At 35.6% G+C, this 72089-nt stretch overlaps 2 protein-coding genes, 1 long non-coding RNA gene and 5 other non-coding genes across 11 annotated transcripts; 1 reads left to right on the plus strand and 7 right to left on the minus strand.

Annotated features, from left to right (window-relative positions):
• The first annotated feature begins 14873 nt into the window (after positions 1-14873).
• LOC121970153 (ubiquitin-conjugating enzyme E2 2) lies at positions 14874-26361 on the plus strand. Of its 3 annotated transcripts, none has more exons than XM_042520664.1 (6): positions 14874-15107; positions 15694-15863; positions 15943-15968; positions 21741-21830; positions 23550-23638; positions 25946-26361. In XM_042520664.1, exons 2-6 carry the CDS (start codon positions 15739-15741, stop codon positions 26072-26074), a joined length of 459 nt encoding a protein of 152 aa, XP_042376598.1. In that variant the 5' UTR covers positions 14874-15107; positions 15694-15738; the 3' UTR covers positions 26075-26361. The 3 variants fall into 3 exon arrangements, with proteins under 3 accessions (XP_042376598.1, XP_042376595.1, XP_042376597.1); XM_042520661.1 differs by having other exon boundaries at positions 14875-15107; positions 15734-15863; XM_042520663.1 differs by having other exon boundaries at positions 14876-15107; positions 15730-15863.
• Positions 26362-26947: 586 nt separating this feature from the next.
• On the minus strand, positions 26948-27018 carry TRNAG-GCC. The gene has a single exon. It is a non-coding gene; the product is annotated as a tRNA-Gly (tRNA).
• An 89-nt stretch (positions 27019-27107) lies between these two features.
• TRNAG-GCC lies at positions 27108-27178 on the minus strand. Its single transcript has one exon. It is a non-coding gene; the product is annotated as a tRNA-Gly (tRNA).
• A 101-nt stretch (positions 27179-27279) lies between these two features.
• Positions 27280-27350, minus strand: TRNAG-GCC. The gene has a single exon. It is a non-coding gene; the product is annotated as a tRNA-Gly (tRNA).
• Positions 27351-28679: 1329 nt separating this feature from the next.
• Positions 28680-30157, minus strand: LOC121973434. The gene is made up of 4 exons (XR_006109602.1): positions 30089-30157; positions 29884-30019; positions 29433-29568; positions 28680-28982 (listed from the first exon to the last, which is right to left on the minus strand). It is a non-coding gene; the product is annotated as an uncharacterized LOC121973434 (long non-coding RNA).
• LOC121974126 lies at positions 29445-29547 on the minus strand. Its single transcript, XR_006109972.1, has one exon. It is a non-coding gene; the product is annotated as a U6 spliceosomal RNA (small nuclear RNA).
• LOC121973872 lies at positions 29896-29998 on the minus strand. Its single transcript, XR_006109784.1, has one exon. It is a non-coding gene; the product is annotated as a U6 spliceosomal RNA (small nuclear RNA).
• Positions 30158-30733: 576 nt separating the features above from the next.
• On the minus strand, positions 30734-49123 carry LOC121970154 (25S rRNA (cytosine-C(5))-methyltransferase NSUN5-like). Of its 2 annotated transcripts, none has more exons than XM_042520666.1 (13): positions 48785-49123; positions 47341-47399; positions 47153-47203; positions 46648-46783; positions 45082-45170; positions 42626-42724; positions 41545-41598; positions 40910-41054; positions 35949-36010; positions 35670-35757; positions 32952-33035; positions 31344-31496; positions 30734-31238 (listed from the first exon to the last, which is right to left on the minus strand). In XM_042520666.1, the coding sequence occupies exons 1-13, from the start codon at positions 49020-49022 to the stop codon at positions 31009-31011; spliced, it is 1488 nt and encodes a 495-aa protein (XP_042376600.1). In that variant the 5' UTR covers positions 49023-49123; the 3' UTR covers positions 30734-31008. The 2 variants fall into 2 exon arrangements, with proteins under 2 accessions (XP_042376600.1, XP_042376599.1); XM_042520665.1 differs by having other exon boundaries at positions 31344-31505.
• Positions 49124-72089: the final 22966 nt, after the last annotated feature.

Below are 72089 nucleotides of genomic sequence, written 5' to 3' on the forward strand. Positions count from 1 at the left end.
TCTGTTATCTAAACGATTTTTAATATTGACTCCATGGATATATAAAGAGATAAATATAGGTACACGGTTATAGATGTATGGTGAAAAAAATCTTAGATCGTCAGTTCCTAAAAATCAACTCATGATTATTACGTTAGAGATATCATATATTCATTATTTGTGTTACGCCTTAAGATCTCATGTGCAAATTTTCACATGTCAACTTCTCCTTATGATCTTCTCTTTCCTCCTTGGGACGAATGCTAGTGTATGGCTATCCAAGCTATAGTCCACTTTTTTTTATTAATAGCTATATAGATTTTATTAAGTATAGCTTTTATTAAGTATGAATTACACGTGAAATAAAGATGCTGAATTAAAATTAGATTAGGATCAAATAAAATTTATCGGATAGTACTAGTGGAGATAAAAAAGTATCTTGGCCTAAATCTAGATTAAGTTAGAGTTGAAATAAATTTAATTGGGTTAAATTTATTTAATCGATTTAAAATGAGTTTGTGAAATTTTAATTAAGAAAACATATGGAAGCCTTCCTTTATATTCTCCTTAACGTACCTAGTATCGTTGTCACCGTTTCACATATAAGCCTCCAATTGGCAGTGAGCACTCCCTCCGTGGCCATGCCCTCTCCTCTTGGAGGCATAGTCATTAACATGGCTACCCTTGATTGCGGTTGCCACGACCAAATCGACGAGTCTGCCACATCGATATACTATTACAAGTTACGTCTATAAAGGAGGCAAGTAGTTGTGGATTAAGGTCCTATGCAAGATGTTAGATGCTTGAGCTGATAATTCTTGTAAAAACCTAAGTCGCATGAATTCTAAACAATCAAAATAAAAATTCAAATAGGAAAACCAAGAACATATGAGCATGGATCTTCATTTCATCGAGAACATGACATAAGAAAGTAAACACTGTAATTACAAAGAACCTGAATGCAGCGGAATTGTCATTGTTCTTCGTGTAGAGCTCGTCGATCCAACAATCCTGCGGAAGAAGAAGGAGAAGAAGGTTAGCCTTCCGGAGGAGTTAGGGTTGACGACGCCGAATCCTCTTCGTCAATGGGGATCGAAGAGACGTCTCAAAGATGCCCTAATCCTCTGGGGACCAACCCATTATATAGTGCACATCTATTATTAGTCTATCGATAATTATATATGTGGGACTATAAGTCCATATATATACTGAGCATCTATTATCAACAAATAGATGATAATAGATGTGGAACTATAGGTTCTACACATATGATATCCATATCCAATTATCTGAAACCCACTAGACATAAGTTAGATCACTTTAAAGGGTTCGGATCATATTCACGTGTGTAACTTACAAATAAACTCACATAATAGAGATAATTATATCCAACAATCTCCCACTTGGGCTATATATGAGTTGTATGTGAAATACAAGTAAAAATTTAGTTAATATCAAACTTTATTGGTACAAAATATCTCTGTAAATAATCTGGTCCATTAACTTCATTAGTATAGGACTAAAGGGGTCATAGCTATTGTATATGATCGTAACAAGTCTCAACAGTAATCACAATACCAATGTCATTAATGACATAGATCAAGATGTGGATGTGGATGTGTAGAGTGGAAGTTATATGAAATGTGATTAATACATGTCAATTTCCAACTTGTCCTAAGATGACCTCAAAAGAGGTCAGATCATATTTACAAAATACTTTATGCTAAACTGTAATAGCAAATCATGATCAACTTTATGATTCCAAAAGGAATCTTTATCATATTTACAAACACCAAATGCTAAACAGTAGTAGTAAATGATGATATCACAGTCAGAGTGTTAAACAAACATATAAATTTTCATTAATGTTTTGAACTTTAAGTGCATACAATAATCAAAATAAATGTTTGTCTTTATTAATCAACATAGAGCAATAAAAATAAATACAGACTCCTACTAGATGAGTTCTTCTTCCATAAGAACTCTCATATCCACAACATGCGTATGAAACACCTTAGGCACCAAGCCTTTGGTGAGTGGATCGGCCAACATGGAATATATTCTGATGTGCTCTATCATAATCTGACAACTCTGAACTCTTTCTTTAACCGCTAGAAACTTGATGTCGATGTGTTTAGACTTCGACAAACTACGATTTTTCTTGGCATAAAGTTCTGCGGCTTTATTATCATAGTAGATCCTCAGTGGTCTGTCAATGCCATCAACAATCTGTAATATTGTGATAAAGTTCTGCAGTTAAATCCTGCGATTGGATGCTTCGTAGCATGCTACTAACTCTGCCTCCATAGTAGAAGTGGCTACTGGCGTCTGCTTAACGCTCTTTCAAGATATAGCCCCTCCAGCAAGCATGAAAATATAGCCCGAAGTGGACCTCCTGCTATCCAAGCATTCAGCAAAATCAGAGTCTGAATATCCAATCACCTCCAAGTGATCTGATCTCTGATACGTGGGCATATGTCATTTAGTTCTTTGCAAATACTGCATCACTCTCTTTACCACTTTCCAGTGTGATGGTCCTGGGTTACTAATATATCTGCCTAACATCCCCACTATAAATGTTATATCTGGTCGAGTACAAACTTGTGCATACATGAGACTTCCCACTATTGACGCATATGAGAATTGCTCCATCTCCTTTATTTCAAGTTCAAGTCGTGGGCATTGCTGCAAGCTGAACTTGTCACCTCTTGACACAGGTGTGTCACCGGGTGTACAGTTCTGCATACCATACCTTTAAGTACTTTTTCAATATAGGTCTATTGTGAAAGTCCAAGAATACCTCTTGAATGATCACGATAAATTTGTATGCCTAAAACAAAGGATGCTTCACCAAGATCTTTCATTTCAAAATTACCAAATAGAAATAACTTAGTTTGAAGCAGCAGATTCTTATTTTTGCTCGCAAGCAATATATCATCCACATACAAAACAAGTATAAGAAACTTGCTCCCACTAAACTTGACATATATGCACTGATCAACGGGGTTCTCTTTAAATCCAAATGAGGTAACCACTTGATCAAATTTTCGGTACCACTGACGGGACGCCTGCTTTAAACCATAAATAGACTTCTTTAATCTACATACTAGATGATTTGAGTCCTTAGACTCAAAGTTCTCTAGTTGCACCATATATATAGACTCATCTATGTCTCCATTGAGAAATACAGTTTTTACGTCCATTTGATATAGCTTTAAATCATAATGAGCTACAAGTGCCATGATTACCCTAAGGGAGTCTTTCGTTAAAAAGTCTCCTTATAATCAATGTCTTCTTTCGAAGTGAATCCCTTGGCAACAAGACAAGCCTTATAATTTTTGACATTGCCCCTTGAATCTCGCTTGGTTTTAAATATCCATTTACAGCCAACGAGCTTCTTTCTTTCAGCCAATTCGACAAGTTCCCAAACGCCATTGTCCGCCATAGACTTCAGCTATTCTTGCATGGCGTTAATCCACCTTTCAGGGTTAGAGCATTGTTTGACTTCTTGGAAAGATATAGGATTACTCTTCAACCCTATGTCAAAATCATGCTCTTGGAGATAAACATAATCATGAGAATTCATGGTTCTCCGTTCCTTTTTGGATCACCTTAAAGACACTTGTGTTTGAGGTAGTTGAGGTACTTCTTCATCAATATGAGGCAATACTTCAATTTCAGTGGTAGGTTCCTCCAATTGTATTAGAGAAGTCATGAGAATATCTTGGTTCACTACGCTCACTGGATGTGTGATACCCATAATGTGCGGTATGGTAACCATACCGCTACTGATCACACTAGTAGTAACCACAAGAGGATCACCAATGTTTTCCTCAAAAGATACTTCCCTGATTTTATTACTCCCACTGTCCTCAATGAACTTGGCATTTTTCGTTTCGAAGAAGGATCTATTAGAGGGATCATAAAATTTATACCCTCTTAACTTTTCAGAGTATCCTATAAAATTACAGATAACCGTTCTTGAGTCCAGTTTCCTTTCATTAGGCTTGTAAAGCCTAGCTTCAGCTGAACAACCATAGACGTGTAAGTTTCTAATGCTAGGCTTCTTACCGGTCCACATCTCGAATGAGGTTTTAGTTACTGCTTTACTAGGTACTCTATTGAGTAGGTAAACCGCAGTCTTGAGTGCTTCACCCCACAAGGACTCTAGTAGAGAAATGAAAGCCATCATACTTCTTACCATGTCTTTTAGGGTTCGATTGCGATGCTTAACTATACCATTCTGATTGGGTGTACAAGCATGGTATACTGAGGTACAATTCCACACTCAGCAAGGTAATTCGCAAAAAGTCCTGGACATTGTTCACCTGATCCATCATATCGACCATAATATTCACCTCCACGGTCGTATCGGATAGTTTTAATTTTCTTACCTAGTTGAAGTTCAACTTTGGTTTTGAAAATTTTTAACATATCCGAAGATTGTGATTTCTCATGAATAAGGTATAAATAGCCAAATCTAGAATAGTCTTCTATGAAGTTAATAAAATATGTGTGTCCATTCCAAGATGCCTTAGGTAATGATCCACAAATATCCGTATGTATTATCTCCAAAACATCACTACAACGGCTAGCCCCCTTATTCCTTTTGTTAGTGGTCTTCCCCTTGAGATACTCTATACAGACATCAAAGTCTGGCATGTCAAGGGAATCGAGAATTCCATGTGACATTAACCTTTCTAGGCGTTGTTTTGATATATGTCCTAAATGTCTATGCCACAACATGGAAGAATTCTCGTTAGTCAATTTACGTTTTGTACCTATACTATGCATTATTACGTTGTCAACCATATGAGTAAAGGTGTTCAATTTATAAAGCTTATTAACCAAGGAATCATTGCCAACCAACACTGAATTAAAGAAAATACTAAAATTTCTATTTCTAAATGAACAAAAATAACCTGATTTGTCCAAATAAGAAATTGAAATTAAATTTCGTCGAAAAGATGGTACAATAAATATATTTTCTAAATCCATAAAAATATTGGTTCCTAAACAAAGCCTAAAAACATCAATCGACTCGACTTTAGCCTTCTTTCCATTTCCTATATAGATATATCTTTCACCATCAAGCAGAAGTCGGCTCCTGAGACAACCTTGCATAGTGACACTTATGCGAGTAGTAGCACCGGTATCTATCCACCAAGTGTCAATGGGTACAATAGATAGATTGACTTCCGAACTAACAAAGTTTAGAAGTTTACCTTTCTTTATACGCCAGTTGGCGTACTTGAGGCAGTCTTTCTTCATATGACATTTCTTCTTGCAAAAGAAACAAGTGGATTCCTTATCCCGCTTCTTGTGCTCCTTATAGCTCTTGCCTCTAGAATCTGCAGTTTGTTTTCCTTTTCCTTTGTTATTGATCCTCTTTCATTTCTTGCTTGTACTTTGAGAACTAGATGCTAAGTGAGCACTCTCAGATGTCTCAATCTTTAGTCTCCCCTCCTCTTGCACGCATTGGGCAATAAGATCATTCAATGTCCACTTTTCCTTTTGAGTATTATATGATATCTTAAAAGGAGTGAACCGTGTAAGCAGAGACATCAAGACGAAATGCACTAACATACCCTCAGACATATCGAGTTTTAGTGCTTTCAGACTTGTCGCTATATTGGACATATCTATAATGTACTCCCTTATGTTTCCTTTACCATTATACCACATGGTTACCAACTGTATAAGAAGTGTGGTAGTCTCGACCTTTTCATTTAAGATGAATCGGTTTGCTAATTGGTCCAGAAAACTCCTAGCATCTCCTCCCTCTGTTATTAAGCTCTTTATTGGTGTTGGTATGGAAAGTTTCATGATATTCAGACACATGCGATTTGATTTCTCCCACAACTGAAATTTAGCCCTCTGCTCTATAGTGCTAGCATTGGTCAGAGGTGTGGGGCAATCATTCCTTAATGCATAGTCTAAGTCCATGCAGCCTAAGACTACGATCACGTATTCTTTCCATTCAGTAAAATTTGAACCAGTTAGTATTGGGATGTTATTAATGCTGACAGTTATATATTGTAGTGAAATTAAAGAGAGAAATTTATTTAAGCTCACGATTTGACTAAAGCCAAGAACATATAAGTAATATAAAATTATGCAAATAAAATAAAATTTTAAATGCATATAAATGAGCTCTTTATGAGATACTAAGTACAACATAATATGTCTTCCTTTGGGTTGACACATTATTTGTTAGCGATACTTTCTAATATAACTCAAACTTTAATTGGTCACACAATGTGTCTTCCTTTGAGTCGACCCATTGTACGCATAATATGACACTTTATATGAGTTATATTTTGGTTCATAGCTCACAACAACCTTAATTGGCCACATAATATGTCTTCCTTTGGGCTAACATATTTTGTCCATGATCTGAACAAAATAATATTTTGTTCTATAGTTGTAAGCTACCTTATGCATATATCTGGCATAAAAGTAACCTTCCTTTGGGCTGATTACTTTTAGCATAGATATACGTCTACCAATACAAAATACACTAAACCTACCTAAGGTGTCTTCCTTTGGGTCAATACATTAGTTCAACTTAATAGCACGTTGTGTGAATAGACTCAAGAAAATTCTAGAAACTTTATTCGAACAGAAATTACTTAATCAACTTTAACAACATAAAAATTAGACTTATTAATCGATTGATACCTTATGATAATCGATTGATATGATCCAATCGATTATCCTAATCGATCTGAAATCTACTATATGCGACTACAAGATTATATATAGAATTCTTCCTAAGTAGCTAAAGTTTCCTTTAAGTTTTATAATTAAATAGTATTAAATAATATTATTTAATATTTTAATTATTGCTTTAAATAATTATGTAATGCATTTTGATTTTTTTTCTTTATTCTGTTCGTTCATTTTTTTTATAACGAAACAAGAAACAGTGGAAAAGAAAAAAAAAATCCTTTCTTTGACTGTTTTATTGAAACAGTGATTGTTTATTTTTTTTCATCACTATTTCGAAAAAAAAACTTAATCGATTAAAAAAAATAATTCTAATAGATTAATAATTAAAATAATCGTGAGTTTAAGGAAAGAAATAAATTAAGAAAAAAAATCTTAATCAATTTCTATTTATTCTGTTCGATATTTTAGGCTTGGTAATTAATTGGTTGATTAAATCATCACTAATAGAAGAACAAGCCTTTCCTACATTTTCTATACAAAAGATTTCGATATTAACTAGGAAAATTTTGATCTAGTATACAAATAACAAAACAACAAAAAAATCTAAACTTTATTGCCAATGAAAATAACAAAACAGAACCTTGGCTCTGATACCAATTGATAGTTCTTGTAAAAACCTAAGCCGCATGAATTCTAGACAATCAAAATAAGAATTCGAATAGAAAAACCAAGAACATATGAGCATGGAGCTTCGTTTCATCGAGAACATGACATAAGAAAGTAAATACTATAATTATAAAGAACCTGAATGCAACAGAATTGTCATTGTTCTTCGTGTAGAGCTCGTCGATCCAACAATCCTGCGAAAGAAGGAGAAGAAGGTTGACCTTCCGGAGGAGTTAGGGTTGACGGTGTCAAATCCTCTTCGTCAATGGGGAACGAAGAGACATCTCAAATATGCCCTAATCTCTAGGGACCAACCCATTATATAGTGCACATCTGTTATTAGTCCATCGATAATTATATATGTGGGACTATAAGTCCATATATATACTGAACATCTATTATAAATAAATAGATGATAATAGATGCAGAACTATAGGTTTTACACACATGAGATCCACATCCAATTACCCGAAACTCATTGGACATAAGTTAGATCACTTTAAAGGGTTCAGATTATATTCACGTGTGTAACTTACAAATAAACCATCTAATAGAGATAATTATATCCAACATGAGCATGACCTCCCACCGTGCTTGTTGACCGACTACCTCTATCTCACCATCAATGACTCTTCATTATGTCAGCAGTTAGACTTTCCGCCATAACCCCTTTCAATTTTTAATATCTACCAATTAGATATAACCCCTTTAAATTTTCACCATCAATGCCCCTTGATTGGTCCAATCCAAGTGTTGCTATATTAGCTCATCTAACCTGGTAGGCCTATTTGACCATCTCACTCCTCTTGATGGGTCTAACTAACTTGGGCAAGAGATTGGGTTAGACAAGTTGATATGATCAATTTGATCAATGCCCCACTAATCAACTCGCCCTATTAACTAGCTTGCTTGATTTGATAAAGTTACCTAGTCAATTCAACCTAATAGCCTTATCAGACCTCCTATAATAGGATGGGTTTTCTGACTCGACCAAACCACCTTATACGACATGACTATGTGATCAAATCATCTTGTTTGACCAACATGATCTATTTATTAGCTCAATTGGTGCGATCAGCCCAAGCAACTTACCTACTATGAATGTTTCTTCATACCATTCAACTTGCTTAATTTGATAGACCTGCCTTAGCTCTATCGACTTGACTGGAGTGACCACCCCTATGGATTTGCTCTGTTAAATCAACTTAATTAAGTGTATTATTCAAAGAGAGTAAATAAACAATAACTATTTACCATTATTATGAATTAACAATGATAATACTTTATTATTATTTTTTTTAGTAATATAATTATCTAATTTTTCAAATGATTAATTTTGAAAGTGATCAATCTGAATCTAAGAAACTTTTCCATTGCCAACTAGAATAAATTCAAAAGTATGAATGAGAAATGATGTATCATTTCACAGCTAGCATTTCAAGATTTTCTTCCAATTAAAGAATGATAACCTTTTATTGTAGCAAAGATGAAGTGGTCGTAGTAGCAGCCTATCCAGAATGATCCCACCCTCTAAAAGGGTAAATCACAAGGAACATATTTATTATAGATAATAATAATGGTAAAATTAGAATGCCATCAATTACACACACTAGTAGTATTTTATAGCATTTGACAAAATTGAAACTATAAAGGTTATTCAGAAAAATATTTAAACTCAGGTGGTAAAATAAATATTATTATTAAAAATGGTGTATTCAGTTCCTTTAAATATAGAATTTATGTAAAATTTTATAGTTTACATAAAAAAATTCTTTATATCAATTACTTTATTCATTCTTTAAATTTAGATTTTATGAATAATACTTTTTTTAAATTTAGGGAATAAAATTCATTCCTTAAACATTAAAATAGCATCTAATTTGAGAGAAAAAAAATAAAGGGAATAAATTTAATAATGAAAAGTAAATATTATATAGGGTGAGAGAAAAATAATAAAAAATAGAAGAGAGAGAAGAAAATAAAAAATAAAGATAATGAAAATTTCAGAGTAGCTGATATATTATGCAGTGAAAAATAATTATCTAAATTTAATAAATTAGATGGTTTATCTTATTTTTTTTTAAAAAAAATAGGTAGATCTGCCACCTTAATGGCTCCCTAGTGCCGACCTACGGATATAGAGGGAGGTAAATGTAGGTACATAAGCAGAAGACGAATGGTGGGATAAACCATGTTGGTCATCAGTTATTGGGAATTGATCGTTGGTCATTACGCCATAAATGTCATGTGTTTACCGTCTACGCTACGTCCTGAGATCTTTATCTCAAATTAAAAAGGGAAAAAAAAAGAAAAAGGTAAATCCACTACTTTAACGACCCCCTAGTGTCGGCTCCACAGATATGGAAGGAGGTAAATACAAGTACACAAGTATTAGGCGCATGGTGGGATAAACCTCTGATCGTCAGTTCCTGAGAATTGACCCTTAGTTATTATGCTAGAGATGTCATGAGCACACCGTTTATGCTATGACCAAATTTTAAAAAAGGTAGATCTGCTATCTTAACGACCCCCTAGTGTCGGCCCCATGGATATAGAGGGAGGTAAATATAGGTACAGGCGTTAGGCGTATAGTAGGGTAAACCTTAAATCGTCAGTTCTTGAGAATCGGACCCCTGGTCATTACGCTAGAGATGTCATGCGCTCATCGTTTGCGTTACATCCTGGGGCTACGATCAAATTTTAAAAATATTATAGAGAATGGATGCTATATAATAACAACATTTTGGCACAAGTTAACTAGAAGAAAATAATTGAACATCAATTATGACGATAATGATATATATTAATAAACTTAGACTTTGATTATAAAATTTATAGTCTAAAATAAATATGAGCATAGTAACTTACAATATCTTGTCCAGATACTCCATTAGGATTCAAATGTTTGATTTGTCATATATAACCTTTCATTTTGGATACTACACTAAGCATAAGAAGCCTTTTTTTTTTTTGCAAAGATCTTGGTGGTCGGCTATGATTCAAAAAATTTAGATCTACATGAATCTCTTTCTCAGTTCTTGACCAGAATTAATCCTTCGATTGGTTGATCCCATTGATTAGATTTTGTGAAATATAAAGGTAAATATGACATAAGTGTTTATCTTCTTCAAATGAGTATGAAGCTTATCGGGGGGGGGGGTTGCACTCATTTTAGTAGAAGAGAAGAGAAACTCTCACAAAATTTGTTGACATAAAATGTGTTATACCAATATCTGGTAAGTCATTATATAGTGAAAAAAATATAAATTTAAAATTATACAAATTTTGATTCAGCGCTAGGTCACGTCGTTTGCTCAACTTGTCCTGATGTTGTCATTGTTGTGTCATGTCATCTGTGTTTTGTCCAAATGTGTTCATTGTTAGGTCACGCCATATGGACACAAAAAAATGTGTATTCAATGCACGATCACATTGTCTACTCAACTTGTCCTGATGTTGTCTTTGTTGTGTCACATCATCTATGCAATTTTATCCAAATGTGTTCATTGTTAGGTCATTTCATATGTACAATATAAAAAAAGTGTAGATATAACATACATTATAAATATATACCCATAAGCAGCATGCACCTCATCCATTCAATTATCTCAGAAAATGGATAACAATAATGAAGGTTTATCAAATTTATCATCTTCAAGCTCTAAGATGATAACTACACGAAAATTTTTGGTGCAAGGCAACAACTGATCGCTCAGGTGATTTCTAGCAACAATCAAATTATCTTGAATTTGTAGGATTAAGGCATGTGAGAGGGAGGATGAATCACATGTATTTTAAAAATAGAGTCTGTTAGAAATTTAAAACAAAGTGCAGCGGAAAATGGAGATTGAACAAAGTAATAAGAGAAACAAACACAAAGAGACAAAACACGAGATGTTTACTTGGTTCGGAGCCTTCGTCGACTCCTACTCTAAGACTCGCAATCCCTTAGATCATATCGATGGGAAATCCACTATAAACCTCTTCCGGAACCACCGGACGAGAGAATTGAGTATAATAGTAATGAAGGATAGTGTAATAGACTACACTGCCTTAGAAATAAAGTAAATGACTGTAATTTAAATTTACCAACACGTGATTATTGAAGTTGAGAGCACAGTGGTGGTGTCAGTCTACTAACAACGGTCGGATGTCTCGGAGCAATAGCGTAGTAGTAGAGCATAGTTGAAGCAGCAGAAGAGTCGAAGCTCCTAATTGAGTTGTCTACAAGTTATGGTTGAGTAGCTCTTTTAAAGAGTGTTGGAGGAGCCTTCAAGCTCGTTTGAGTGGAGCCTCAAAAATGATCCCCAAAGTCTTGGACTTAATTACTTCCACTGACTTCGGTTTCTATCTATGTGAGGGCACCTCCAAGCTCTTCGCCGACTTCGGTTTCTATCTATATGAGGGTGCTTCTATGTTCTATAAGGCACCTCTATGTTCTTTGAGGTGCCTCCAATACACCTCCGAGGCACCTCCAATACGCCTCCGAGGCGCCTCCAATGCGCCTCCGAGGTGCCTCCAATGCCTTCAGGGTGCCTCCGCACCACAAAGTTTTATCCGGCAATCTTGTCTCCTTGAGGGCACCTTAAACTGGTCGAGGGTGCCTCCAAGCGCAGATCCAAGGTGCCTCTGAGTACCTTTAAGGCACCTCAAACACTATTCATTGTAGGCTAATTTTTGCTACGTTAAGCCTGCAATATTTATTAGTCCAAAAATAAAGTGTAATATGTAAAACAAGGTTAGCACAATATAGAAAAACATTATTAATTAGATTTTGCCTTTCCAAGATATGGATCCAGTCATTGTCTCAATTTAGGTATCCAAAATGGACCTAAAACTGGACCAACGCCTAAAAGTCCCTAATTGAGACTCGTCCTCCCTTGAATACTCTCCTCCAGTGACTTACTTGCTTACCATGAAGAATCGCTTAACTTGCCTTTAACCCACCAGGTCTTCCTACTAGTTGTTAGGTCCACAAACCCAACTAGATTTTGGTCAGTTGTCAAGTCCCGCGAATACAGCTAGACTTTCCGCTAGATATCGGGTTACTTCTTGACCTATTTGGACTTCCCATCAACTATCAGGTCAAACAGATCTAGTTGGATTTCAGCCTGGTGTCAGGTTCTCCAGACCCTTCAAATCCTGCATACTTAGTGACAAGGTTAGATCACACCACACCTAACTTTAATTTATTTGTCATTTATCAAAACTTAGGTTTGACCATTAGTGTTAACTGTACCAATAGAATTATCTCAATGAAGAAAACAACTAAAGCATGAATTAAGGCTCAAGTTTTTGTCACAACATGATCAATCGTAATCGTGAAGCTGCTGATCCTAATCAATTAAATGATTATTTTGCCAAGAATGCATTGTATAATGCAATGTTTCGAAGAAGATTCTGAATGGGATGAAATTTATTTATGTGTATATGTGATGCTGTTAGTAATCATGACAACTATTCTATACAGAGAAGAGATGGGCTTGGAAGACTTGGTTTGTTCGGCTTGTAAAAAATAACAGTTACATTTCAGATATTAGCGTACAACATCCTAGCAGATGCTACTGATGAGTACATTAAAATAGGGGAATCAACTGCCATTGAAATTGTGCAACGATTTTGTCGTGCTGTTGTTGAAGTTTTTGGAGGCCAGTGTCTACGATCTCTAAATGCTCACGATGTTGCTAGGCTACTTCAAATTAGTGAGCAATGAAGGTTTCCAAGTATGTTAGGTAGCCTAGATTGCATGCATTGGAGATGAAAAAATTATCCAATAGCATGGGCAGGACAATATTTTGGTCATAGTGAAAACTAATAATTATTCTAGAAATTGTAGCTGATTATGATATGTGGATTTAGCATGCGTATTTTGGGTTGGCAGGATTGAACAATGATATTAATGTACTTGAGTCTTCTCATCTTTTTGCTAATCTTGCTAAAGGTTAAATTATTCCTGCTCATGATGTCATTTAAGGAAAAGAGTACAATATAGGTTACTATTTAACTGATGGTATATATCCAAAATGGTTAACACTTGTTCAAACGATTCATTCTCCATGAGGTCGAAAGAATACATCATTTGCAATGAAGCAAAAAGCGTGTAGAAAGGATGCTAAACGAGCATTTAGTGTGTTCCAATTATACTTTGAAATTATTGCAAGACCTTCACGTTTTTAGCAGAAAAATATTTTACATGATATACTTACATCATGTATTATTATGTAAAATATGATAATTGAAGATGAACATGATTTAAATGCATCAATCGTGGAACACTTTAAGGTGCTGACTCCGGATGTTGAGCTTACAGTAGATGATAGTACTCGATTTGAAGAGTTTCTAATTCGATACAGACAAATCAAAGATAAAGAAATTCATAGTCTATCGAAATGCATTAATTGAGCATTATGGGAATAATATAGTAATTATTAAAGTTAAAGTCTTGTAATATTATATTTTTCAATTAAGTGTCACAGTTGATTTTAAATAAAAATAGTGAAATATTTTATCTTAATTGTGTATGATTTTATAATATTTTTAAAATATATTTATGTCTAAATAATTATGTAATAAAAAATTTAAAGAAAACATAGTTTGTTATTATATTAGTTAGATACTGAATTTTAAAAAATTAAACTGGTCAAATATTAATGAAGTATTAATTTTAAATATAATAATTATCATATAAAAATATTAATAAATTTAAATATATATTCATAATTAAATTATAAATAAATCTATTCTAAAGAATATTTTTTTAGTGTGATATAATGAATGGATTGGAACTCAAATAATATTTGATGGTTGAAATTGTATTATTTTAATATGAAATTTATATTAAATATGTTGTAAAAGATGATTTACGCATTCTAGCATCTCTCAACCCGTCCAGATTACGGAGGAGGAATTTTATATTAAATATGATATTATGATTTGGATGGGATCAGATCCTCTAGTCCCCTTGTCTTGATCCGCTCTTGCATCAGGACAAGAGGATTGATGGGAGGCAATGACCCTCACATGTTAACAGGTAGAGGGTCATTGTCGAGGCAGGATCTCTTGGATCATTTTTTGTAGTTCAGGGGATGTGTCACTCGTATTTACGATCGGATCATGGTCACGATCTGCCCGCAAATGGTTGTGATTCCTTCTTGGGTTCATCGTCCCTATCAGGTTATAGTTTTTGTTCGGAGCGGGCAGCCGGAGGACGCCCGGAGGACACCCTCGCTCGACACCCAGTAACCTGGTCACTTATCCACTACCAGAGGCCTCCGAGTGACCTCCGGCCGTCCACTTCGAACAAAAATTATAATCTGATGGAGACGGTGAACCCAGGAAGGGATCGCAACTATTTGCGACCGGATCGAAGCCACGATCCGACTACAAATACGAGTAATATATCTCTTGGACCGTAAAAAAATAATTTAAGAGATCTGTGTTATCATTATCCCCCATTAATATAAAGATCGGATTTGATCCAATTTTTACGAACTAGAGGATCCGCCTCCGGTTAGGAGATGATCTAATAATAAGGAAAATAACCCTGGTCCACCCTTTCACTCCTCTTCTTGTGTTGCGTCTCAAATCCTCTCTCTAGATTCCTTTAGCCTTTTTCCTTCCCCTCTCCTCCCTCTCTCGATCCTGCCCAAAACACAACCAGGTTTCGCTCTCACCGGGCCATCTTCACTGCCGTCGGAAGAGGAGGAGGAGGAGGAGGAGGAGGAGGAGTTGATTTGTCCGCTGAAACGGCCAGGGAGGATATTTAGCAGCTCGCGCTCGACGCGTCGCAGGTGGAGCATTTTTATTTAATTTAATTTTACGTTCTATGATTTGTGTTCGATTTCGTTGGGTTGTTCCAATTTCTCGTAGAAAGCCATAAAACCGTGCAGTTGGTGTTGGGCAGGGAACTTCGATCGATATATTTTAGTGTTTAGGTTTTCTTGAAACCAATTAGATTTATTTGGTTTTTCCCGGAGTGGGGCTAGCCGTCCGTCTCCAAGTTTTGATCTTTTATTATACTTTGATTTGGATCGATGAATTTGTTTGCCAAAGATTTTTTTGTTTTCTACCTGGGTTTTCATGAGGCCAACGTGAAGGTAAAAAAAATCCATTTACTGTACTCCGACTCATTTTCTTTTCCTAAACGCTGAAAAAGACACTGTCATGTACCAGCGGATGTCTTTCATGAGCAAATAGTAGGAAAATACAAAAAGGAAAAGGAAAATATTGGACAAGTGGTCGTGCTTGATTTTTTTTTTTTTTTTTTTACTTTAAGATTTAGAGTGAAGATGTGTCTTTTTTTTCCACTCTCCGTCCATTTATCTTTTTAAAATTTTAGAGTGAAAAAGAAGTAGGATTTTTGTGCTTTCTGTTCAGCTCTTTGATTGGAACATCACAATTTCTATCATCTAGGCAGCAAGGATGTCGACTCCTGCGAGGAAGAGGCTCATGAGGGACTTCAAAAGACTGCAGCAGGATCCTCCAGCTGGTATCAGCGGTGCTCCCCATGACAACAACATCATGCTTTGGAATGCTGTTATATTTGGGTATGCTTGGAAGGAACTACTTGTTACATTATTAGTTTGATGTGGTGGATTACTGATACATTGGTACTGTCAATTGCAGCCCAGATGATACACCTTGGGATGGAGGTAACTTGTAGTGAACAATGGGATCATATTGATTTTGTATCTTGTTTTTACATTATTTAACCTTGTTTTCAAGTAAGCTGGTTAAGGACTGAATTTGTTTCATTCAAACTGAAGTATAATTTAAAGAAACAACATTTATGTCTCATGTCAATGCATATATTGAAAAATGCCAATATTTTACTTATCATTGATTTCTAAATATTATAATCCATACTGGATTTGCATGGTAAACAAACAGGATCTATTCTTATCTAAAAAACTGTAAAGTTAATGACTCTCAGGAATATGGTCTTGATATCAAATCTCACTTTCATTTGATTTCTTTTCCGTTGTATATATCAAGCCTTGTGCCTGAGTTGTTAAATATCTTAGTCGATGATGCCAAGATCTAAGGTTCCAAACCTACCTCACTATTCAGTATGTTAAGATCGTGGACTGCTGCAAAGATATTGGATTTCAAGATAGTTTTACTTGAGATGCGCACAAGTGCACAAACATAGGTGTGATACCCTAATGTTTCCGAACCTGCCTTACCACTTATTAAAGACAAAGGACTTTGACACAGCTTTACCCAAGACACACACACATTAATGTTCCAAACCTGCCTCATTGCTTTGTCGGTCAAAGATATTGGCCTTCAACATAGCTTTGCTCAAGACACACACATATGCACCCGTATGCACCCTAATGTTCTCAACCTGCCTCACTGCTTACCATGTTGCAGATGTTTGATTTTAAGATTGCTATAATCAAGACACAAAAACACATAGGACACACAAGCATTGATAAAATCACAACAGAATAAGCTTCCACATGAACACAACAAAATCCATGTAAGGACCAGTCAACTTCTGCTTCAATTTCTTTAATAGTAAAACTAATATGTAGATGTAATACCAGTCTGCTGCACAGGGATGCAGAAAAATCCTATAAGAAGCAATGGTTCTCTGATGATCTTAGAATACAGGGAAGGAACCTCCTACTTTAAAAATATGCAGATTTGGTATATATGTCACAGCAAGAAGTTAAATAACGAGATTATAGGATGTCCAAACTTCAAGGCTAATGATGTAGCTGAACCTAAATAATTTGGGACAAACATGGCTTGATGATGATAATAGTGATCATATCTAGATGGTACACAAATTATTTGTGTGTTTGATGAGGATGTTATGCACTATCTGTTACTGAATAGATTTTAAGGATGCTACGGGAAGGCTCTTTTAGTTCAGATAATAGTTGTCTAAGATTAAATCTGGTACCACTAGGAGGGGTATTGGCACTTTATTGCTGGCCTAGGTCATTCTACTTATCACCTTTGACAGTGCTAATGCATTGTTCTTATAAACCTAAGTTCCTAACAACCAGCATTTTGACACATTAGAATGCCCCAACAACTAAAGATTATGCATAACTCTAATATTACAACAAACATCATTAGTTTCATTTAGATATTTGAGCAATACCATCATGGTTTAAAGTGTCGTGCCGAGAAGGGCGAAACATCTCGTTCCGCCCAGCAACCGACACCGGCACGACCCCGGCACCAGACCCACGACAGCTGCAACGTGTTGCGCGACCCTGTGGTCGCAGTGAAGGGGTCGCTCGACCTTGCAACAGCAGCGGAGGGGTCGCATAACCCTTTCGCTGCTGCCACGGAGGCATCGCGCGACCCTGTAGCCACTGCAGAGGGGTCGCACGACCACCACGGTCGCGCCGAAGGAGTCACGCTATCCCCGCGGCCTTGACTGAGGGGTTGCGCAACCCCGCGGCAGCGCCGAAGTCGTCGGAGCTTACGAGTGGCATCGGATTTTGGATTTTTTTAATTAAACTTAGATTAATTATTTTAATCAACTCCTAGCTATGATGGAGATAATATAAAGAGACTTTATTAAATCCTAATAAAATTATCTAATTAATTTTATATTTCATTTATTTTAATTTAAAAATTATAATGAAATTTTTATTTATTTATTTATCTATTTTCACATCTTTTCCTTTTTTAAAGATTATTTTTTATATTGTTTATTTTGTTTATTTTTTAAATATTTTTGTTAAATATTTTATTTTTTAATTATTATATTTAAAAAATACCAAAACTATATCGGCATTGTACGATACGGTACCTATAATTTGTAATTGTCAAAATCATCTGCTATAACATGGAAATCCAATTCTGTATTCAGTTGAAGGTCACAACAAATGAGTCATCACAAAGATGCTAAATAGGAAGGCAACAATATGACATGCATTTATGTGCAATATAAATCAAAGTCATTGAACTCATGTACAAGAAGGGTTGTGTTTAATGTACTTGTCTAATATGCTACAACATAGCTCACAAATATTGTTAGAACATTGGGTTTTCCACACCCTCTTATACTTGGCCGGGAGTGGAACCTAATACTTGCTCAACGTGAGTATGATTGTGCATGACATGACTATGGTGCGTCCAATATCATACTCAAACAGGAGATTGTTTGCTCGTGGGTCAGCAGGTTTGTTAATATAGTTGGAAGCCTTTAGTCACTTGTCATAACTCACTCTTCATATTTGCTTGTCAGTATTATGCAGTATTATGGTAATAAGTCAAACCTCATAAACAGAGATGATGCAGTTGAATGCAATGTCACAAAGAGTAGCTGAATAAGAATACCATTAATTATGATGACAAGATATTCTGGTGATGCTACATCTAGGGATGTAAACGAACTGAGCCGAGCTTGAGCTAGCCTAGGCTCCAACTCGACTCAAGCTCGGCTCGACTTGACTTGATTTATACAAGCTCGAGCTCGATATTTAATTATGGGCTCAAGCTCGAGTTCGAATTTTTTATTTTTATTTTTATTTTTTAATAAATAAATTAATATATTATATATTATATACTATAAAAATATATATTATTACTGGCTCGTTTGACTCGCAAGCCACCGAGCCGGTAATAATTAGGCTCGAGCTCGGCTCGATTTCTAATCAAGTCGGCTCGAAACATCCTGAATGTCCATGTTAAACTAACATCCTGAAGTAATAATTTCCTCCCATCTTCTCTCTCTTTGATAATTGTTGGATCCACCCTTTTTTTCTTCTTGCTCATGTATATATACTTAACATCAACTTTATCCACATGGACAAATTCTCTCCTCTTCTCATTCTATATATAACAAGACACTTACAAATAACCATTCCTTTTCAATTGACCATCAACCTGGATATCTAGTCAATCTTGGCTATTGCTATTGATTACCCACATTGCAAACATATTACCTACTACAACTACATCAAATATGGTGAATTAACAACCACCAAAGCCACATAATCACCATAAACTTGAAATCTTGTTCTTCCCATGGTTAATATGTGCTGATCCACAATGGAAGCAATCCATAACAATATTTAAAAGATCAGGAAAAAATGAGCATGGTGGCACAACCAATGTTGTAAATGACGGTAGGCGGTGGCGGTTAGTAATCGCCTACCGCCTAGGTAATGCCTAGGCGGTTGAATTTTTTTTACCATTTTTATAAATAATATTATAAATAGTCATTATTCTTATATATACATTTAATAAAATATATTAATTAACAATAAAAAACTTAATCTAAATATTTAAAAATAAAAAATAAAATAATTATATATATATATATATATATATATATATAAAATGAGATAATTTTATTAGCCTTTAATTAAGTCTATTTAAATTATCCTAATCATAGTTAGAGTTGATTAAAATTATTAACTTAAAGTTTAATTAAACCGCGTACCCTGCATTGCCCAGAAGCATCACCGGTCCACGGCGGCGCGTTTCGACCCGTCATCGAGCTCGGATGATGCGTTCAGGCTTGCTCGCGACACATTTGGACACGTCGTTGGGCCCAAGTGACATGTCTGGACGTGTCACAGTGGTGAAACTACAGTAGGGGAGGCAACGGTGGTGGTTCTAGGCACGGCAGTGGCGGAAGGAGGTGAGTTACCACCTAAAGCATCGCCTTTGCTTGAGGTGGTGCGGTTGATGCCCGCCTCCCGCCTAGGCGGTGCCTAGGCAGCCGCCTCAACCACCATTTAGAACACTGGGCACAATCTGAATATTGTTTTGGAAAAAGGTAAATAAATGGACTTGAGTATCCTATTTGGAATTTCCCATTGCTATTTTCATTCCTTGGTCTAATCATGCTCACCTAACACTTCAATTTGTGTGATATCACTTGTCCTCCATCTTTCCATGTTATTTTCCCTCATCAAAACATCTAACACTGCTCTTGTTTGTAACCATATCAAATCTCTCACTTCCATAACTAACATATGTATGGCACACAAAAAACATAAGGTTCATATCGTTTATTAACATGTGTATTGTAATTTGTCTCACCTTTAATGACATGTGTGCATGCTCACACACACATATCATCTTTTTGAATTGGGATACATTAATTGTGGTGAATCAAATATAAACTTTTGAGTCATTGAACATCAAATAAAAAGTTCAACAATAATTGGACCAAGTGTCATTCCAATTAAATCTTTGCTAAACTAAATGCTCCACCACATAATGTTTTTTCATGATTACAGCATATAATTTAATGTCAAATCATAGACAATTTATGAATAAATCCAAATTGAGCTCTTTAATCAATTAATGTTTAGATGGCATGTAAATAGATTCACAGGATCAGAGAATAGGATTACAGGATCATACAATTTAATTAGAATATGTTACCACTATATTTAACATTTATAATTTATCATATGTATTAAGCTTCACTTTATAGTATTACTATGGGCATTTTAAATATTACTGTGCCAATAGTATGCAACATAAATAAAATTATTCATACAGTAAATATATGAAAACTAAAATTCAATTTTTAAAGTGCATAAGTGACAATTTCTATAAGATAAATGATAAACATAAGATGGTTGGTAATGATAATCATTAAAAAGATTCTTTCTGATACTTGGGATTTAAAAGGAATCATATCCAATTAAGAACTTTCTCAAATGATATAATGAACAAATATTTATTATAATAAATGTCAATCTTGAAAATTTCTAATTGAATTAGATATATTCTATTTAGTTAAGGTTGTTGGAACTGAGATCCCACATAGTAATGATAAGAAGGAATAACTTTGGATTGTAGGTTTGTAAGATCCTAGTCAAACTTAGATTCTACTTGGGATGTGGATTGTTTAGTGATTTTAGAGCTCTAGATTACAATCTGAACTGCCAAGACCAAATTACATAAATCATGATTCTCATCAAGTAAAAATCTGATATATAAATCAGAAATAAAGTTTAGGCTACCACATGAAGCTCCACAATTGATTCAACTCCTATGTGAAGCCATTCACTCTTCTTAATTACATATATCATATATAAATCCCATCATTACTCATGTAAATGATAAATAACAATGTGAGTTAAAACAAATAATTAATTCCTTTATTCTCAATAATCAACTTAATAATTATCCTCAATCATAACTCATGAATTATTCAAATATGGTTTTCCAAATAATTACCTCAATTAATATCACCAAACATTACTTGACTGAAAATCTGAAAAGTTCTAGGACCGAACATTACAGTGCTGGCAGGGTCTTGTGGTAATAATAAGGAACCTTAATTCATTTTTTTTCTCTTTGTTTACTATGTTATCATAACATCGCCAATTTCACTTTATGCCATACATGATTCTTTGATAACTTCTAATTTCCTGCCTCTGTAAGTTCATTGATGTATTTTCTAAAGTTGAAATATCTGCTACGGTCAGGCACGTTTAAACTGACACTTCAGTTTACTGAGGATTATCCAAACAAGCCACCAACTGTACGCTTTGTCTCTAGGATGTTTCATCCCAACAGTAAGTGAAATTGCTTATTCTCATTTTCCTGAAAAGTTTCTTGGTGGCTTTACCTGTGAAATATATTCTTCACTACAACATCATACACCTCACAAAGGGCAAGACATGAATTTTTTGCAGTGCAGATGTTGTTGCTTCTTATAGTATATTGCTTCCTTGATATCTGTATAGGATGGTGCAATTTAGATACCAGTACTGCATGAGCTTATATTACTTCCTTGATATCTGTATAGGGCGGTTCCAAGCAGTGATTTTATTCATTAAGAATATGTTGTTCCATTGTCCTATGTTGTCTGATCGCTAAACGGACTATCAAGTCTTGACTAGTTTGTCATGGGATAAGCCATAAGTGTTTTTAGCGTTTATGTCACAGATCATCATAGTTCAGGATGCTTAACGTCTCTTTGTTGTTGTAAATTTTTTTGGTGTTGATAGTTGTGAGGTTGAGTTTGCAATTAAATATACTATTTGCATATCCTATCCATGTGGGAGTATTTAAATTTAGCCTTGGCACCTAATTTTCTTATACCCTATTTCGCATAGAAATTGTCAAAGCCCGAGATCTTGACTATTATCTTTGAGAAGAATTGAGGTTGGTTCTACTTGTAAAGATATGTTTCATATTCACCCAATTGGTTGTTTGGGGGGAAAAAATCAAGAACACGGAGTATCTTAAATTAAGAGAAGTTGCTTATATGGTAAATTTTGAAAACAAAAAAAAGTGCTGCATTGAGTTGTGATTTGGACCTGGTTGGTTTCTTTTTTCTTTCCCTTTCATTTACCTTGGCAAGCCATCAATATAATTCATTAAGTAAATATCTTTGGTAATAGTAACTCATGGAGGCATGGAATACTAGTGCCCATTTGTCTCTATATTTAGTATGCTACTGTGCTATTAAGTCATTTGGTCTATCTTTTCATCATCTTCAAGTTTTATTTGTTTCAACTATTTGAGGCCAGCTACATGAATCTTTTCTAGCTATGAACTCTATTAAGTCATTTGGTTCTACTTGTAAAGATATGTTTCATATTCACCCAGTTGGATGTTTGGGGGAAAAAAATCCAGAACACAGAGTATCTTAAATTAAGAGAAGTTGCTTATATGGTAAATTTTGCAAAAAAAAAAAAAAGTGCTGCATTGAGTTGTGATTTGGACCTGGTTGGTTTCTTTTTTCTTTCCCTTTCATTTACCTTGCCAAGCCATCAATATAATTCATTAAGTAAATATCTTTGGTAATAGTAACTCATGGAGGCATGGTATACTAGTTCACATTTGTCTCTATATTTAGTATGCTACTGTACTATTAAGTCATTTGGTCAATCTTTTCATTATCATCAAGTTTTAGTTGTTTCAACTATTTGAGGCCAGCTACTTGAATCTTTTCTAGCTATGAACTCTACGTGAGGCAATATTACTAGCAATTAATTGATCTTTTCATGCTATAAACTTAGAAGATCAAATGTAATGATATCATTATATTCTTTTTTTTTACATAAATGTTTGGCTTTAGTAAAAAATTTTGTAAAGAAGTTAGGTACCTAGCCATTATCTGTTGCTCTATATGGTTTATCACATTAAGACTGTCATTTGATTCCTCTTTTACCCATCTTTGTAAAATAACTGATGAGCTATTATCTCAGATGTCATAGGACATAATGTTTGATGTATGTTTGGGTTTATCATTCTATTAGTTATTCTAAAGCTTCTTAAATGATCAGTTTACGCGGATGGAAGCATATGCTTGGATATATTGCAGAACCAGTGGAGCCCAATATATGATGTAGCTGCTATTCTTACTTCCATCCAGGTATTATTAATGCCTTCTTTTCGTATTTTTGCCTACTTCTGTAATAAATAGGAGCCTTGGCACAACGGTAAAGTTGTTGCTTTGTGACCAAAAGGTCACGGGTTCAAATCCTGGAAACATCCTCTTGCAAAAAGTAGGATAAGGCTGCGTACAATGGATCCTTCCCCGGGACCCTACATAATGGGAGCTTCGTGCACCGGGCTGCCTACTTCTGTAATAATTTCTTTCTGTATCCATTTTCACAGAGAACTTGTATATTAAAAGGTGATGTGAATAAAATCTTGTTCAATCATCAACAACTTCCAATGCCATCTCTGCAACTGTAGGAGGACTAATTAGACAAAAAGCTTTTGTTGGATCCTTTATATAGTTTGTCTCAACAACACACCTATAAAGGCCACTATGAAAGATAGTGTTGTACCAATGACACCAAAAAATGATGAAAAGAAATTGATGATTGGGATTTCTATGTGAAAATTTGTGACCCATGATTTGGATTATCATCAGTTGTTTGACTTGATTGAGCCAATGGTTAGCAAATATGATCAGTCATAGAATAACTCATCAGGTGTGGTCAAGATATGTATTGGACCCAATTATGACCCGAATATCAGTCCTTTTGACTTTATTATAACCAAAATAGCAATTCCTAATCTTTTGTAGAGTGCATTATAGTTGAGATATACCCTTATAAGACCCATTTCTACCTTTCATTCACCGGGAGGTGGTTGGCGGGAGGTGGGGCAAATCTAGGAAGCGCAGATGGGCCATGAGGAACGACCCAGCATCACGAGTGGTTCGAGCGCTGCAGACATTTATTTGTATTGCGTGGGAATCAAACCCTCGTTGCTTGGGAAACCCATCCTTCCGCTTACCATCGCATCAAGTGCGAGGGGCTGAGATATTCCATCATATTGTAGTTAAAAAGGTGATTACGCCCCAAGCTCCCTTCACAACCTACCCTTAGGTTATGCGAAGAGAGGTAAATTACGGGATTAACTTATAGCTGACTGCCAAGTGGCTAGGGAGTGGGAGGAATTTTTTTCCGAAGGCATGTCGGAAATTGATCCCTACTAGCAAATCTACCATCCTCTAGCCAGGGCACACATGGGGACGAGATATACCCTCATAGGTTGATAGGGAAGTTGCATGATAAGAGACTAAACCATGGTTATCATCCATTATCTAAACGATGTAGTCTAATATTTAAATTTTTTGGGTTACTTCCTGATATGAGTTTCTGTATTGAAGACCTCTTGTCTTGTTGATTTTGTGGAGTCAACTATCACCATTTCATCTCTTGTTCCATTCAAAGTTGCCCAAGTGTCATCACCACCTCATTTATCATGATCCGTATAACATGCAAAAATGTGGCGGTGCATCACTAAGCCATTGTCTATTGAGCCGCTCAGCATGGTCAGTTCCTGGCTTGTATGATGCGATTTTGTGTAAAATTTTCTAAAATTTGACCTAAACTGTAGCCAATATACATATTTGCTACCGTAGTGCAATTAAATACCAAAATATCTGGCTCAGAAATTAAAAGAATATTAAAAACATCTGGTCAGTTCCATTCAAGTATGCAAATGCCATGCTAAGGAGGTATTTGTGTCCATAACACAGGAACATTACTCTTCTATCAAATTTTGGACTCAGATCCTGCCATTAGCATAACCAAACTTTGATCTTAATTTTTACTCGGATTTATCTTAGGTATGAAAAAGATATTTTGACTTTCATCACTTAAAAAAAGTAATCAAGTTAAGAGTTACTTGAGATTGTTCATTTTTTCAATAAAATTTTAGTTTAATATTTTCTGATTTAATACTTTATTTTTGCCAGAGTATATTAAATGTTTCACATGTGCTCTCTCTTTTAGTATTGCTGGTTGTCAAAGAATGCATTTTTGGATGAAAATTGTGCTGGAATTTTCTGGTCAGCTTTTTCAGGATGCTTTGCATTTACTCCCTATAGTATTTTTAGTGCTTTTTATCCGCTAAAATAAGAAGAATATTAAAAGTTCAATTTCTTTTGGTAATATAACCTGAATGATCATCCAAATGTTAATTACCCGCAGACATGATTTTTTGACTTCAAGGCCCCAGACACAGGAGCTGATTCTATTAAACTATAGAATATAATTGGAAATGAATACTGGAATAACTCTAGTTGGCAAATACATCAGCAGTTGTCTTCACTTTGGTAGAATATTTTGTAATATCACGGGGGATTTAAACCACCAAGATCGGGGATTAATGTTAATAACTATCATAGTAGGTCTGTTGAAGTTTTGATTTGATGCTGCAGTCTCTGCTCTGTGATCCAAATCCCAACTCACCTGCGAATTCTGAAGCTGCGCGAATGTTCAGTGAGAACAAGCGTGAATACAACAGAAAAGTCCGCGAGATCGTCGAGCAGAGTTGGACAGCAGATTGATTCATGGTGGATTGTGCCTACCATTATCCAGAAGTTAAGTTACTATGCGTGACGAATAATGCTTGTTAAACTCGAGGCAGACAAAAAAATGTGTTAAATCATATTCCCTCGTTTGCAAGTGTGGAACTTGACTGTGTTTTATTTATTTTTTATTTTTGTTTTGGTTAGGGTTTGCTTGTCCTTTAAATTCACACATTTGCTACCAGTAAATGTAATTGCACGCTAAAGTGGATTATTCAGTATATTGTAATGATGATAAAAGTAAAAGTATTGTAATCTTTGATGCTCGTTCTATTGTCATAAAACCATGACTTGTAGTCTATGTTTTTGAAATGCTCTTATAGTGTTTTAGAGTAAATAAATACTCTTACAATGTTTAAATTATTTTCATCATTTCATTCTATTAACTATTAATATTGATATGTTATTCGAATAAAATAATAGCATGGCACACATGGATGAATTACTGTTATTAATAACATGACACGCATGGTAAACACTGTCCAATCAGTCTTATTAGGCATTCGTTAGTGAATATTGCTAAACAAAAATTAGTGAGTTGCAAACTCTTGTATTATTACAAGTAACAACGTTTGGAAATTATGAACTATAATGTTTTGAACAATGCGACAGTCTGACAGTAAAACGTATCTTTTGTTCTTTTATGCTAAAGAGCATAATTTATTTTTTTATAAAGTTGTAGAAAAATTTATGAGAATTTTCTTTTCTCAATAAGCAAAATTAATCTTTGACCATTTTCAATGACTGGATAATTTTAAAATACATGAAAAAAGAACAAATGCACCAGCCGAACAAGCAAAATTAATTTTGGACTGGAGAATTTTAAAATACATGATAAAAACAAAATGCGCATGCACCAGCCGGGAATCGAACCCGGGTCTGTACCGTGGCAGGGTACTATTCTACCACTAGACCACTGGTGCTGTGATACTATCGCCGTAAATAATATTATCTGTAGAAAAATTAATTTTTGACCATTTACAATGACTGCAGAATTTTAAAAAACAAAATGTGCACCAGCCGGGAATCGAACCCGGGTCTGTACCGTGGCAGGGTACTATTCTACCACTAGACCACTGGTGCTGTGATACTATCGCCGTAAATAATATTATCTGTAATAAAATTAAATTTTGACCATTTAAAATGACAGCAGAATTTTAAAAATACATGATAAAAAGAGAATGTGCACCAGCCGGGAATCGAACCCGGGTCTGTACCGTGGCAGGCTACTATTCTACCACTAGACCACTGGTGCTGTGATGCTAGTACCGTAAATAATATTATCTGTAGCAAAATTAATTTTTAACCATTTACAATGTGCAGAATTTTAAATACATGATAAAAAAAAAATGTTCACCAGCCGGGAATCGAACCCGGGTCTATACCGTGGCAGGGTACTATTCTACCACTGGTGCTGCCATGGCAATGATGTATTATTTTATCTTAGATGAAAACACAAAAAATTTCAATGATTCTCAGGTTTCTTTTCAAACTATGTTGCTATATGCCTTTTCCAACTGTATATTTAGACCATGAAAACTGAGATACTCTTGGCAATAGAGTCGTAACAAACAATTGTGACCTCAACTTTTAGGTAGTTTAGGTCATCTTGACTACATACTCGATCAGATACAGACAGACATGTGCATAATGATTTTGTTTAATCCAAACCCATTCAGTTAGTTGTACTTGAAATAGAAAACATGCTCATAAACGACTAGTAAATGATGCGACAGAAAACATGGTCATTGACTAACAAGAGCAGTTCCAATAAAACAAAAGTTGGTCTTGATGCCTTCACATTCCCTACATATGCATCTGCTATTGGGGGTCTATTGAATTTGCTATCAGCTTCTTAAACCCTATTTTGTTCTAAGTTTCTAGAATTGCAAGTGGGAACACCATTAACAATATCTTTGCCATAGGTCATAATCAAATCAGGGAGAACTCTACAAAGTTTATTAATAGGTACACAACATGCATGATGCCAACCCTCTAACTAACCGAGATAGAACATGCACATTGACTAAACAAGAGAACTTCACATCAGCATTCCAATAAACTAAAACTGATGTTGATGCTTTTGATCGGCTACTACCTAGGCCTGTGTCATTGGGATTTATTAAAGCTGCTAACAAATACTTTAAGTCCTAGTTTGTTTGTTCTATGTTATTAGACTCGCACAAATACTCGAACATTATTAACATTCAATCTAACCCATAAAGTTATGTTCCAACTATAGATTATAAAATCAACATAGAAAAGCTTCAGCAAGGTTATTATAGGCACCTCACATGATACCAACTCTCATAATCATGATAATAAAGATCAACTTGCTAATTGCAGCTTAATAGAAGAATCCACCCAGTATTAGTGGCAACCGGTAAGCCTTGATGGGATTAGACAACCTTGAACATCCAAAGGTGCACAAAATTGAAGTAGATGAGCAATCAATGTTAATGTTATTGGATGAAATGGTAATAAATAGATTCACATGGAAATTTCTTTTTCTTATATCATTTCTTGGCATTATGCCTAAATATAAAGGACATGAACTAAGCAAAACAATTTTTTCTAGAATGACAAGTAAACATAATAGTCATGCCCCATAGTCCTGAAACCAAATATTCAATCTCCTAATGAAAATTCATCTTCTAATATCTTGTGTTTGTAGTTCCTATTTCAAATGAACGACAAACGATCACCAGCTTCAACAATCATCCATAAGAAAAATGTTGGAAGCAAATAAAGTGAATATAATAAACACTCTTTGCAAGTAAACAATCTGTTCAACATACCTCAATAGTGTTCTACTTATCCAGGTCACAGGCTGTGCACTTCAAAGTTGTCTCATTCCCATGGCCATGCAAATCATCCAATAAGATTGCTACTAAAACAGAAATAATGAACGTCAACAAAGAATTATTTTTGAACTGTTATATGCTCCAGATCTGAGAAAAGTAATATGATCCTTAAGCACACAATCCACTCCTTCCATATTCCAATTAGACTTTGCTGCTCTAAAACCAACTCAAAAAAAGGGAAAAGAAAAAGAATCACAAGAGCATATCATGAAAATTAAATAGAAACAACAAAACATCTAAAGAGAAAAAAAAAATTCTGGGAATTAGAGTTAAAGCTACGGCTTAGGGTTTACACCTTTTGAGGGAGAAAAGGGAAACATAGATCAACGAAAGATCAATAACGACTATGAAAGAAGAAAAAAAAGACATTACAGCAAAAAATCATAAGGCAGAAGTGTGAAGAAGAAAAAGAAGATTTTGCAAAAAGAAAATGGTAAAAGCACCATTGAGCAGAAGCTGGAAGAACAGATTACCTATTTGAAGAAAAAAATTTGGACCATTTCTCGATTTATGCGTGTCATCCTTGCGCAGGGGCCATGCTAATCTTCTCTGTATCGTTCCAATTTTATCGGATGTCTCCGAAGAGACAACCCTAGCCTTGCGACAAATCTATAAGAGTGTCAAAATCTATCTGTAATTGACGATGCAAGAGCATATCATGAAAATTAAATAGAAACAACAAAACATCTAAAGAGAAAAAAAAAATTCTGGGAATTAGAGTTAAAGCTACGGCTTAGGGTTTACACCTTTTGAGGGAGAAAAGGGAAACATAGATCAACGAAAGATCAATAACGACTATGAAAGAAGAAAAAAAAGACATTACAGCAAAAAATCATAAGGCAGAAGTGTGAAGAAGAAAAAGAAGATTTTGCAAAAAGAAAATGGTAAAAGCACCATTGAGCAGAAGCTGGAAGAACAGATTACCTATTTGAAGAAAAAAATTTGGACCATTTCTCGATTTATGCGTGTCATCCTTGCGCAGGGGCCATGCTAATCTTCTCTGTATCGTTCCAATTTTATCGGATGTCTCCGAAGAGACAACCCTAGCCTTGCGACAAATCTATAAGTGTGTCAAAATCTATCTGTAATTGACGATGCGGGACTAAAAAATGAACATTAGACACTTTACCCTCTTTGGATATTGAAGTAGCACCAGTTCCCAGCCTCGACGAAACATGCGAGAAGAAGCGAAAATCATGAGATTTATTTGAAAAGAAGAAAAAGGACACGAGAACGAGTCGCAAAAGACGGAGAAGACGAAGACAGACACCTGGAACAACTAAGGACTACTTGTTAAATTTTCTTGTCCACTTGGCAAATGACATGGCAGATGATCTTTACGAGTAGTTGATTTAGAAAATAAACACGTCATCTGCTGAATGGTTCCCTGACAGAGAATTAATTTTCTATCATTTATTAAAAGTAAAAGTGAAATCTAAAAAAAAATTGTAATGCAAATTTAAATATTATTTTTTTAAATTTTTTGGTACATGTTTCTCTCGTACATTAAATATTTGAATTTTTCAATAAGCATGATGATTTAGATTAAACATAATATGATTCATATAATCTAGAGAGATAGTAATATCTTTTTATTATGACGATTTAAATTAAACAGGCTTAAATTGTTCATCTTTTGTCTTTTACGTGTGTCATTCTATTATGAAAAACAAAAAAAAAAAAAAAAATCTGCTGCTGGAGTTTGTGATGAAATTTATTTTGCAATCTAAAACATCAAATTTAAATCTATAAAATGCTAAAATAATCTCTAAACTTATCCAGCAGTATCAAATAGCCACTTGTTATTAAAAAAAATAAAAATCCACCCTACAACTGCAATTACCACAGGCATACAAGAATTGCCAAACACATGAAAATTGAAAGAGGCTTGAGAAAAAGAACTCTGTGCCACTGCAACAAGCTTTATCTTACAACGAATTCAGTTAGATGAGCAAAAAAGGCTCCATTCTAGCTGGGCAATAAGTTAATACGATCACTAAGAACATATTGTAGTAGGATGGCCTTCAGGATTTAAGCACGGTAGTCTAACTACCATTTCCGTGCTTCATTTTTCTTAGATCCTTGCCTCATCAATCGTTTATGGAACCAAAATGCTGATAGTTTACAAAAGGGATAAGGCATGTATCTATTATGTCTCTTAAGCTTCTTGGCCGGAGATGACTTGTTCCCTCTGTTTATTTTCTCAGATTTCCTGACAAATAATGCAATAAAGAATCCTTCTGTGTCTTCTTTTGGATTGGTCCTTAACAAGTGCTCGGCTGAGAATAGGAAAAAGAAAGGTTAGTATTGTGAGTAAAACATAATTTGAATTAGTTTGCGAAACTAGTAGATGAGAAACGTTGTGAGTATTGCACTATACTCACCACCATCAAAGACGGGTAGACCACGATGAGGCCACTGTGGGAAAGGAGACACCAATTCAAAGTTGAGCGACTTTGCAAAAGGGAGGACTGATTTAATCACATCTTCATTCTCTGTTTGGTAAACTGAGCATGTGCTGTACACAACTCTTTCGACTGCAGGAACTAATAAAAAAAAAAGTCATCTCTCAACCGATGTGAAAGAATATGGTTCTGGAACAAGAAACTACCAGTGGTCTTAACCAGTAAGAACTACATCAGCAATGTTGATAAGCTTACAAATCTACTTTTTTCTTTTTAGTCTACTTTTTTTTCACTTTTCAAATAAATGGCATGCTAAAGTTTTTTTTTCTTAACATATAACCTTATATTCTAGTTGAACAAAAGGAAAGCACGCAATAAATGTGCAAATAGACACCAAATTTGTTAGGAGAAAAGTCATTTCTCACTAGTAAAGCCAGTTCATTGATGGTGTATGAGAGCAGTGCCCTCCATCATCAATCTATGAGATGATCTATCTTCAATAAAAATAATTCTGTCTGATAGATTAATTCATATGATTCTTAGTGTGCATAAGTAATAGAATTAAAGTGTAGTTACGCAACATGAATATGATTAGTAATTGAATCCTCACATCATTTGTGAATTAGCATTCAACTAGATGGAACCTAACCTCTAATAATCAGACTTCATTTTCCCTCCATACATCAGACACAGACCCTTTATGTGACACTAAGCTTGAATGCCAACTCACCCATTCATATGCAAAGACATAAAAAGTTAAATTTAAAATAAGTAAGATTGTGAACAACTAGATCCAAACCTGCGTTAGCTACTCGCATCAGATAACATATATAGTATAATATTTTGTTATGTGTGCATGCCAAAGTTTGAAATCTCGTACCATACTAGATGACACGGTCAATATATATCATTCCTAATACTAATCAACACTTTAATCTCTTTTGTGTCGATTGCGCCAATGGCTATTGTGTTGTGTTGACACTTGCCCCTAGGTCAAGTGTGCAAAATATATATGAATTCATGTTGACTCACATTAAAGAAAAAAATGAATTAACTTATTTTAAATTCAATTATTAAGAATCCATTTCAAGAAAAAATTCTAAGTGATAAAAGACTAAATAAGCAAAACTCATCCAAATCCATACATTCTTTAACATATGTTGATTGTACAACATAATATGACAAAATTTAATTTAATTCACCATTTAGTTGGTACAATTTTATTTTTATAAAAAATAAAGGTGATTTTTTTTTAATCAAAATTCATCTAAGCACGGTTCAATGCATGTCAAAATATGCTTAAATGTCACAAAACATAGTGCCGAAATCATTCCATTCCATCCGAGGACAGAAAGTCCGGCATGGAATGATACTTTACGCTCTGCCCCTAGGTATATAGTTGCCTTCTTTCTTCTTATTCCCAATCCTCCATCTCTAATAATTACAGTGTCTTATTAAAATATATCAAAATATAAACAAGCACCTGAAAATTAATATAGTATTCTAGTAATATATTATCAAGGACTAGGAAGCTATAATGCAATAAAGAAAATACGTCAGCTTGAAAGTTTCACTGGGGCAACTTACATGAGAGTGCATGCAAAAGAGCTTTTGTTTGAAAAGCAGCAAGCTTCTTTACTCTGTCACTCTTGCAAGCATCAGCATCCTCGCCTATTCAACAAAGAAATAGCCCAGAAACATAATACATCGATCACTCTAAATTATTGTGAAAAGATGAAACAATAGAAATAAATCATTTAAGACCTACAGAATGGTAAATTTGTTATGCTGAGGACAAAAGATAATCTTGGTTCCCATTCCTTGCTGCCACATAAAATTCAAGATAAAAACATGGGATTTTCACATATAAACCACCCTTGAAGTGATAAAAACGTGGGATTTTCACATATAAACCACCCTTGAAGTTCTGCTATTTGAATGGAATTAAAATGAAGAAGAAATATTCTTTCTCCAGAACTGTTGGCTTTCATAAATTGGGGGGCACATGAACAATCCGGTAAAACTCTAAGAGCGCGTTTGGTTTGCGCATTTTCCATTCTCATTTTCCGGAAAATGCGCATTTTCAGAAAAATAGTATTTGGTTTGCATTTTCTATATTTGTTTTCTAGAAAATGAGATAGCATTTTCTAGAAAAGTAGAGAATCTTTAAGTCATTTTCTAAGAAAAGGGAAAACGTGCGTTTTCCAAATAATGAAAATGGAAAATGCGCAAACCAAACGCTCTCTTAGTTTTCACCTTATTTCCATTTCCACTCTGGATGTTGCATCACTAAGTACCTCTGCTATGCTCACCACCTTTTGCAGCTTTCCTTGCTTGAGCAGTAGCAACTACTTAATTCCTTGACTACCATTTTTCTAATGATATACATGTCAATCAGCATTGGCATAGTTGATTCTCCTTGCATGTATGTTATGGATCTAATCAAGGTTTAAAATCTCGACCTGTGCCGAGGTTTCAGTCCCAAACCGCAACGATACGATTTCGGTATCGTATCCTACCGTGCTGATACGGTTTCAGTATTTTTTTATTTATATATATTAATTATTAGATAAATATATTTATTGTTTATAATTTAAAAATAAGTTATATATTGATTTTATATAAGTTCTCTCTTATTAAACAACTTAATATTGTTAGAAAAAATAATTAAATATAATTTTTAAAGAAAATTGATCTATCAATAATTCGAATTAAATAATCATAATTATATAAATTAATACAAAATACTATTTTATATATAATATTTATTTATTTAATAATTTAAATAATATATTTAATTAAAAAATTGATCTATCAATAATTCGAATTAAATAATCATAATTATATAAATTAATACAAAATACTATTTTATAAATAATAATTAATTATTTATTTATTTAATAATTTAAATAATATATTTAAAATAGTAAGAAAAAATTAGAATATCAATTAAACATTAAAATAGTAAAAAAATATAAAATAATTTAAAACAAAACATCAGAATATAAATTTAATTTATTAGAATTTTTATAAAAAATTTTAAATTTTTTTTAGAATTTTTTTATTTTTTAAGAATTTTTAAATAAAATTTAAAACAATATAAACAATTTCAGAATATTATTTAATAAAATTTATTATTTTTTTAAAAATAAATATATATATATTTTTTATTTTATTGAAATAATTTAATTAGGGTTAATGAAAGCCTCTTTCAAATATCACACCGCCTTAGGAATTGTTTAATTTATTTAAATTAGAATATGAATTTTGTACACTAAACCGTCGCTCGCCTCTAACGCCCGTGCGCGCCTCCGACGCAACGCCCGACGGCGCTAGAGTATGGCGACGCCTCCTACGGTACCGGAAGCATCTGACGTCGCTTCCAGCGGCTCCGGAAGCGTTCAATGACATCGAAGGCGTCCCGCGACGCTTTCGACTCTGCCAGAAGCGACGCAAGCGCGCTCTCGATGCCTTCGATGGCTCCGGAGGCGTCCGGCGACACTTCCGGCGGCGCCGGAGGCGTCACGCGATGCTTCCAACTCCGGCAGAAACGTCGAGGAGGCTCCACCAGAAACGTCGAGACACGCACGCATGATGTGACAGTTTCGCCTCCACGGCAGAACGGTAAAAACCGTCCGTGCTGCCGGAACGACATTTCATTCACTGGATCTAATTCCCAATGTCATAAAAAATGCACTGCCCACATTAGACATTCCTTTGTCCTCCTACAATAATGAAATTTTAATAGAAAACACCCAGCAACAGAAGAATGAATGATAAAGCCTCAAGGTGGAGTTTTAAACTAAAAGAACTTTTTCAATAGTGGAATGCATGTATTGCCTTAAGGGCACATGTTTTATACTTTAAACCCATAAGGAGGAGAATCATGCAAACATCATAGCTTCAATAATCAAAAGACTAAAATTTTGTTACTATTTGTTTGACTCCCAATTTATACTGAAACCAAATCCTTCCAAGTTCGCACGGTAAGAACAACAAAACTGAAAAGACTTATAACAATATCATACTTTATTAAATAAATAAGAAATAAACTATAAGTTGTTCTGAGTTGAGATAGCAAGAACCACGAGACCTTGTGGCAACAATAAACTTCATTAAACAAACAAGAAACAATTATACTCCCTAACCTAGCAGGCAGACACAAACAGACAAATACAGAATCAAGAAGGCATACATTCTATAATTTCTTGAATGATTTATCAAAATTTTCCCCTTGTAAAAACAAACATGAGATTTTAATAAAACAAGTGCACTTAAACTCCCCGTGATAATACTGGAATCTACCTTTTTCATAAGATGGAAGAAGATGATCTAATCTTTCTGCTGAAATTCCAGATCCAGAACATGATGGGTCTAATAGAATGGCATGGACCTGACAAACCATCAAAAACATAAGAGACTCCTATAAACGAAGCATTCCATTGGTACATAATTAACATTATTATTTAAACACACCAATCACAAATTTGTAATTTGCTTCCCCAAAGAAAATAATCCTGACATTCCAAACTGCAGATCACCTGATATAAGTTCACTAGAACAGTTTTATGTTAAGAAAAATACCTCTTTGAAGAGGGGAGCTGTCGTATTTATGTCCAAAAAATCACCATGCATGACATCCACATCTTTATATCAAGTTGAGGACAAATTGTTGGCTATCTTATGGCTTGACAATAAAAAAAACAAATAAAAAAGTAGAAAAATGTGCAAAACATAAATAACATGCTAATGATCAAATAACTGTAAAATGTAAGAGCACTAAGCCCCACTTGGGAAATTGACGTCCTAATTTATTCAGAAGATTAATAAGTTCACTTAATTTAATGAATTTATGATAGTGCCATGGTAATAAAGATTTGTCAACATTTCAATCTTTATTACCATTTCTGCAAAAAGCAGAAATGGTAATAAAGTTTGAAATGTTGACAAAATCAAGCGACTGTTACACTATCAGGTTAAACATAACCCCAACTTTATGGAAAATCTTTAAGAATGATTTCAAATTTACACCATGTTACCAACAATGGATGGAAGGGGGAAGAAAGGTAGTTGAGAGAAAGCTGAGCTGGGACCAACTTTCTCTCCACTTCTTTGGAGAGACATGGAGAAAGAGAAAGAAACATGGAGAAAATCAATTCTCTCTGTTTCTGTTAAAATGTTTCCACCTGAATCGAGGGGAAATATACAAGAGCCAACTACAGCAGGCTGTTTTTTTAATCATCCCTAAAGCTGCAACAATCTCCTTTACACCTTTAAAATTTACTAATTGTCTAGTCAAATTCTCTTTATCAATAGTATGGCCAATATCATTATTTGTGCTATTTGACTGATTTTGATTTATGAGGTAACTTCCCACCTCCAAAACTATAATTATTTTTTAAAAAAAACTTTAAATTACAAGGAATCTGACTGAATTGGTGAACTTTGGATAATACCAGCAGTCAGTTGCAGACAGCAGTAATTTTTTGCATCAGCAAGCATTCTTGTCGACTTCAATACTTGGATTTTTCATGAAAACCTCCAATACCGGTGTCTATCAGACACCCGACACTTCAAGACTACCACCCCCATTGATCACATGTAGATATTTTTTTAGAAAATGTGATGTCTAATACCTAGATCCATACCCATTAGAGTCTGTATCTGAATTTGAGAAACATAGCTCCTTGGCTGCATAAATCTAACTTGGTGCAGCCTTTGGTCCAGAATATGCAGCACTTCCTAAGAAATCATTTATCTTTCAGCATCTTCATTTGAAAGCTTGTAATTTCTTATTATGAATTTTGAAGTGTCAATCTTTCATAAATTGATTCACATTCTAACTTCACTCGAAATATTACTTTCATATTGGTCAGAAGATAAACTCCTTTGCCTGTTCTATAGCATGTGACCCATACTTGGATAGATAGAGATTCATGATCTTCTGCATTTGACTTGTAATATTTCTTTCTATTTTTCTTAAATGTACAGTCATCACCTTGTTTTTCTCTATCTTAAGCACATGGTCAAGTTACAAAAGAGGATGGCCAGATGATTAAACCCTGTTGTTTATGTATTCAAACACATTAAAATAAACGTCATTAAGGAACCATTATTTGTTAGCTCATCACCTTTTTGGTTACATAATTAATATCGGCGTTGGGTAATAGGAACATCACTATAAGCACTACATTGTTCAATATGAATTCTTCTGGTTATCAATAATAACCAGGTTCACACTTAGATAATTGAATTTGCCAAAGAGTTAAAACAATTGAATAATGCAAGATGAAATCACATATTACTGTACCATTTTCTTATGAGCAAAATCATAATTCACAATGCTCGCAGAATGTTACAACTCTTCTTATGAACAAAGGCAACTGGCATGATTCATTCACAATACTAAACATATAAAACATAATTAGCCAGGATTGCAATTTTTCAACACGGAAACATGTAGATGTCTTTGGCATGAAACATACATCATCTAATGATTTGTTAATGTATAGATTTATTCAAAAAAAATTAAGTATCTGACTTTAGGTTGTAAGCTATATTACTTGAACTCGGGTAATAGTATCGGGCATGCATGTATGATCTATGTGCAGATATGTAAAAGGTGGTAAGGATCTATTTGTAATATTTTTTGTCATAATACATATATAAACATAGAGGCTACCTAGAGGTTCTTATGAGGAACATTTCCCTGTAACATTGGTATTGGAGCCGAAGCCGGAATCTGTCTCGTCATTTGTTTCTATTCTCCTCATCCATGTGCTCTTCTTTTTTTCTATCGCCCAATCCGTGTTGTTCATTTACAGTGAGAAACCATCTGCTTCACTACTTCTTTCATCCCACTAAGGACTATGATCCACTGCACCACATCTATCCTGTGTTTGTTGCTCTGCGTCTTTACTTGTACAAGTGCATGTAGCCTTTGTTTTTTGGGTGATATTATTCTCACTGCATATTATCTCATTAAACCGCATATCATCCTTCACTCTTCGAAAGCAAATTGCCTTTGCTATTCTCTTTCTACAATTTGTTAAATAACTTTTTTGTTCACCTAGTATTGTCGTGATAAGTTATCACGAGTCTTTAAATGCACTTTCTTTGTTCACCTAGTATTGTCATGATAATCTACTTCAAGATCTATTTTTCTTTTGTTATTCAGATTTTTATCCTTTTGGGTGCAACCTTATCTATCCTACTCCTTTCTTTTCATCTATATTTTTTTATGAGTCACTTCAAGAAAATTTTCCTCTACCTGCCCAACATGCCTCTCTATAGATGTGACGCCTGAACCTAAGGACCTTCCATCATATTCGCTTGATTCACCACTTGATCCTTTTGTTGTTGTTGACCCATCATCTGGGGCACCCCTTGCAGGTGTATAGTCAATGAATGTGCCTTAGAGACACTCAAGTAGCTCCCTAGGATTCTACCACTCTCCAACTGCCAATTGTTGTCTCGGATCCCTCTTTAATTTGTACTTTCTCATCGTCTTTCAAAAGGTACTCGTAAGTATTTCACTTCCCATCCATTTACTTGCTTTATATCCTACGCATTTTATCACCCAATATACAACCTCCAGAGAGCCTATGTCATCATCATTAGGAGACAGCTACAAGGATTCTAAGTTACCTGGAAGGTACTCCTGGGAAATATATCATTATTTCATAATCAAGATCATCTTCAGGTCATTGGGTACTCTAATGCAAATCGAGGCAAGTTTTCATACAATAGACAATCTATACCTACTTATTACATTCTCTTAGGAAGTAGAGTAATAAGAAGCAAATAATGGTGGCTAGAAATAGTGCTGAGGGGAAATACAGGGCCATCACTTATCAGCATGCAAGTTTAATTAGGTTAAGCATGGGATGACCAAGATAGAATATGCCCTGTAGAGCCAATGAAGTTTTTTACTGTGACAATCAAGTTGCAATGCATATAGCGTTGAATCTTGTGTTCAATGTATTCAATGAGAGGATAAAGTATATAAAGATTGATTGTCATTTTATTAGAGAGTTCAATCTAATGAGATCATCTCTTTTGCTAGTTTTAACAATCACTTAGACTTCTCGACCAAATTGTTAAGAGGGCCTAGAGTTGCATATATTTGTAATTAGATAGATTTCTACAATGCCCAAGGTGGAGTATTATATGGGCCATGAATTTATGTGCAAATATGTAAAGGGAAAATGACTTATTTATAATGTTCATTTTTGTCATTTTACATGTATAAAGGTAGAGGAGACTATTTAGAGTTCCTTAGAGAAAACATTTCTCCGTAGTAGATTAGTTAAAATCTTTTAACAAGGACAATTGGGATATTGCCAAGTTGGTATCATGAAGGTATTAACATTGAGAGTGAATGTTGGAGTATCGAGTGTCTAGCAAAATATTCAGGGATTAGATATTTATTCTGAGTTAGGTTGCAAGTCATTGCTGCTGCCCACAATTTCTACCAAGTCCATGCATCACCTAAACTTTTTAGGGTTTAGGCTCCTAATGATATCTAGAATGCTTGGGGATTTGAATTTGATTTTCCCTTTTTTTTTTTGCATGAGTTGGAGATGCACTTGGCCCCCCACTAGTTCCAATCCATCTTTCAGTTTGCACCACATTATAAAGAGTTTCCTATATCTTGAGATGCTCAACTACTGCAAATCACAATTCCTATTCATATTTAAAAAAAAAAAAACTACTACACGGAAAAAACTTCAAGCTGAAATATCTTGAGCTACAGATGATTCTTTTGAAAAGCAATGGTCTCTAATAAATTAGAAATACAAATGCAAGATATATCGACAGACAACAGTGAATTTGTGAATGCTTTCCTAATGTACTTGAGGTTTAGCCTTCAAAGCACTATGTAAGAGTAACTACATTCTCAAAACTATTATAGGGAAGCAGAGATTAAATGGAAGATAGCATGGTGGATATGAAAAATAGTGTTTTTTTAAAGCCGATTTAAAAAGTACGCGTAAAACAAATTTGTAAATTGGATTTAGAAATGATTTCCCAAAGTACTTTCATAAGCACATTCCAAATACTTTGGGAGTAATAAGGTGTTTAGTAAATAGATTCTAAAAGCATTTTATCTCAATGCATGCCTTCCCAAGATCGTTTCCATTTTTAGATAGTAATTCTGAAATACACAATTTCCAACAAAAATGATCATGTATATTAAATTATTAATTTTTCCAAGACTCCTCTTCCCCGGGACTCTGCATTGGTGAGAGTTTCGTACACCAAGCTGTCCTTTTTAACTAATAATGTATTAATATTTAATAAGTACAATTTTGATATAATGATAACAGGGAATTAACACAAGCACCATGATAAGTAGTACTTATCAGATTAATAATGATTTCTTAAATTAACATATTGGTAGCAGTTTGAAAATAACTAAAAAAGTTCCCGTGTCACTAGAAGATGGATGTAGTGATCCATCATGCTTGGGAAATAAATACATAAAGGAAAAGTAAAATTGCATTTCGAATAAAAAATGGATAAGAAGATGAACGAAAGGATACTAGAAGCTCCGGATCGTCTAATTGTCTCTTCTAAAGTTTTAAGTCTGTCCTCATTCAACTCACATGCTATGATTTTACCCTGCCCTTTCATAAGTGCTGCAAGATGGGCGGTTTTGTTTCCAGGAGCCGCACAAGCATCAAGAACCTTCACAAGCAGAACATGATTGACCCTTATAAGAGTATCATTTCACAATAGAAAATGACAATATAAATATTGTCACTGGAGTAATATCTTATTTGTCATATTGTAATCTAAAATGATTCAATAGACACATTCCAATTGAAGCAATCTCATATGAACTTATTGGGCAGTGGCATGAAGAACAGGTCAACAGATATCAATCTACTATCTTACTTCAAAAAAGAATCAGCAATGATGAGAGATTGCTAAGTTTACAAACAAACACACATAGATGAACAATTTATTTGATTATACAAGGTGAACAAGATAACTTTATGAATTATGACTACTACAAATATGTAATATGTAGCATTTCTTTTGATCACATCCAGTAAATCATTTTTCCAAACAAACGGAGAGAGAAAATTAGAAATTGATATGGTATTCAATCGAGAGTCATGCAAGTTAAGAATTCAAATTAAACATTTGCATTAGATTAGTAAAATTATCATACCTTCCAGCCTGGTATAGGATTTAAAGCAACTGCCACCATCGAGCTTGCTTTTCCCTGAGAGAATGTGAGAAAACTAAAAGAATAAATCTAATTAACTACCCGTGCAGGGCGCTAAAAACATGGAGAAAGAAATATTGAAGATATAAAAAGAATGAAGCAATCACAGCTAATGTTTTTAGCTCATCAACACTGAAGTCCACTAGCTGGTTTTAACATAGGATTAGTTCAAACAACAATTTCATTTCTTCTCTTAGTTCAACAGATTCCAGAAAAATCTAATCATATGTGATAGACACATTTGTGGCAACAAAAATACAAATACATTCCATGTTGGTTGTTGTAAGTTGTAACTCTACTAACTGTAACTGCAGGTTAAACTAACGGTACAACAAGAAACAATTATCAAGCGTTTATGCCACTAAGTGTAGTCAGCTATATGAATCCTCCTACACCGAGCTTGACCCTCTAGTATATCCTCATTTATATTTAAATGAATTTTATCCTGTTCATCGTCGCTAAATATTCAAATAATTGATAATATCACTGTTGGTATATCACCTCATATTGTGTGTTCCACATCAGATACACAGGCACAACACACATATGCTGGCCCAGGCCTTTATTGGATAGTCAAAATGCTGAGAACACCCTTCTTACTGTCCATCCATGAATGGCAAAAAGATAGCTTTGAAGTATATTTAAGTTCACATATATTACCAAAATAGCATTCTCATGGCAGCTGTACTTCATTTGGTTCTTTTACTCATTGTGTATAGTTCATGTATTGTAGCTAATGCTATAAAAGGGGATTCGAGACTCACGTCGTTGTTGTACTCTCCATAGTTGTATCATTAACAAGATATATCTGTATACATGTGTGTATATATATTAGCTGATAGCTGTGATGCTTACAATTCCTTTCATAATATTAGTTTGCTTCTGAATCATTTTAAATTGTGGTTCCATATCCAAGAAAATCATTATTTCAAACATAAAGTAGGATGTTGTGCATATACTACCAAAAGAATAAGGGAAAAAAAAAAAGTAAATTGGCAACAAAAATTGTGATTTAGGGGCCCACCTGTAAAAAGATGCTTCCATTACAAACTAAAGGATGATCATGCAAATCAATACCGGATGCAAGTGATAGAACTTCTGGAATAATGTCATCCCTTGAAACCTAAGGCAATATATCAATACCATGAGAGTTTGTTTTTGTTAAAAGCACCTAAGGGCATGATAATATAAAAAATAAAAGAAGGAAAGCTAAACAAAAAAGGTGAAGATGAGTGTAAACAACTAAAAATCAGTAGAAAAGCCAGAGAAAGACAACTTTACTACCTTCTATAAGGTTTCTTTTTTAGTAGAACATTCACAAGAATTTGCAAGTGATATCGTCATTCACCAAATATGGTAAAGGACATAATCCAGTAACAAATAATCACTTAAGATCAGAGAGAGTAGCAGCTATAGTTTATGTCAGTGAATAGATCCTTTCTTTAGGTAAAAGAAAATTACAATCCAGTAATTCTTTAACCAGTGGATGTTTCAGTCTTTAATTCAGGATGATGATGGAATATAGGTGATAATAAGGCAGCAAAGTTTGACTTTGCTGATAAATGATTATTAGTGAAAGTGTTCTACATTTTTATTCTAAAGCCCTAGCATCTCTCTTTGCAGTTGGCACAGAACCCCTTAGTACCGCCATCTTCGTGTCACTGACATGACAACACCCTTTATCTCAGACAACGGCTAGCGCTTTCATGCTATGATGAGAGCCTCGATTGATGTTGTGTGACTTCTACGAAGATAAGAACTGAATTTCGTTCAAAGTTATTATTTTTGTTTAATCTAATATTGCAGGGAAAAGGCAACCTGACAGAGAAAAAAATTACATGCTTTCGTCATGCAAGTGAAACTCCTTCCATTGTGACGATCAATGATAACCAACAAGAGTTAAAGTTCTAAAACTAGTAATGCATAAATTATCCCTATACATGTGCACCCAAATCAGTTAATTTCTATGTGCCCCATGTTTGGAACAATTATCCATGGTCATGGAATGTAACCAAACACTCTAGTGACTCAATGCCATACTAATTATTGTGACTTAATATTGTACCTAACAGTGATAACCTTGACAAAATACAAGATCTAGTTAACTTGTGATGAGTCTTTCATCAGTAACTTGGTTCTCATTGATGTTCCACAAAGTTCAAATAGTAAGCCTACTAATCAGAACATTCACATAAATTCTTCTCAAGATTAAACCATTCAATTCACCCGCATGACCAGCCAAAATCAATCATCAAATTAATTATCAACAAATATGGATTTAGCCATTCAATTAATAGAGGTTTATCCCCATAAATGTGAGAATTCATTAAGTCGATTGATTAGTCCTTCCAAACTTAAGAATAGAATTGATTAATCAGGAATAGAATATTTCTGAAGCAAGTTTGGCAAGCCATTAGCAAAGTTCATGAAGTTACTTTCAATTAGTAAATTTCTTCTTTAGAGGCTTTGTAGCTGTTACTCAACCTGTGGAGAATGATTACCCGGGCAGAAAGCTCAGCTACAGTGCGACTCCTGGCAGACTTTGAGGATACAAGACCTAAGAATGAACTGAAACTCACACTAAAGCACCGAAAGTGTTATTGATCTATGAGTATAAAATGTCTTAAATTGATTAAATATGCACTCTCAGTAATGAGGTATCTTTTGCTGGAATTGGTAGGGTTCTCCCTAATAAATCTATAATTAAACATGTTTGGTGTGGAGCAATTCAAGTATGAGTTACCTTTTGGGAAGCTCCTTGCCTTGGTCAAAACCATAAGACTAATGATATGTGAGATGTATCAAAATGGATAACAGTAATACCTCAATGTTGCCAAATACATGTGTGCTACATATTGGTATAAAACCATGACCCAACTAATAGGTGTGTGATTCAAGGATGAACCAACAGAAGTGAGTGAGCCTGTACGATTTGGTCTGACAAGGACAGGAAGCGGAGCGATAGCTAGGAAAAAGAGCTCAGACAATGCATGATTCTAGCAGGCTTCTAGGACAGATGGGCAGGAGCAAACCAAAATACACACCAACACATGAGAAGTGTGAAATAACTTAATAGATTAAATGTATACCCTTAATAACAAAGCGTCTTTTGGTGGAATTGGTTGGGTTCTCTATAAGAGATCCTTAGTTAAATGTGTTAAGTATGGAGAAAATTAACCTTTCAGAAAATTCCTCACCTAAGAGTGAAATTCCACTTGGATCAAAATTGTGAGGCGTGGTGGTCAAATTGGACAACACCAAGATCTTGTTGAGTACACGGTGTATTACATCTAGAATCAAATTTGAGGTCAAATGTTTGGGTCGCGTCAAATAATAATTACGAGCGAAATTCAAATATTGACAAAACACAATTAATGACTGTGCTGGAATACAAGAAGATGAATAAGCCATAAATTAGATCACAAGAAAGGTATGTTCAACCATAACTTGGTAAGTTTAAGATGATTAGAAATGAAGTACCATTATATTTGTTTTTCCTAACTCTTGCATCACAACTTCTGCATCCACTTTGAGTGTGTTTATCCGTATATACCTTGGTTTACAAGCAACTGCAATAAGACACATGTCAAATAGAAAAAGAAAAGGAAATGAGGCATGAAAATTCAAAAACACTATACAATAGGAACTAGAGTCTAGAGTCAACTTGAAAAAGATGAAAGAAACTAGGATTGTGTAATACATATGCCCAACACAAAACGAATTAGAGTCCACTTAAAAGATATGAAAGAAATTAGGACTTGCAGCCTTTTGACCACTTAAGACATTTAAGAAATCCTTATGAACTTAGAATCCAGTTAGGAATTTCTGGCTTTGAAAATATCAATTAGTATAGTCTCAGGTGTTTGGCATGAAAAATGACTTGTGCATCTAAAGAAAACTCTAGCTTCAGAAACACTTCACTACATTGCAAAACTAGAATATTGTCTGCAAAACTACATTGCAAAACTATACAAAGTGAACATATGCAAAGTTAATAAAAAAAAAAATAGCTATATAGATGCAAGACCTTTCTGTAGGCATCCACATCTATATGTAAAGAAAGTAAAAGTTTGAATATACACAAAAAGATTGCAGAATGAAATGCTGTCATGCCCATGGAAAATTATTATTAGTTTTTAATACATAATTCAAAGACTATGTTTCACAAAAAAAATTACAAGATCATAGGTGACAAAAAAAAAATGTATTGACTAATTCTAAACTGATCACCAAATTGGCCTGCCGCTAATCATCCCTTTGCCTTGGATCTGTTCTCCACAACTCAGACTGCAGCGATCTTGAACAGGAAGGACCTCATGGTGAAATTCTGGTAGAGGCTCATTGAATTCATGACCACTGTCTTAGCTGTTAGTGGCTGAAGTTTTCTGGGTTCCTCAAAGTCCCCAATGGCACCTCAATCTACATCACCATCATTGTGGCTTGGCTAGATGAGCAAATTGCCTTTGTCATCAAGATCAAAAATGACGAATACACCTGCATGCTGGCCTTGTATTGCAACACTCTTGATGATATCAACATCCTATCAACATTTACATGCACATGACTCTTGCTTTTGTCACCCTTCAACCTGATAGCATGCGCTAGTTCATGTTCTACCAAAGCAAACATTTCTATGCCCCTCATAACCCAACTACTAACATGACTTGCAGAGGACTACCATGAGCGACTGCAGTAGAGAAGGCCCTTCTTGCTCTTGCCCTTCTCCAGAGTGTTAGTAACTCGACATGTGTGAGGGTGCAACGGGTGAGAGGCAGCAGATGGCAAAGAATGGAATGAGAATGAAGGATGGAAATGAAGAACCAGAAGGCATTTTGGCAAACAAAAAAGGATGTGTCCATCTGTTTTTCCAACCAATTTCAGAAGATGCAACATGGGGAAGTGAAGTAGGGGCTTGATCTGACCAGTTTCCTTCCTCTCCAATCCATCCAGACAAATAAATAGCAAGAAGGATAGAAAATTTAGGAATTCACATTTCTTTCCATCCATTCACTAACTTACAAACAAGAAGCAAAAATAAAATATTACCAGGAACACAATTATTTTGGAGTAAATCTTCAATCTTCGTGACTTTCCGTTTTGCACAAATCTTTGCCAAAGCATATTCTAGCTTATTTTTGTGAAGGGTAAGAAATTTCTCAACTGCACCAGTCATTGCTATTTCCTGGTAGAAAACATATAAAAAGAATGAAATATAAAGACACAAAAATCATAGTATGTATGTCAACATTAATTTTTAAGAGTGATTTGTTATCAAGTTACAACAATTAGAATAAAGTATGAAATATGGGAAAGCATGAAACTTGGGTAAAATATATCAAATAAATGATTCTATCACCAATTTGCATCAAGGAAACAACAAAATACAAAACGTAAGGCATCTAACTGGTTGGCAGTTCAGCTCAATATGTTAAGGCAAAAAGACTCAAAATTATCTAAGATATTTTCTTCATCATAGAAACAACAAAAAAATTCCAATTAATGATGATGATGATGCAAAGTATTAAAAGAACCCGGCATATAAAGCACTGACCTGGCCAAACAGAATATCATAGAGAGTCACATATACCAGTTCTGCTTGCTTCTGTTAGAGGAAAGGGAAAAAAAAGTCAACATCGCAAGGTTGATAAGGCAATTTATGTAATTTTGACTTAAAATATAGTGAAAGCTAGGTAGAATAAATGCATATGTTACAGAATGTCATGTGTACATTTCCATCACCTTCCACTTGTTATTTAGAATTTGAGTTGCAACTAAAACATCTTTAATAACTGGTAGACCTGTCAACAAAGCATCAATAGGATTTCAGAATTTTGTTATGCACACTACATGCAAATCACATCAAAAGGTTTTAAACTAGCACACACACGTTTCAGATTATAATTATTTAGCTTAAGTGTAGAAGGATTTTCTTTATGATTATATACTGGCAATACTTTTTTCTTTTTGCAAGATAGACTACTTAAAATGTATCAGTATTATTCATAATTTTGGAATGGCTAGTATCTTGATTAAAAAATCAATTCCAAATAGAGCTATAGTGCAATTCGAGATATGTAATGCAACAAGAAACTATTAAAGTTGAAGGGTAATTTAAATTCAATGATGTAATTTAAGAGGTACTAAAAGGCAGGATACAATAATAAGTGAATCCATTAATAAACATATGATAGGATAGGCCAAACAAATGAAAAAAAAAACTTTAAGCAAAATTTCATGGTACTGCAAACAAAGTAAATCCTAAAATGGTTAAGTAATGTTATTCGGACTTGTGCTAAATTTTGTATGCCGTAATTATACATAGACAACCATATATCACACTTGCTTCAGAAAGTTAAGGTTGAAATTGATATATGGAGTGCCATATAGATACTGTTGGACATATTCTACATTTGCATAATTCCATGCAACGAACAGTATAGTAAACTGATAAGACTAATTATAAGATTAGAAAATAAACTGAATGTTGGTCAAACACTTCCTTAGAGGATTTTTTTATTACTTTGTGTTAACTTAGATGAAGAAAGAATGATAATCACTAATCAGCAGAAAGTAGATACAAATAATATTACTCTTCCAGCAGGTAAGTTGATGGAAAAACTTGAAGACACCTCTTTCAACACCAACTAGAGCAGTGAAGATAAAGAATAAAACAAAACAAAAAACACTTAAAGCCGCATAGACGCATAGAAGGCTTTTGACCATATAGTAAATGATGAAATTAAGAAGATTAATTATAAAAACTACAACATACTAAACAAGAAGCGATAATAAGATCACCTTGAGGCTTGAGAGGGCAAAAATTTTACATATAACAAATTCATCTTTTCTACTAGTAGCAATTAAAATATACTAAAACAAAAAATAATCTATCAGTCTATGGATTAGTGCTTCCAAAATAAATAGCCCATAGCAACTATAATGTCATTCATATTGTATAATCTTTTCAGATTTTGAAAAATAATAGTTTGTCTAAGTGAATCTATCCTTCCCACGCCAGTTAATCAGAGGAGAGCGATCAATTTGATTCCTACAGCTCAGCAGTGAGCCTTTTCCAAGTAACTAGCCACACATTTGTAGCGCATAACACTGAAAACCTACAATACGCTTCTCCAAATGTGCAGAAGGGAAAAAAAAAAAGTAGGAAAAGCACGGAGAGGCGTACACTTGAGGGTTTGGCAGACAAGGGCGAAGGTAGCTTTCTTATTGCGTACAGAGGGAGAGTAAACGAGGGATTTGATGGAAGCAGTGGCGCGGCGGGCGGCGTCGTCCTGGATCACCCGCCGCAATACCCCCGCCGCCTCCCTCCTGGCGAAGTACGCCGACCGCTCGGCCCCGTTTCTGCTGCTAATACGGTGATTTCTGGCTACATTTCCTTTCTTCGAGGGAGGAGGATGCGCCATGGTTCACACCGCCGGCGCGCCCTACCACCGCCGCCACTGACGAGCTTTTCACCTCCTTCCTGAAATAATGACCCGAGGAAGATCCCTCATTACGATTAAACCGATATGTATCACAAATCGTTATAATTCAGATATAAATGAGTTACGTAACGGCAATAAACCCTCAAAAGATATAATTAATAAAATACAATATAATCCCTTCGTCTAATAAATAAATAATTAATTAATTACAGAAAATTTTACAGAGATTTTTTTTTATTTTCCGCTGAAGTTTAATGTTTTTTCATTGCCGGAGGCAGCCTTCTCGTAAAATAAACAAATTCTAAATAAAAAAATCTTTTAGATCTATTTCAACTTAGATATGTTATTTTATTAAAAAAATTAACAAATTTCTATTTCATGCAACTTAATTCTTTTATTCCTAAACTATTTTTCAAAGCATCGTATTATTGAATATTTAGTATGACTCATAATTTTAATTATTTTTAAAAATTATATTGTAATTTTTAACTTACCAACAACGGACTAATGCTCATTTAAGAGACTATTTTACCTCCAACGTTATGTGCAATAGGATGATATAGGACAGATTTCTTAGATAATAAAAATTTAAGTATCACAAGGTATAGTATATTATATTTGAGAGGTTCAAATTATTTATCATATTGGATCATTGACTTATCTGTGCTTCTCGATTATTTTGATGATCGATAGAAAACTTCTGTTAGTCAAGTCGATCACCTTTAAAATAGGGATAACAAGTTTTTCAATAGGGCTAGATTCGAAACCGAGGTGGGTGTGAGGAGTCTTTTCAGGTATGAATAATGTATACCTAAGGGTTGAAGTTAGGAGAGATTAGTTATCATTTTCAAAAGGTCCAATTACAAGATTACGGGCAAAGGATTTCAAGGAAGCACTAAATGAACTAATCAAAGACCATTGGGCAGACTATGAGCAAGGAGAGATCAAAATAATCTCAACTGCTAGTCGTGACCTAATCCACGTAATCGGGCATAACTATCCATGACTCGGCCGCACTTAACGGAAGAACGCTAATAAGCATGGGAACTCGTTCATGCATGAAGACTTAAGTATTTTAGATTGTTTAATGAAGCATGCGACTTGAGACTCTAATTGTGCATGCATTTATTTTGTTTTGGGTTCCTAGATAGTTTGCATGAGGTATGCCACATTGAGACTCTAATTGTGCATGCACTTATTTTGTACTTTTCCTTGTTCACTCCCATTATATAAGGGAGGGACATCTTAGTATGAAACAACTTAATTTTTGGTGAGATTGTGTGCTCTCTTAGTTCTTGAAAAGACTTTCTGAACTTATCGAGTTTACTCTCGTGGCATTCAACCAATCGAAACTTATCACCCCGGGTGTGACGTTTCATTCCTTTATAGGCTTGGTTCGTGTCAGTTCTTGATTACGGGTCAAGACTCACACTCTTGTCATCTAGTTCTTGGGGCTCTATCCATCTTTGTCTTGGGTTTCATCACATTTGTTGGTGGGGTTCGTATCATCTGGTATCAGAGCTTCGGTTCAAAGGCAAATATAAATCTATCTATACTTGTTGTTCAGCCAAAAGCAAAAAAAAAAAATTGTGGAAAAAAAAGAGTGCAACGAAAAGAAAAAAAAAAAGAAGAAAGCGCAGAAAAAAAAGACAGCTTGTGCAAATCGAAGTAAATTGTCTTAAATAATCCCTTTCTTGTTTTCCTTACTCTCAAACTTCTACTTTTTCATTTTCTCTTAAAATTCTGTCATCATAAGTTTCTATGGTATCTTTTGAATTGCTACGTGATATTCCGATTTGTTCTTGAGTTTGATTAAGAACTAAGAGATATTATCAATTAAGAGCTTACTACCCAAACGTGAGTTGAGTACTTGTGAGGTTTTCTTTCATTTTGCAGTCATGTCCAACAACCAGGAGGATGGAGCAAATGAGGGGGCTAGGCCACTTCCAAACTTGCAACTGCAAGCATTGATGGGGAGATGCAACGAATGATGAGGGTGGAATTAGAATTTATCCATGAGAGGTTGGATCGGGTGGAGGATGAGACACCAAGAAGACATCAACAAGACCATATTACTAGACCACAACGAATACATGCCCAAGGGATTGATGTCGAAGAAGATGAAGAGGTTATTATGGAAGACTTTGATGAGTAAAATTACAATCAAGGCAGGATTGGATATCGAGGAGATAGAAACGGAACTAGAAGAAATAATGATTTATGAGGGATTAAGATAAAGATTCCAACCTTCTAAGGGAGAATGACCCAGAAGCTTACTTGGAATGAGAAACTAAGATGGAAATGGTGTTTGACTGTCATGAATTCTCAGAGTTTAAAAATGTGAAGTTAGTTGTCATTGAATTCACTGATTACGCTATTATTTGGTGGGATCAAGTGGCGATGACTCGGAGAAGGAATAGAGAGCAACCTGTGTCCACTTGGGAGGAGATGAAAGTGCTCATGAGAAGAAGGTTTGTACCCAACCATTATTATAAAAGCTTATATCACCGGCTTCAAAGGTTATCTCAAGGCTCCAAAAGTGTGGATGAATATTTCAAGGAGATAGAGTTGTCCATGATCCGAGCTAATGTCGACGAAGATCGGGACTATGACTAGGTTTTTACATGGTTTAAAGTCAGAAATTGCTGATATTGTTGAATTGCAATATTATGTTGAACTGTTGGACATGGTCCACCAAGCACAAAAAGTGGAAGAACAACTCAAGAGGAGAGGATTGGCTAGGAAGAGACAACCAATGATTACTCATGGAGCATGGCGGATAGCTCCAAGAAAGGAGGAACAACCTCAAAATAAGTCAAAGTTTGAACCCTTCAAGAAGCCCAAACCCACACCATCTACTACTCAAGGTAATCGCGAGCCCATTTCCTCCAAAACTCGTGATATCAAGTGTTTTAAATATCAAAGGCATGGTCATATAGCTAGTCAATGTGTAAACAAAAGGGTGATGGTAATAATTGTCGGACCCCGTGGTAGTTTTGATGTGATCAACCAAGTTGGTTAGGTCCTGCTTTGTGTTTGATCCCTGTGTCTGAGTGTGCAGGAGCTTAGGAGCACAGGAAGTCGAACGGAAGACGCAACTAGCGAGAAGGACGACACGGGAAGGGAGCCGACGGGCTCGGTGTGTCCGAAGGACGAGAGAGCTGCGGAAGAGTACTCCGGTGGGCGTGAAGAGCGTGCGCGGCGTTCGAGGGACGTTAAGCCGAGACGAAATGCTGCTTGAGGAGAAGGCCGGGAATTGGGTTCGGGTGAGCCCTATTTCGGTTGGCCGCAATCACCCAAAAGAACGGAGCTTCGGAAGCCAAAGCGAAAAAGAAAAGGAGACAAAAGAGGCTGAAATTACTGTAGCAGAAATTACTGTAGCAGAAACCTTGAAGGCGCCTTAAACACACTGAAGGCGCCTTGAATGGATTGTTTAAGGCGCCTTGAGCAGGCCAGTTTGACCGTTTGCATTGCGGATAAAGTTTTATCCGCAGATTGAGTTGGAGGCGCCTTAAACCCTGTTGGAGGCACCTTGGACTCTCGGGATAAGATTTCCAGGGCCTATATAAAGGCCCCTGGAGCTAGGAATTCAACAACAACTCAAGCAATCAATCTGTAAGCAATTTCTAAGCAACTAGTGAGCTTCAAAAGTGTAAAAGGCTTCTCCGTCTTTAGAGAAGGAGATTTTTCTTACTGCGCTCTTTTCTACTGTCCTGGATTAACAACCTCATTGGTTGTAACCAGGTTAAATCCCTGAGTCTTTTCTGTTCCTATTTCTTTTTCTGTTTCATTAATTTAGTTGCTGTTATTTTATTGCTGATTTAAATTCTGAGTTGAAATCCGAGGAGGGTATAGTTTATTTTTTTTTCAGCAATTCACCCCCTTCTTGCCGGTCTCCGCTGCACCAACAAGTGGTATCAGAGCCTGATCGCCTCAGAAGGACTAACCGCCAACTGAAGCACTACGATCAAGACGATGCCCAGAGCGAACATCCATCCCCCGAAGTTCGACGGAGAGTTCGCCACCTGGAAATGCAAAATGGAGGTATTTTTTAAAACGGATTTTGATATTCTTATTACAATGAAATATGGTTTTGCAGCGCCGAAAGACAAAGAAGAAAACATATGGAGCAAGAAGGAGCAAGCCGATTTCGTCGCCAACGGAAAGGCAGAGTTCCACCTGCTCAGTGTGCTGCCGCTGCAGGAGGTAAATCGGATCGAAAGCTACGACTCAGCGAAAGATCTCTGGGAGAAATTCCTGTAGCTTCACGAAGGTACTTCCGAAGCGAAGCGCGACATCCTCCGGAACCAGTTAACGAACCTCCAGATGAACCAAGGTGAGAAGGTAGCTGTCACGCCCCGGGGGGTCCCTGTCCGAAGAAATTTCGGCAGCACTTCCCCTGTACGGCGGACAATATGAAACATTACTACATACAAAATATACATCAGCCACACTCGGCTAGAATATATATACAATATAAATAATATAACCACGCAATTAATATACACAGCCAACCTGGCTGGACATAAATGAATAAAAACAACCACACAGTTAACAACAACCCACACGACTGGAAACATGCACAGCGGAAGACACAAAATAATACGAACGTAAAACTAACAACGACACTAACAAAAATTACCTGCAACCACTAGTTTAACAAGCCTCCAAAAATCCACAATGACTTGTTCAAAAGCAAACTACGTAAAATTAGCATGTCACCCAAACGATAACAAAACAAAAAAAAGGAAACTATCCTCGAGTGTGACGTGGGACTGGCAGCCGGGACTCTCCAAGCATCCATGACTCATCTACCTGTTACCTGGCGAAAGAAAACCATTTTGCGAGGTGATGAGTATTGGAACTCAGCGGGTAAAAAAAGATAGTGCATGAACATAACATATAAATAGAAAGTGGACCAAGAGTATACAATCTCGTAAGAGGAATAGCAGATACTACAATAGAACCAAAATAAATGATCATACCTGAAACCATATCCTAGGCTAGGTATAGTAGGTCAGAACCGATACTAATCTGCTACAATACTGCTCATAACTACAGAGGTAATAAGCAAGGTATATACAAGTTTCCAATGACTGAACATCTATAATGAGAATATATCTCAACACAAGTAAGCATATCAACATACATGAACAACAGCAGTAAGCAAGCAATAACAACATATATAGACAGCAGCAGCCAAAACAAATATAATAACAACAGCGTATGCACGAATGGTCACTCCCGCCCACCTCTCTCTGCACCATGACCCCTGTATGGTCGAGAGGCCAGGTCAGTGACAGACTGTACACCACTCCAGCTACCACTCACACGAGTGGCCGAGGGGACAGTTGCATAGTAGCTAACTAGCTACATCTGCGATAGGGTCCCTACTGCTCGTACTCCAGCTACCACTCACACAAGTGGCCGAGTGCGGCACGACAGGACAAGCAACATCAACTCCAGCTACCACTCTCTCGAGTGGCCGAGGATACGGCATGCATGCAATGACATGATGCAAAAAATGCAACAGTCATCATATATATATAAGCAGAACACAGGTATGCTACATGAAGCCAGCATGCTCAACATAATATATAAATAAATAACAGTCAAAACATATAAACATGGTATCTAGTATCTGCTACTGATCATGGACAACAACAAGAGACTGTATATATATGGAACGAATTTCTCAAAGATTGCGTGGAAGTATCAAGCGCAGGAAACTAAGAGTGGAGTCAAGGTAAACAGTCCTTATCCAAAATAATTCATGCACTAAGGTCAAAGTACTAAAAGAAAACAAAGCAAGAAGTACCCGCTTTTACTAAGTAGTCTGAAACAAATCACGCTCCGTCACGTCAAAGTGCTCGTTTCAAAACAACGTCCTGCAATCATGTACTATACAATTAAGCTAATCTCACAAGAAACAACAAACTAAACTCAAACCCAACTAAGGTTTCTTAAGAAAACATTATAGACACGTCCACCTAACCACACTAACTCCTATCCCTTCGAAAATAAAAAAAAAACAAACATGACATGAAGAATAAAAACTCCAGATCCATCCCAAGCTCAGGAATACCCACAACCAAAACCACCTTCCAACTATGTGCCTCCATTCCAGATCATTAAAATAAAACAACTCAAGTAACCAAGACCTTACCAAGTTCCACAGCTCCAGAGCAATAGATCTTCAAGAAGACTCACCTCTATAACCTCTTGAGGAACAACACAAGATATCCAATATCCGAACCCCCAATAACATAAAACCATCATGAAGGAAAACAATCAAGGCCAACTCAACCGTAGGAGTAAACTTACAAAATGAAGTAGCTCAAGAACTGCACAAAGTGACACTAAGACATCACGGAAAGCTCAAATCTCAACATCCCAGCACTATAAAAATCAAATCCCCGTTCAACAAGCCAATCGAACCTCGTGAGCAAGCAATCGACCCATATTAGCTCCTAAACCTTACCTTACAGAAGCCATGCCCACAAAAAAAAGTACTTGCTATTAACCTACCAAAATCATCCAATCCATACTATAAGGGAAATTACTTACCGGGTCAGTTAGGACATGACTCGGTGAAAAGGTCGTCGGATGTGGTTGCGAGAACTCGCAAGGAGAAGAGGGATGAAGGCTCGGTCGACGCCGAGATGAGCAACGCCGGCATGATCCCGTGCTGTGGACAGAGGCGGCGGTTTGGTGATCGCGGGAGGGAGCGAGGTCGCGGCTATGGTGCACGCGTGAGAGGAAGAGAGGGTGTCGGCGTCCGGATGCTCGCGGGAGGAAGAGGGATGGTGGCGCGTCGGCTTAGGGCACGGGAGAGGAGCTCGGCGCTGGAAGGGGAAAGAGGAGGTGTCGGGTAGGTTATGAGGGTTGGAGAGATTTTATAACAAATACTTAGGTTTAGTGCAATTAAACCCTAAGTTGATTTCCTTAATCAACTCCTACTTCCGGGTATTTCTAGCAGGCTTTTATCGGCCCCATTAGTGCATCCCCTCTAAATACATCATACGAGCTCCAATTAAATCCCAAAAAATTTTTAAAAATTTCAATAAATTATTTGTCAAATAACCCTATTTTTTATTATTATTTTGTTGCCATATTTTACATTAGCGCAACTCCAAGCTAGAATCAAGGAGCTGATAACGCAACTAACGAACCTTGGAGAAGAGGTAACCAACCGGGATTCTATCCAATACGCGCTCAATGCCTTCCCGAGAACTCCAGAGTGGGCCTCCTTAGTAGATACGTACTACATCTCTAAGGACCTCGAGGTAAGTACTTTAGAACAATTATTTTCGACTTTTGAACTTCACGAATCTCGAGTTTCAGAACCCAACAGAGCAGAGAAGACAAGTTAGAACATTGCCTTAAAGGCAAAGATGAACAATTCTGACTCCGAAGCCTCAGTCGACGAATCCGAAGCGGCACTACTGGTAAGACACTTCAATAAGTTTTTCAGTTCTAATAAATTTAAATCGCAGAGACATCATCGAAAGAAGAGGATGGTTCATTGCTATAACTGCAACGAAGAAGGGCACATAAAGGAGGACTGCCCAAAATTGAAGAGAAAGGAGAAAGAAAAGGAAAAGCCAAAATACAAGAAACCAGAACCCTCTAAGTACAAGAATCTGAAGGCTACTTGGTCAGATTCGTCAACCTCTGAGTCGAACATCGAAGAATTCTCAGGGTTAGCGCTATTAGCGAACCATCAACCGGAAGAAGACTCAAGCTCAGAGATGAGCATCGATGAAGGGGGAGGAACATCAGAAGAAGAAAGCAGTAGTAAAGGGGGAGCGTCACCAGACCAGGTAAGTAAGGTACGCAATCTAACCCCAACTCAATCTTTTAAATTTATCAAGTCTCTTTCTAAATAGTTAGATCAATTAGAAAAAGAGAATGCTGAACTAAAGTTGAACCTAGCAAGAGCATGCCCGTTAGAAATGTATGATCATCTGAAATAGAAAATGAAAATTTGAAATTAGAAATTGAAAAACTGAAATATGATGCATGCATAAATCAATTTCCAAATTCAAAATTAAGAATTTATGGTAAATTAAATTGGTATATAAGGAAGCATCAAGGTCAACTTAGAAAAATACCAAGAAACTATGTACCCCCTAGATTTTTGAATAATCCTGTAGGAAGGAACCTCTATTGGGTTCCAAAATCTGTGCTTAATTAATTTTTCAAAAATTAAAAAGCCTACAGTGAGAAAATTAAACATTGAAATTCTTTATGGAAGCTTTGTCTAAGGAAGTGGTTGTTGCTCCAATAACCAAAGAAGGTCTAGTGCCTCGCCACGACCTGGAAGCTAAAATATTGAAAGAAAATGTTTAATTAACTTTCTGAAAAAGCATTAAACAAGTATTAAATAATGCTTTGAAAGTTTATCAAATATTTGTTAAAATAAACAAAAATTCCTAAGAAATTTTTTTTCTAACTTTTTTTTTTTTTGGGTTAGAATTTTTTTTTTGAATTCTAAAAGTTCATTTCACTTAACTTAGAAATTTTTTTTGGGAACCCTTGAACATTTACTTAGGATTTTTTTAGAAAATTCATTTTAACTTAGCAATTTTTTTTAGAAAATTTTCAAAAACTTCAATCTTACTTGAAAATTCTTAAGACCCCATTTTTGCTGTGATCAAAGGGGGAGAAAAAACGTACAAGTTTAGGGGGAGTTAGAGAAAACTTAAATTTTTTTTTTGTGTTGCAATTTTACTAATTGCAAAAATTATTCTTAACTTGTTAGTTTAGTAATTTTTCTTTAAAATTACTTTTTATGTCTATTTTAACCCTAACTTGAACTTGGGTTGATGCACATCAAAAAGGGGGAGATTGTTGGACCCCGTGGTAGTTTTGATGTGATCAACCAAGTTGGTTAGGTCCTGCTTTGTGTTTGATCCCTGTGTCTGAGTGTGCAGGAGCTTAGGAGCACAAGAAGTCGAGTGGAAGACGCAGCTAGCGAGAAGGACGGCACGGGAAGGGAGCCGACGGGCTCGGTGTGTCCGAAGGACGAGAGAGCTGCGGAACAGTACTCCGGTGGGCGTGAAGAGCGTGCGCGGCGTTCGAGGGACGTTAAGCCGAGACGGAATGCTGCTCGAGGAGAAGGCCGGGAATTGGGTTCGGGTGAGCCCTATTTCGGTTGGTCGCAATCACCCAAAAGAACGGAGCTTCGGAAGCCAAAGCGAAGAAGAAAAGGAGACAAAAGAGGCTGAAATTACTGTAGCAGAAATTACTGTAGCAGGAACCTTGAAGGCGCCTTAAACACATTGAAGGCGCCTTAAACACATTGAAGGCGCCTTGAATGGATTGTTTAAGGCGCCTTGAGCAGGCCAGTTTGACCGTTTGCGTTGCGGATAAAGTTTTATCCACAGATTGAGTTGGAGGCGCCTTAAACCCTGTTGGAGGCGCCTTGGACTCTCGGGATAAGATTTCTAGGGCCTATATAAAGGCCCTTGGAGCTAGGAATTCAACAACAACTCAAGCAATCAATCTGTAAGCAATTTCTAAGCAACTAGTGAGCTTCAAAAGTGTAAAAGGCTTCTCCGCCTTCAGAGAAGGAGATTTTTCTTACTGCGCTCTTTTCTACTGTCCTGGATTAACAACCTCAGTTGTAACCAGGTTAAATCCCTGAGTCTTTTCTGTTCCTATTTCTTTTTCTGTTTCATTAATTTAGTTGCTGTTATTTTATTACTGATTTAAATTCTGAGTTGAAATCTGAGGAGGGTATAGTTTGTTTTTTTTTCAGCAATTCACCCCCCTCTTGCCGGTCTCCGCTGCACCAATAATAAACGCCCAAGGTGAACTTGAATCGGAAGATGAGGATGAAATAGTTGAAGAAGTGCCGCAAAAAGAGGACAGTGATGATGAACAACATGTTGTTGTTGGAGACTTATTGGTGGCCCGACGAGTTCTCAATCTACAAGCTAAGGAAGAAGAAGGTAATCAAAGGGAGAACTTGTTTCATACCCGTTGCTTTGTCAATAACAAGGTTTGTAATGTTATTATTGATGGATGGAGCTGCACCAATGTGGCAAGTACTAATTTGGTGGAGAAATTGTCACTACCAACTCAGAAACATTCGCGTCCTTATCGACTCCAGTGGCTAAATGATTACGGTGAAATCAAGGTAACAAAACAAGTCTTGGTAGCAATTTCCATCGGTAAATATGAAGATGAGTTGTTGTGTGATGTGGCTCCCATGCATGCATGCCATCTATTGTTGGGGAGACCTTGGCAATTCGATCAAAAGATAACACATGATGGCCTTAAAAATAGGTATACTTTTACTCCGAAGGGACAACCTATTATTCTTGTACCATTGACTTCAAGACAAGTTATGAAGGACCAGTTGATATTACAAAAAGCAAATGAAAAGAAGAGAGAAAGGAAGTTGAGGAAAAGAAAAATGAGAGGAAAGAAAATAAGAGGAAAGAGACAAAAGGAGAGGGTAAGGAAAAAAAGGAGAGAGAAAGAAAAATAGTTTTTACGCAAAAAAAGTGAGATCAAACGAGCTTTGTTTTCAAATCAGCTGCCCCTTATCCTTTTGTATAATGAGGCACTCCTGAGCACTAACGACCTTAACGATTCTTTGCCTAGTATTATTGTTTCTCTCTTATAGGAATTCGAGGCGGTCTTTCCTAAAGAGGTTCCACATGGTTTACCTCCAATTAGAGGAATTGAGCATCAAATTGACTTCATACCCGGTACATCCATTCCTAATCGACTTACCTATAGAAGCAATCCGGAGGAAACAAAGGAACTTCAGAGGCAAGTTAATGAATTATTAGAAAAGGGATATGTTCGAGAAAGTATGAGCCCTTGCGTCGTGCTTGTGTTACTAGTTCCCAAGAAGGATGGAATATGGAGGATGTGTGTGGATTGTCGAGTCATCAACAACATCACGGTAAAGTATCGCCATCCAATTCCTAGGATTGATGATATACTTGATGAATTGCATGGTTATTGTGTGTTCACAAAAATTGATCTTAGGAGTGGATATCATCAAATTAGGATGAAGGAAGGTGATGAATGGAAAACTGGTTTTAAAACCAAGCATGATTTATATGAATGGTTAGTAATGCCTTTTGGCTTAACTAATGCTCCTAGCACTTTATGCGTTTGATGAACCATGTTTTGTATGCTTTCTTAGGAAAATTTGTAGTTGTGTATTTTGATGACATTTTGATTTATAGCAAAAGCTTAGAAGAGCATGTTACACATTTAAGGTTAGTTTTGAGTGTGCTAAAAGAAGAAAAGTTTTTTTCTAACCTCGTTAAATGCTCCTTTTGTACAGAGAAAGTCATGTTCCTTGGTTTTGTTGTTAGTACTAAAGACATTGAGATGGATTAGGAAAAGTTGAAAGTAATCCAAGAGTGGCCAACACTGACAACAATTAGCCAAGTGAGGAGTTTCCATGGTTTGGCCAGCTTCTATCGATGGTTTGTTAGTGATTTTAGCAATATTGCAGCTCCTCTTACTAAAATCATCAAGAAAAATGAGTTATTCAAGTGGGGAGAGGAGCAGGAGAGGGCCTTCAACACTTTAAAAGAAAAGCTAAGTTCTGGTCCTTTTCTAATCCTATCAGATTTTTCTAAAACCTTTAAAATCGAATGTGATGCTGTTGTGCTTATGCAGGAGATGAGATCCATTGCTTACTTCATTGAGAAGTTGAGTGGAGCCACTCTCAACTATCCTGCATATGACAAGGAGATGTATGCATTGGTGAGAGCATTGGAGACATGACAACATTACCTATGACCAAAAGAATTCGTGATTCACACAGATCATCAATATCTAAAGCATTTGAAGAGCCAACATAAGTTGAACCGACGCCATGCTAAATGGGTAGAATTCATTGAGACATTTCCTTATGTGATCAAATACAAGCAAGGAAAGGAGAACGTAGTTGCTGATGCACTGTCTCGAAGGTATGCTTTACTGTCCACTTTATATACGAAGTTACTTGGATTTGAATATATCAAGAATTTATATACTAACGATACTGATTTTTATGATGTGTTCAAAGCATGCGATAAGGTTGCATTTGGTAAGTTCTATAGGCATGATGGGTTTTTATTTCGTGAAAATAGATTGTGTGTGCCTATGTGTTCGTTACGTGAGTTGATCACTAGGGAAGCCCATGGTGGTGGTTTGATGGGTCATTTTAGAGTTACTAAGACTTTAGAGGTTTTATAGGATCATTTCTTTTAGCCTCATATGAAACGTGACGTGGAAAGAATCTGTGAGAAGTGCATCACTTGCAAACAAGCTAAATCTAAATTGAAACCCCATGGCTTGTATACTCCTTTGCCTATACCTAGTGAACCTTGGACTGATATTTCAATTGGCTTTGTTTTAGGATTACCCCAGACCAAGAGGGAGAGAGATTCAATTTTTGTTGTGATAGATAGATTCTCCAAAATGGCGCATTTCATTCTATGCCATAAAACCGATGTTACATCGCATATAGCTGAATTGTTCTTAAAAGAGGTTATTAGGTTACATGGCATGCCTAGGACCATTGTCTCTGATAGAGATACACAGTTTTTGAATTATTTTTAGAAGACTTTGTGGGAAAAATTAGGAACTAAATTATTGTTCTCTACTATGTGTCACCCCCAAACTGATGGACAAACTGAAGTGGTCAATCAAACTTTGTCCTTTTTACTTCGTGCTGTCATTAACAAGAATTTGAAAATATGGGAAGATTGTCTACCTTATGTTGAATTTGCTTATAATAGGAGCATACATTCTGCGACTCAATTTTCTCCATTTGAAATTATTTATGGTTTCAATCCCTTGTCACCATTAGATTTGATTCTTTTAGCTGTAAGTGAGCATATAAACTTAGATGGTAAGCAAAAGGCCGAATTCGTAAAGAAGATTCATGAACAAGCATGACTGAATATTGAGAAAAGAACCCAGCAATACATGCAGCAAGCTAATAAGGGGCGCAAGAAAATTGTGTTTGAACCAGGAGAATGAGTTTGGTTGCACCTCCGAAAGGAGCGATTTCCGGACAAACGTCGTTCTAAACTTCTACCTCGAGGGGATGACCCATTTCAAGAATTAGAGTGCATCAATGATAATGCCTACAAACTTGAACTACCAGGTGAGTATGGCGTGCATTCTACTTTTGATGTTGTTGACTTATCCTCGTTTAATGCAAGTGATGATTTGAGGACAAATCCTTTTTAAGAAGAGGAGAATGATATATGCCCAAAGGCTAAAGCTAGGAGAGATCAGTTATCACTTCTGGAAGGCCCAATTACAAGACTGCGGGCAAAACGTTTCAAGAAAGCACTAAATGGGCTAATCAAAGAACATTAGGTGGACTATGAGCAAGGAGAGACCAAGATAATCCCAACTGCTAGTCGTGGCCTAATCCACGTAATCGGGCATAACTATCCATGACTCAGCTACGCTTAACGGAAGAACGCTAATAAGCATGGGAACTCGTTCATGCATGAAGACTTAAGTATTTTAGATTGTTTAATGAGGCATGCGACTTGAGACTCTAATTGTGCATGCATTTATTTATTTTTTGGTTCCTAGATAGCTTGCATGAGGCATGCCACATTGGGAATCTAATTGTGCATGCACTTATCTTGTACTTTTCCTTGTTCACTCCCATTATATAAGAGAGGGACATCTTAGTATGAAATAACTTAGTTTTTACTGAGATTGTGTGCTCTCTTAGTTCTTAAAAGGACTTTCTGAACTTATCGAGTTTACTCTCATGACGTTCAACTCATCGAAACTTATCACCCCCGGTGTGACGTTTCTTTCCTTCATAGGCTTGGTTCATGCTAGTTCTTGGTTACGGGTCAAGACTCACATTTTTGTCATCTAGTTCTTGGGGTTCCATCACATTTGTTGGTGGGGTTCGTATTTGTTCGGGTTCAAGGATTTTTCAAATCCCCGTAATTGAACGGGGGCGATTATGGAGATGCTATCTCCATCTTTGAACCTGCTTCGATAATAATAATAACAATGGAGTTTGATCTTTTGTATTATTAAACCATGAATTATTAATGTTATTATATATGTATTATTTCTTGTATTAATACTTTTATAAAAGGGAAATTGAATTTTTTTTGGCTAAGTCAATAGACAAAAAACATTTGAAATATAAATGGGAACAAGAATGGTGATTTAATCCTCGTGAGGTCAGGGATATATTCTCCGATTAGACAGAATCAGGGATGAGAGTGGGGATATAATTCGGGGATAGAGATTAGGATGACAAATCTACCCCCGTCCCATCCCTACTCTAAAATTAGTTAGATCGTAAGAATTGGATACTTGTATTAACTGAAATGTTACCCTATACACCCATCCGTGAGCACCTAGTGAGCATCTAGTATTATTTTTTAAAAATAAAATATATAACTTAATGTTTAGAGTTTAAGATTTAGAATTTAAGATATAGTATTTAGGCTAAACGAAGTGATTTTTTTTTTAAAAAAACTTAACACTAGATATTCATGTGTATATATATATATAAGAAATCAACCTTGCAAATTTTTATGGAAATTCGTGAGACACTAAAAGCTTTTCACAAAAGCCCGTCCGAAGGATTGACTATATATATATATATATATATATGATTAATTTTTGTTAAGCTCTCAGTTATGTCAATGAAATTTTACTTTTAGGATTTAGGTGTTGGGTTATAGTATTAAACACAAAAAATATTTAAATAGATTTTTTTTAACTTTCACTAGGAAGGATAGTTCCTAGACATTCACCAACTACTTATAAATTTCTTACATATGCAATACAAGATAAGGACCTCACTACTAATGGATTCTCATCCACACACACGAACACAAATTGAAGTGTTTACAGGACCATCATAAACCTTAAGACTAAATAAGACTTCATCTATGGTACCTAGATGATTAACAAACAATATTGCTACTTATCAATTAGAAGAACTCATAGATATAAAACAAAACTTAGATACTTTTTTTAATAAACAACTAAATACTCTTAGTCCAAGAAGGTTATATAATCAAGGGCTATTATCTTTCTCCATAGCACTATATAGGCACCATGGACACAACCACTCCATTTATCTGATGGGGGAGAATAATGATTTCCTCTCATGACCGAAGACTCAGCAAAAACACTTTTACAAAGAAAACATAATTATATCCATTTAAGATTGAAGGAATTATATATTAATTATACAAAACAATTAAATACTTACAACGATCTCCTGCAGATCTACAATTGGTGATGACAAGACTTGCTGTCGGAAGAACGATCACAAAATCAAAAAACTCTCCGCAATTCCACGAACTAAATCTCATCACCTCATATGTTCTTCTTCCTCTCTCGTTGTCTCTTTCTCTATGTCATGAATGATCCTTGGACGCACCCCTTATAAAGGGAAAATAATCCAGGGGTATAATGGATTTTTTCCATTAAGAGTAGTGGGCAACGTGGGCACATTCCTACGTTCCCATTTTCTACATCTCCCACTCATCCAAGGTAAGTCACTAAGACTAGTTCATTTAGGTAAGTCACAAAGACTAAATAAGTCACATAGACTATTTAAGAGTTTAGTCATAAAGATCATATTACAACATCCAATCTATACTTAGAGAAAATAGTTTGTGTGATAGAAGCACATTGAGCGATAGTTGCTAAGAAGATTGTTATATCTTACATAGCCGCTCTCTGAGCGATCAATGCTAACAAAGTTGTTACACTTTACTTAGCCGCTCTTCTAAATAAATTAGAGACACACTCTTCATGGCACATAGTCTCTCCCTCCTAATGGCACATAGCCCTTATCCAGGATTCATCTAATCTCCCAGTGGCACACAACCATTATCTTAGAGATATCCATGTCTTGCTATTTACCCAGATTAAATAATTTTCATTTATATTAATATGAACATCTCTAATCCCTTATAATAACTGTTATATCAAGAGCATGTTTCATATTCAAATATTCACTATCATTTCTATACATAACAGAAATGGGTCGACTAGTGAATAATATCAAAATATGTAAATCTATTTAATTTTCCTTTTTAGTTAGAATCTATTTATTCTAATCAGTCACTTTCCTAGTTATGTTCCATAGACCGAATCATACATATCCATAAGATACATGCTAAAGTAGCAGACACTGATTAAAATTTCAAGTAAATAGCTAAATAGTCACTAAGGGGAAAAAACTAAGATTGACTTATAATCTCAAATGTCTCACATAGTAGAGAAACAGGGATCAATTATCCTACTACTTTTATTGTCGCAATAGCACATGTGGTATAATTCACATTCTACGATGTTATTCTCTTTACTAAAAAGAGCGCATGTTTTCCTCAAATTTAACATCGTACAGATTTTGATCTAGACATACCTAATGTCTAACCCTGAATTCAACATATGAATTCTAATCTGGTTTTCAACAGGTTCAGTAAATGGTGGGTACATTTACTTTAATCATTATTAACATATAAATGATCTCAACTTGACATAATTATCAAGACGACCTTAACTTATGTTCTGTCTCTTTTTATAGCTACGTAAGCTATCCATAAGCAATGGTCTTATCTCTATTTGTACTCAACAAACAAAGATGATTGTCCATGTGAGTGGATCAATCACAACCTTCCACATACTCATCGAGATCTTATATGAATGTAATAAAAAAACATATACACTGAATAAATTATGGCAAGTCACACAATCAAATCACAAAGTCTGATTGTTATTTCAATATTGTTAAATCACAAAATCTTATTGTTATTTCAATATTGTTAAATCACAAAATCTTATTGTTATTTCAATATTGTTACATTCTACGAAGTCCTAAAGACTTTACATGTTTTTTAAATGACTCTCTAGTCATTGACTTAGTAAAAGGATCTGTAAGCATAACACGTGTAGGGACATACTCAAGAATTACTTTTCTTTTAGCCACAATATCCCTCACAAAATTATATTTAATGTCTATATGCTTGTTGGTTAGTCCTAAGAAAATCGTACCGATTCCACTGTACAAAAATTTTTTGTACAAGTGTCGAACCTTTCCTTAAATAACCTATTGTGTTATTTAGAAGTTAAATTAGGAATCACAGACGGAACTTAACATCATTGATTCCAAATTTAACTTATCTGTTCTTAATGGTTTAGATTTGAATTGCAAGCGGAACTTAACACTATTGATTCAAATCTACCTAAGTTATTAATTCCATAAATATTAATTTCTAAAATTGGCTTACAGGACTGCATGGCGAGGCACATGGCCTTCTTGGATATGGGAGCAACCACCACCGCCTAGGCAAAGCCTTTTAAGGAAAGCTAATATTTATTTCCTTAAATAACTTTAGGTTAACGAAAAAGAACAATTGAATCACAAATTCGAAAAAGAAGAAAACACAAACTCGAAAAAACTATTTCGAAAACTCTAGAATCATATGTCTTTTATGTTTGGTATTTCCATAAATAACTATACAAAGAAAACTAGTATGATGCAGAAAACAATTACTAGTTATACCTTTCTTTGTAAGCAAAAATAACCTCTTGATCTTCTACCGTATTTCTCTTCTAATCTCGGACGTTGTGTGGGCAACGATTTTCCGAGACGAGAACCACCAAGCTCCTTCTTCTCCAAGCTAGATTCGGCCACCATAATTCTCCAAGAGAAGTAGAGGTCCGGCCACCACCACCACCAAGCACCAAGGGATGCTTCCTTTCTCTCCTTCTTCTCCAAGCTAGAATCCGGCCACCTTGAAGGCACCTCTACCCCCTCTTTTATAATCCTTGGTCTTGGCAAATAAGGAAATTTTAATAAAAACTTCCTTAATTCTTTTGTCATGAAAAGGAAAATTTATTTAATTAAAAATAATTTTCTCTTCTCAATTTATAATGGTCGACCACTTATTTCCCCAAAACAAGGAGAGTTTTAATTAAAACAAAAATTAAAACTTCCTAATTTGTTTCCAGAAATTTATAAAAATTTCTCCAATAATTTTCCCTAAATTAAAATCTTTCTTTTAAACATGTGGATGATTTCCAAAAAGGAAAGTTATCTCTAAAAATTAAAATCTCCTTTCAATCTACAAATAAGGAAAGATATCAAATCTTTTCTTAATTTTTTGTAGAAGCTTATAAAAGAAAATATTTAATTTTTAAACTCTCTTTTAAATCATGAACATGGTTTAAAAAGGAAAGTTTTCTCAAAATTAAAATTTCCTTTTAATCTACAAATAAGGAAAGATTTCAAATCTTTTCTTAATCTTTTGTAGAAAGTTATAAAAGGAAAGATTTAAATTTTAAACTCTCTTTTAAAACCATGATATCCACATAAGAAATAATTTTAATTAAAAATAAATTCCCTTTTAATATGGCCGGCCAATCAAGCTTGGGCTCCAAGCTATGGCCGGCCAATCTTGGCTCAACCTTTGGGTCTTGGCCGACCCTAGCTTAGGTTCCAGGCTAGCTTGGCTGACCACCAAAGAGTGGGTAAGAAGGTGGGTATGTGGTGGGTATAAATCTCTATATACAAGAGGCTACGATAGGGACCGAGAGGAGGAATTGGTTTTGGTCTCCCGATGAAATTAAGCTTCCCGTGTTCGCCCCGAACACACAACTTAATTTCATCAATAATAATTCATTCCACTAAAGAACTATTATTGAACTACCGCACTAATCCCAAATTACATTTTGGGCTCCTTCTTATTATGAGTGTGTTAGTCTCCCTGTGTTTAAGATATCGAATGCCCACTAATTAAATGAGTTACTGACAACTCACTTAATTAATATCTTAGTCCAAGAGTAGGACCACTCAACCTTATCGTCATGTCGGAGTAAGTCCACCTGCAGGGTTTAACATGACAATCCTTATGAGCTCCTCTTGGGGACATTATCAACCTAGATCACTAGGACACAGTTTCCTTCTATAATCAACAACATACACTATAAGTGATATTATTTCCCAACTTATCGAGCTTATTGATTTATCGAACTAAATCTCACCCATTGATAAATTAAAGAAATAAATATCAAATATATGTGCTTGTTATTATATTAGGATTAAGAGCACACACTTCCATAATAACTGAGGTCTTTGTTCCTTTATAAAGTCAGTATAAAAAGAAACGACCTCTAATGGTCCTACTCAATACACTCTAAGTGTACTAGTGTAATTATATAGTTAAGATAAACTAATACCTAATTACACTACGACCTTCCAATGGTTTGTTCCTTTCTATCTTGATCGTGAGCTACTGTTTATAATTTATAAGGTACTGATAACATGATCCTCTGTGTGTGACATCACACACCATGTTATCTACAATATAAATTAATTGAACAACTACATTTATCATAAATGTAGACATTTGACCAATGTGATTCTTTTTTTAGATAAATGTTTATACCAAAAGCTAGGCTTTTAGTATACATCCTAACAATGCTTGCCTTTGTTGTGATATTTGGGATTCTTGGAAAAAGCTATCGCAGCTTGGCTGTCACAGTCAACAGTTACTGGACTTCCACTGTCCTCAGTAATCTTCAGATGCTTCAGAAACCTTCTCAACCAGACTACTTCTTGGACAGCCGCTGAACATGCCACATATTCAGTTTCTATATTTGACAAAGCTAAATAAGCTTGTTTCTTGCTGTTCCAAGAGATGACGCCACCATTCAGCAAGAATGCATAGCCTGATGTGGATTTTCTATCATCCATGTCCCTAGCTCAATCTGCATCTGAATAACCTTTCAGACTCATATTTGATCTTTAAAAATAGAGACAATAATATGTTGTCGTCTTCAGATATCTGAATATCCTTTTTACTTCCTTCTAGTGTCTCGGTCCTAGGTTTGATTGGAAGCGACTGATTAAGCCAACAATATAGTTGATATCGGGACATGTACACAACATAATGTACATCAAACTACCAATAGCTGTAGGATCAAAAGAGTGCGATAGAGGGGGGGGGAGGGTGAATATCACTCTTTTAAAAACTCTTTTCTTTTCGTAACGACTCGTAAAACAAATAACAAAGCGGTAGCAAAAAATAATATAAAAGACTCGAGTGTTATTTGGTTCGGAGCCTACGTCAACTCCTACTCCAAGACCCGCGATCCTTGATCACACTGTTAGATAATTCACTATAACTCTTCTTTCCAAAATCCTCAGAAAGAAGTAGTGCATACAAATAGATGAGTAAGATAGTATCAACCTACTATCTTATAAGTAAATAAGTACAATGCAAGCTAATAAAAATATACCGATAAAAGATTAGAGATGCAACTTGTCGGCACTTCTTGGAGCAGTAGCTTGCTTATGAAGATGAGTAGTTGTAGTACGAACAACAGCTTGCACAGAGATTAATTTCGAACAGATTCATTGTTAAGCCTTAGACCTTGAGCTTTACTTTTATAAAAATGATCAACATTCGATCGATCGATCCTTGGTTCGGTCGACCAAACCCGCTCCCAACCAATTGTTCGGTCGATCAAATGGTGAGCATTCCCCGTTCGTTGAGATTCTTTATTAATGCACTATTAATGTTTTTATTGTTCGGTCAACTAATCCCCTGGTTTGGTCGACCGATCAGGCAGTCTTTCTTCTTTGCCTCAGCTCGATCTGATCTGTGCTGAGTCATCAGGGTTTGATCGATTGATCAACTTGTTTGGTCGATCGATCAGCTTGTTCGGTCGATCGATCAAGCTTAGATCAGAAGCTGTGTTCTATTCGGTTCTGATCTAGTCTGAGTCAACTTGGTTTGGTCGACCGATCACTGCGTTCGATCATCGATCAGGTTGGATCTGCAAAACAGTGTTAGACATATAATCCTGCAAAACAGAGGTTAGTACAGTAATATTATATTTGATGCATGAGTAGTATTAGATAGTAGAATTGTCTTGATCTCAACTTGCAAACCTTCTTGGTTTCTTCAATTGGATCAGCGACCTTAGGTTGTTCCTTTCAGGAACACGACCTCACTGTCACTTCTCCAGTTGCTTACCTCAACCTACCTGCCAAATATGGTCCTCCAGACTTGTTTGGACTTTCTCTGCATAGTGTCTGATCACTTGATCCACTAAGACTTTTTCTGCAATACTACATTAGCCAATAGCAATAATAGTAATATAGAATGCTATGGTAAAACTAAACTTAGAATCACCAAGATTCGCTGGCCTGGTCGACCGCGCGCGATCGACTGGAAACCATCAAATCAACCTTGCTTGGAGTTCACTCCTCCAAGACTTCTAGTTACCTAAGGTTATCTCCCCCTAGTATTTTCACCATTTGGCTTCACTCACCAAAACCTAAGGTTACCACCCCCTATGGTTTTCTCCACTTGCCTTCACTCACCAAGACTCAGTATTCGGCTACCCAGGGATCAAGTCCTCCAGACCTATCGAATCCACCTGGCTTCCTTGATTTATCGAGATTTCCCTTACCTAGCCTACAACTAGGACTTTTCATGCATAACCAAGACTCAATATTCAGTTACTTAGGGAACAGGTCTTCCAAACCTATCGAATCCACCTAACTTCCATGATCTACCAAGATTTCCTTTGCCTAGCCTACAACTAAGACTTGCCATGCATAACCAAGACTCAGTATTCGGCTACCTAGGGATCAGGTCCTCCAGACCTATCGAATCGACTTGACTTTCACTATCTATCGAGTTTTCCCTTGCCTATCCTACAACTAGGACTTTCCATGATCAAGCTCTATTAAACATACTTAAACATATTTGTCGAACATTAAAATCTTGGAGGTCGATTGCACTAACAATAGCACTGACATATGATTTTTTATTCATCTCAGCTATTTCCTTTGGAGTTTTGGGACACATACTCTTGCTCAAAACAATACCTTTCACAATAGGTGTATGTTCTACGTTGCAATTAGACATGCTGAAATGATGTAACATCTTATTTATATAAGATTCTTGTGATAGACCCAAAAGTCTTTTACGACGATCTCTAATGATCTTCACCCCTAAGATATACTCAGCTTCTCCCATATCCATTGTATCAAATTGTAATGATAGCCACTTCTTGACTTTATTCACATACCCAATATCATTTCCAGCTATTAGCATATCATCAACATATAATGATAAAATGACATACTTTCCTTTTTCTCTTTTCAAGAAAACGCAATGATCCTTATTGATCATTTTGAAACCATAAGATAAAAAGACTTCGTTAAACCTTATGTTCTATTGTCTTGACGCTTGCTTTAGCCCATATATAGACTTTTGAAGTCTATATACTTTCTCCTCTTGGCCTTTAGCAATGAAACATTCTAGCTGAACCATATAGATTTCCTTGTCATGCTCACCTTTAAGGAAAGTGATTTTTTACATCCATTTGATATAATTCCAAGTCATAATATGCCACAAAGGACAAAATAACTCGTTTTGATATAAATTTTACTATGGGAAAAAATGTCTCTTCAAAGTCAATACCCTCCATTTGGGTATATCCTTTTGCAACTAAATGAGCTTTATATCTATTAATCAATCCATCAGCTTTCCTCTTTATTTTGAGAATTCACTTATTCCCAATAGCCTTTCGGCCTAGAGGAAGATCGACTAAGTCTCAAACATGATTCTGTTTCATTGACTCTATCTCTTCATTCATTGTAGCTATCCACTTTTCTCTAACTCTGCATCCCAATGCTTCCTCAATGGATTGAGATTCGTCATCATCAACTAGAATTGTTATCAATGCTTCATTCTCAATATCAAACTTCTTCTTAGGTTTGATTTTATGAACACTTCTTCGTAAGTTGGGTTGTTGAGAAGTCAACTCATGACATGACATATCACTCCCACTCATTTGACTAGACTCATACATCCCTTTTGATACCTCTCTTGTTGATAATATCTCATCCTCCTCAAATAGAGGAGCTATTTTATCAACATCACCTCTGGTTGAGAACTCTGTTTCGAGAAAAGTCGCATCTCTCGAATCTATTTTGGAGATGGTTCCATCTAGTTGCTCACCTATAAAAACATAACCTTTGGAGATCTCATGATA

The sequence above is a fragment of the Zingiber officinale genome, chromosome 4A (assembly GCF_018446385.1).
Source record: "Zingiber officinale cultivar Zhangliang chromosome 4A, Zo_v1.1, whole genome shotgun sequence".
In the NCBI taxonomy this organism is placed as follows: Eukaryota; Viridiplantae; Streptophyta; class Magnoliopsida; order Zingiberales; family Zingiberaceae; genus Zingiber; species Zingiber officinale.

Coding starts and splice junctions, on each gene's coding strand:
- LOC121970153 (XM_042520664.1), top strand. CDS start 15,739: ATGTCGACTCCTGCGAGGAAGAGGCTCATGAGGGACTTCAAAAGACTG. Junction 15,864..15,942: donor TGGAATGCTGTTATATTTGG/GTATGCTTGGAA, acceptor TGTCAATTGCAG/CCCAGATGATACACCTTGGG. Junction 23,639..25,945: donor CTATTCTTACTTCCATCCAG/GTATTATTAATG, acceptor TTGATGCTGCAG/TCTCTGCTCTGTGATCCAAA.
- LOC121970154 (XM_042520665.1), bottom strand. CDS start 49,022: ATGGCGCATCCTCCTCCCTCGAAGAAAGGAAATGTAGCCAGAAATCAC. Junction 46,784..47,152: donor ATGATATTCTGTTTGGCCAG/GTCAGTGCTTTA, acceptor GTTTTCTACCAG/GAAATAGCAATGACTGGTGC. Junction 35,758..35,948: donor CAGCTCCCCTCTTCAAAGAG/GTATTTTTCTTA, acceptor ATGGTTTGTCAG/GTCCATGCCATTCTATTAGA.